This window comes from Gallinula chloropus, assembly GCF_964237585.1.
Source record: "Gallinula chloropus genome assembly, chromosome: 3".
Taxonomy (NCBI): domain Eukaryota; kingdom Metazoa; phylum Chordata; class Aves; order Gruiformes; family Rallidae; genus Gallinula; species Gallinula chloropus.
Genome location: NC_140087.1, coordinates 39489475 through 39560934, shown reverse-complemented (window position 1 = coordinate 39560934; position 71460 = coordinate 39489475). Strand labels below are relative to the sequence as shown.

Genomic DNA, 71460 nt, shown 5'->3' with positions numbered 1-71460 from the left:
TGCCTCACATGCAGGGGCAGTAGGAAAAGAAAACCAGTTACCTTTGCGGCTATATTCTCAAAATTACCCCCCCCCCCGAGGCTGGACAGGCACCCCTGGGGAAGGCGGGAGAACACGGGACAGGGACAGTTCGTATTGGCATGCATGAGACAGCAGCGATTTTGCTCTACAATCATAGTAAGTATTCGGGAAGAGTGGAAAAGGAAGATCAACAAACTTTCATAGGGCAAACATATATCCCAATCTGGCAGCAATGCATCACAGCCATCCTCTCTCAGACTCTTTGGGTGGGCATGTTTACAGCAGAGAGCACAGAGCACTAGCAGGGGCATGAGGAAAACAGCACAGCTGCAGAAAAGAAAAGTTTGGTTAGACCTCCTAAGTTCATCATAGCATTCCTGATTTAGGGAGTCAGATGATACCTCCTATCTACAGCAGGCAAGCCCTCATTCACATGGGGTTTGGCAGAGTGTGGTCCTCCCCACGTCCTGCACACACCAGCATCACCAAGCACCGAGCTCTGATCTGCTGGCTCTTTATCTGCCTCAGTACATGCACAACTCGAGATGCTTTTCAAATGAGCTGCCTTGTGTACCCTGAACTTCCAGTGCAGTAATGACTAAAAGGTGAAAAGCAGAGTGTTCTCTTTCATGTTCACACGTTCTGTAGGTATTTAATGGTTTGTGTTTTGAAGGCATCTTTCACATGTTTTTCAATTCTTTCATTTACACAACCTTTCATCTCCAAGAAATCATTGATCAAAACTTGGAGAGTTTGGGTAGTTCTCTTCATCCAGGCAAGCTGTGCTGGGAGAAGGATGGGAGAGGGAAGGGAAGGCAAGCCATTCTACCCCACCCACAGGGTGGATGAGTGCTGCCTTCTGTGTCTACAACATGCTGGGAAGCTGCAGGTCCAAGCACATGATGCTACAGGTCATTTCACTCAATCAAAAAGTGGCTGATAAGCTCAGGTTCCTACTGGGACGGCGTATATGTTTCCAGGCTGCTTCCTTGAAGGCGTTTGGGGCTGGGTTTTTTTTTTTTCCTCTAAAGCAGTGTGCCTAGAAAGTGAGACCAAAGAAACCTAGGGCTTGAAAGAGCCTGACACACTATCATTTTCACTGCCGGTGCTGCAAACGCCTCCTTTGATACGTTCCAGACGGATGCATTATTCGTGCTGTAATTTGGCATGGGTTTTGCTCCCCTATTTGTACAGCGTGCCAGGTGCCGTGCTGTTCATGAACCCAACCCTGCTGCTACTAAGGAGCCAGGAAAGCAAACAAGCAGCAGTGACATGCCAGTGGTACAAAACACTCTCGTCTCTGAAGGCCAGCAGTGAGGGCAGGGGCGTACGGCATGAGCTAATACCCAAACGGCAGCCAAGAGGTTGAATGTGCCTCCTCATTTCCTCTGCTTCAGGAGGTTAAAGGTGGGCCTTTCATGTTCCTTAAGTGTAGCTTTCGTTTTGATGACTCAAACTAATCATACATGGTCGGACACCCATATTTATAGTAGATTGTGTTTCTTGGTAGCTCTCCCGCCACCGTGGAGCTCTCTGCCCTTTTAAGGAGGAGCTGGGATCTATAGGCTAGTAGGTACTCTCATGGAATTGTGCACTTGTTTCAAAAGCTTCATCTTTCCCTTTTTTTCTCAGTGCCTGCTTGCTGCCGAGAGCCCGTGACCGCTTGTTTCCTTATCTTGCGTGTCCCCCCTCACTCACACGCTGTCCCCAGCTTTTTTGGCAGTGAGCTCTGCAGACGCAGGACTTGTCCAAGTCCTCCTCCCAGCTCTCCCAGTAACCTTTGCAGGAAGATGTGTCCCATTAAATGTGAGGTGTTAACTGCTCTCCTGCCTACATATTCCAAGATGTTTCCTGCTCATATTTCAGGAGCGGTCGGCGATGTTGCAACCCCCACTGGGGCCGTTCTGTCAGTCCAAGCATTTAATTAGCTAATTACAACCTGCTGACATGAATACACAGAATATGGTGTTCGAAGACCGATTTTTTTTTCAATTCATTTATTATTAACCCCCAGTAAACATCTGATATGCTTTTCCCCGAGGGGACAGAGTGGTAATTGGTCCCTTGAACACTGAGTTCCCTTTCTAATCTGCCTGAGCTGAAGCCGAGTGTCACCATCTGTCAGTGTTTGCACATACAGCCCACCGCGCGCTTCACGTGGTGAAAGGGGAGAAAGAGAAAAAGGAAGCAGGAAAATCTCAGGGAAGGATTTTGAATGCAGTCAGGTCCCAGCTCCTCTGCCTGTCACTCACCACTCGCACATCTGCACCTGTCCCGGCAGGCGGTACGGAGGGCCCAGCTGAAACACCCTGCCCAGGGTGCTGCGCTAATTGGGCTGGCCCCCGTTAGCCTTGCTTTCTTCCCTGCTTCATCAGGCATCCATAAAATGTCTGAGATAGAGCTGGAAATGACTCTCCCCTCCAGTGCTTCAACCAAAGCGCTCTGAAGCAGCAGTAAGGAGCTGGGTTGTTTCTTCGCAGTGGACAAGAATGCCCTACAAATGTAAAATATGGGCATCATCTGATCCTGGGTGAAGCACCGTATCTGGAGGCTCTCTGGTGAGTACAAGGTCTGCCAAACAGGACTTGGCTGGTCCACTCGAAGCTTCTGAAAGGGAAGAAACTGAAGTTGGCATTAAAACAGCTCCTATGGACCTTTATGCTTGGAGAAACTTGCAGCGAGGGTCTCGCACGGAGAGAAATAGTAGCTGCCCCAAAGAGCTGGACAGGGCATGGGTGGCAGCAGGCGGGCAGGAGCAGGAAGTAGAGAGTGGGGCGGGTCCCAGCAGGGCAGGGTGGCTGCTGCAAAGTGCCCAGCGTGCACAGCCCAGCTCTCCCCTCTGGCTTGGCCACCTTACTCCCACCGCGTGGGGCTGCCTCCTCAGCGGTGCCAGAAAGTCTTAAACCAAACTCCTAAGTATTGACATAAAAAATGCCTTAGAAAACTGCTAGAAGACTTGTTTATGGCATTTTAAAGCACCTGGACTTCAACTGCATCCATGCTGCTCCAGTACCTGTTTTCTGAGGACACAACACTGGTTGCCAAAACACAGTACACACTGGGAAATAGCTAGAAAAAGCAAAATTTTAGGCATCCTTTGTGCCAGTAGAGACATTTCTGCTTAATGTGACGAGGGGTCTCTCCAACAGATGCTTTGCCTCCAGCATTTCCTCAACTGTACATGTCAAGGTCCCAGAATCATACAGCAACAGCAAGGTGGGGACAAGGAAAGTGGCAGGTCAATCTGGGAATTCGCAGGAGTAAGGAATCTTCAGTTCTAAGTAACAAAACCTAGCTTTCATCAAATGTTTTCAAGTCTTCAACAACAAAAATACACATGTGTCTTCGGCCTTATAAAAATATGATTTGCCCACAACTGCCTTGATGGAAAAAGCATCAGAACCCAGAGAAAACAGAAAAATAAATAAAAAAGAAATTAACAGGAAAAACAAGTAAAATTTTGCCTGAAAGGGGGAACAGGGAAGACTGAGTACCTCAAGTTAGTTGATTGAAAAGCAGATGTCTGACAGTAGACAGCTTGTCATGGTGCCATCCTATGCAGATGGGGAAAGCCGGTGGTTATCCAGAACTTCTGCTGCACAGGATGAATCAAGCATGGGCAGGGGCAGGTATTGTCACTGAGCTTGACTAAGACCCATGTATTCAACCCAGGAGCAGAAAAACATCATAGTGCAGTGGCAAGGTGGCTTAAACAGAGACTAACTTCTGGCTAGACTTTTTTGATTCTGGCCCCAGCATGGCATTGTTGTGTCTATCAGCATGTAACACAGAATCTATCAGAAAGCCAGTTAACAGCATTTTCTACTGCAACATATTAATTTCTAATTATTTCCAATGATAAGCATATGAAAAAGTTTCTGCTTTAGGAGGCCTTGTTCTTTAGAAAGACTTGGGCTGTTGTTCTGTACAAACTAATGACATTTTGGCATCCTGAAGGATCATTCAAGGCTGCTGAGGGCAAACCCTGCGCTATGCAGGAGGAAAATCTAAGATCTAAAACAGAAGGTCAGAAATGTTGGGTTTACCCTGTATAAGAGCAGAGTCTACTCCAACCTTAGGATCTGTGAATCAAGCATGTGCTTCATGCTAATTCTGAGACACTCGGGGGTTGGATCTGGTCCATCTCCTCCTGCAAAAGACAATTTCGGTTCTGACATGATTTTGTAGTATGTGGGCCAGTGCAGCTAAAGTGCATGCACATCTCCCTTTGGAAAGTGCTTTCTTCTCAGGTCCCTGGGGGTGGCTTGAATGAGCCTCAGCAAGCAGGCTGGCAGTAGCATCTGCTGAGAGGGATCCCAGAAATCTCTTTTTGGTGTTGGACTACCCTCTTGCACGTGACTACAGGTGCTCCATTTTGCCCTCCAGTGCAGCCTGACAGACATGGTGAATTGGGAAGGGGACAAGATGTATGTTTCTGCCCTGGGGGAGGTGGCAAGGCTGTGGCATTGGGTGAGGGCAGAGGGCTGCCATTGGCAGCACATGGGAAAGGGGCTGCTCTTGGTGAGTCAATTAAAGCTTTCTGGGGTGTTGAGGCATCCTTGACACAGCTCCACAACCTCGCTGCTGCCCTTTTCTGCGTGCAGCTGCCCTGGGGCTGAAGCAAGGGGCTCTCTGCCACCCCTTGGAGCAGCCCTTGGGTGGGCACCAGGTACTCCCTGCTCACATTTTTAAGCCTTCCTCCCATGGATCAGGGATTACTATGCATGACCCTGGTCTTTCTGGATGAGCAGAGGACAGGGCCCTCATCGTGGGCCTTGGCGCATTTGTGTTAAGTAGGTTTTGGGTAGGTGCCATGCACAGATGGATACAAAACATTTCAGCTGTTCCCTTGTTGTTTGCTGCAACAAAGGGATGCAATAATTTCACTGAACCCTGCTGATAGTGTAGAAAACGTTTCTCTTCTCTTTTAGCTGCCCTGGCCTTTTTTCTTCTTTTTTTTTTTTAGTGCAGCATTATTCAAACAGGTTGGCTACCGACAACTGAGATCATGATGGCAAAGACAGTTTAAAAAAATATCATGAATTAATTATTTTCTCCCATGCTTGGCTGTATCACTTATCAGGCCTTCAATGGGAGCACTGGCCCAGTTCTCTTACAATGTGCACGCTAATGGCTTGCTCCTCTATTATCCCTTTTGATCAGACACAGGTGGACAACAAGGCCTCCTCCTTGTCTGTTGAAAAAGGTGCGCACTGTTGTCAGGGTGATTATATCTAATTACATCCTGGTTAATTATCAGACATGAATAATTATAGCAGAGCTACTCTCCTCCGGAGATAGGTGCATCTTCCAGATGTCACACCGCAGTCTCCATAGGGCAATTTCCCAAGACCTTTTGTTGGGATGCGCTGGCTGTGGGAAGGGACCATGGGGGAACCACTGAGACCTGTTGGAGACCAAACATTGTCCAGTGGTCTTTACTGTCCCTCCCTGACCTCACAGCTAACTGGGCTGGGTCACTTTCTGGTAAATTGTGGTAATGGAAAGTACTTACGTTTTCCTGACTGGACCACATTTCCTGATGTCAGATTGCCAGTATATGCCAAATCCTCTTTTTTTTCAGGTTCTCTGTCTTCCTTCTCATGTTTCCTCTTTTTCTTTCATTTGATCCCCATCTCCCAAAAGTCATCTTGCTCTCTACCCCCAATAGTCTCAGCTTCTGCCTATGCCAAACAAGGAATAGCTATATGAAGAGGCAAAAAGAACTGCTTCGAGGATCGGGGGAGGATGGAGTGGACACCCATGGCACCACAGCTGTGGGGAAATCAACCTGCAGGAAAGGAGTACTGAATGCTGTCTAAAATGCCATTGAATAAACCTCCTTCCCTCTTATTCTCCCTCCCAAAGCAGAACGGACCATGGTAGCTCACGCATTTAAAAACTGGGTCATTATGCCCTCCTACAGTTTTTTGAAACCCTTACCAGAAACAGGTATGGTAGGGCCAAAATGCCAATGAAATGGCCAAAAATCATCTTAGGTGTGACGTTAGGCAGGAAGGTCAGGGTCCCTGAATGTCTCCGTGGAGCTGGGGCTTGCTAAGGTGGCTCACAGGATGCCCACAGCACAGTACTGCAGCTGCAGGGTCAGCCTGCGCAGCACCCCTGCCACCACGTTCAGTGCCGCTGCAGGGGCACATATGTGAAGGGAAACATTCCCCCACACACACCACCACACAAATGCTGGCATGCTGTTAGGGTGGCTACCATCCAGTGGTTTAGGCACCACCGTGTCTCAGCTCTGCCCCTGTCCCCATGGCACTGCCCAGCTGAACACAGCACAGGAGGTCCCAGGCTGTCTTCACTAAGCAGAAACTTTTCATTTTCCAGCAGAATCCTAACATGGGTCTAAAGCTCCCCAACAAGCTCTTGTCACCTGAATTATTGTTATGGCTTGGCAAACAGAGCTGAGACATGTCTTGTCTCTCCTTGTCCCATTTACTGGTTGATAGCTGATAGTTGGTAGATAGTTTCAGAGTATTGTTTAGGAAAGATCTAAATAAGGAACAAATAGAACATTTGTATTATGAATAGCAATGGCTACCTCCAGTTAAATAAGTCTAAGGCTGGGAGGGCTGTCATGGCACCAGCTTGTGGGATTAATCAGTTCTCCTCAAAACACAAACCTGCCTACAAATGTGCTAGAGAGCCACATACGGTGCAGATACCAAGGTGCCTGTTGCACTGGGTATGCGGCACATGGCATCACTCCCACTCTAGTAACACTTGCAAGAGCACTCCTAAAGTGCATGTCTTGATGGACTGGGCCAAGTGGCAGCAAACATCTCAAAACCTACGTATCCATACAGCTCACTTCACTGTCCTACCCTTCACCCTGCAGCTCGTCCTGTAAGATCTCCTCTGCCTGGCTCTTGTGATCCAGTGAAAGAAGTGAGTATCTCTGACAACCTGAAAACAATAAAATAGTATGTTTTCTTTAAATTGACCTGTTGGATTTGGTGCAAGACATGACTACTTTCACTTCAAAGGCCACTCCAGAGTCTGCTCTGTGGACAAGAGCAATAAAAAAAAAATGGCAGAGCAAGAAACACCCTTGGAATTTCTCTAAATAAACATGTGTTAAGCATGAAGAATTTTATCAAATAGTTTGTATTAAACACACTTAAATAGTTCATTTCATGCCATAATTGACTAGGTTTGAAGTTACATCAGAGAATTCTATTGTGTCTTCCTTGGTTCTTAACCCAAAAATGTTACATCCTCACTGTCACTTAATGAAAAATAATAGGAGTGTAAAATAAAAATAAAATAAAATAACCGTTAGCTTCCAACTTTCTTTAGTATAATTCTGATATTCTTGATATTCTTTTTGCAATACAAATGTCAAACCCCACTTTGAGTCTTGGTATGTTCTTGGGCTCAAAAATACATCCCCATTAACATCTGAATTTGGATCTGAAAGTGCTTTTGAATAATTTATCCCCATGTTCCTGAGTTCATTTCTATCTGGTGCATTTGCACTGTGTGAAAATAAACCACAGTATGTACCCAAGGGCACACGAGTTGCTGCCAGTGGATGTTTGGCCTGTGGGCACCAGCGTAAACGCTGTGAAGATACCTACACAGTGAGTCCCCAGCACCAGCCGTCCAGTCTACAAGTCCATTCCTATCATGGCAGAACACTTACTGCTACAGGCTTAGCCACCGATATCCAGCGACATCGAGGCCAATGACATCTGCACAAAACATCTTCTGTTCTCAGTCAGCTCTGAAATTGCTACTTCTTCTATTCACTCATTTCCCGCTTGCTCCCGCAACACAGGCCAAGCAGGCTTTCTGTTTGCTAGCTGCATCTCACAACCTGCCTCTGTGGCATTTATACCATTTCACTTCTTTTTCACCTTTTCCAAAGGTAGTCTGTCCCATCTTTTCAGGCTCTGCTCACGTGGGAAACTTCACATGTCCTTCTCCAGCCCTGTCACCTTTCTCTGAACTCTGTCTTGCTTTGGTGCAGGCGTCCTGCGAGACTTGGGAGAATTGGGTGACCAGTCCTGCATACGTTATTCCAAATGTGAATGCATCATCGACTTACATTATTAATTGCTTGTGTTTTACACATTTTTACACTCCACCCTGTTCCTTTTGCAGCCTAGCATCTTGCCTGACCAATAAATTAGAGCTGTGCTCTGCATTCAAATGATCATTGAGCCGTCCGCAGTCACACTCAGCTGCCTTTCCCAAGCCGCTGCAGGTAATTGAGAGCCCTGTAAGGCACAGGAGCACATCCATTTTTTTTCTCCCCTTCAGTGTGCAACACTTTGTCTGAACAGAGCTGAACTTTGTCTGACACCGTGTCACCCATTCATCTAGCTGGATTAGGTGCCTCTGAAGTTTCTCACAGCCCGTTCGGAATTTGACTAGTTCTGTATTCTTTGCAGATTCAGTGGGTTTGTGGACACCCTTTTCCAGATCTTTCCTGAACACCCCAAGCAAGGCAAGAGGCACCATGGAACCCTAAATAACCTGAAAGGCAAATTTTTGCGCTGGTGAAACATATATATTTAAAGCCACTTCTTGTTTCATATCTTAATTAAAACTCTTCTATGAGCAAATGTTACACAGGACTTGTTTTTTTTTTCTCCCTCCCCCCCCCGGCCCCTTCTCTCTCAGGACTTGGGGTTGTCCCACCTGTATAGACACAAGCAGAGAAAAGAAAGAGTCCACTAAGGTCAGTGGGAGGAGGAATCTTTTCCAAAGACCGCTCTGAAATGCTAAGGATGGCTGTGGTTCCTAGTGATATCCCCTAAACTCCCCCGTGCCTCCTGAGGGCAATGTCCCTCTAGGCCACTGCAACTCAAACACCAGTATTTTCCTTTATCCCTCTGTCAGCCCACATTTGCCAGAGGTTTCAGGAGTGCTGTGTGTCCCTGTCTCTATTTTTACTTCTGCTTTATTTCGAGGGAAGAACAGCTCGCGACATGGCGCTGCCCAAGAGTGGCAGACTCAAACATGGCAAGGAGGAGAGGGACAGGAAAGGTGCCAAGCATGAATTAAGTCTGCATTCTGCCAGAACAATGCCACATCGTACAGACGTGTCCTGGAGCACACAGCACCCCAGTGATAATTTCACAGAATTAATTTTCCCAAAATGAAAAAAAAAAAAAGGCAACAGCAGAGAAAGGACGAGGCAAATTACCAACACTAATCAGTCTCCCTCTCTCTCTTCCCTTTCCCCTTGTATGATAATTATGATAATTAACAAGCTAACAAGCTTCTAGTAAAAACAGTTCCAGAATTTCAATGTATAATTAATATTTACATCCATAACAAGTTGTCATTTATGGTGCATGTTGATTTTCTTGTTTCAAAAGAAACTGCGCTTTGCACTCAGAAAAGAAAAATCCTTTGAGAACATGAACTAAAAAGGCATCCTAAATTCAGAAACCTTGTCCTCATTTGCTATTTATTTATGCAGGGATAGGCAAGTGTTTTAACATCTGGGTTTCTTGCAAATCACGAGTGCACGTAAGTAAACAGATGCAGTTCCCTTCTTTTTCTTCACAGAGGAGGCAGACACCATACCCCCAAGACAGACACTCCAAAGACAGAAAGCAGATGCATCCACAAGGCACTTGTGCTTCAGGTGAGTCCTCGTACATAAACCTTGTATCCCTATTTAATGACCTGTAAAGCCACTAAATGCAACATTAGGAGAAATTATGACCCTTATGCAAAACTCTGATGCTCGTTGTTGCTGGATCCAGAGCTTTCTACTTGCCAGGGAATACAGGGGCAAATAATTAACTAAAATAGGCTCAAATTTCTCAGTGCTCATGCTGGGTGGTAGCCATGCTCAGAGATCACCGTGATGATGGACAAGTGTTGCATAGAGAAATAGTAGCCAACAGCCTCTTCTCTCTGAGCATAAAGACATCACCCGTGAGCAGCTGGGTAAACTGGCTGCAACGAACACTTTAAGTTGCAGCTTCTGCTTCACAAGTGAGAGGCTTTATAACCTGAGAAATAAGGACAGTACTCTCTCTCAAGGGCGGGTACCAACTGAGTTCCTTTCAATTTGTCCTTAGGCTGTAGCTCTCCTGTGGCAAGCAGTTGTGCTCAGGCCCTCACAACACAATGGCGCTTCAAAGGAGTAACTGCAGGATGCAGGACAATGATTCCCATGGCATTGAAAATAGGTTAAGTGGTCAAACAAATCTCTGCGGGAATGCAGAAAAGAGAAGCAATGGGAGATGTTGCCAAGAAAAATTCTGGGAAGACTTACTGACCTTATTCATTAATATTTGACCCGACAACATATGTTCTTTGGCCAGCCCGTTTCTCCTTCCCCACAAGTGCAAGAACCAAACTTTCAAAGGATGCATGGGCAATGGGGTCAAGGGCTTGTTCCACCAGCACTGGGCCCAGCGAATGGACAAAGGTGCTGCGGGGTGGGAGCCAGCTCATCCTCTAGCTCCCTCCGGTGGAGACCACAGCCCATGATCCTGGTGTATCTGCTTTGCAGAAGGGTTGGAAACAGGAAACAGGAAGAGAAAGGGAAGGAGTACACACCTGGAAAACGTAGGGTGGCTTTGAGTCTTTCCGAGACACGGGTATTCAAGGAAAGGAAAGGCACTGCAACTATCCTCAGGCCAGAGCGAAATTCATAGAAGCAGCTAACTTCAGAAGGGGGTCAATATTTGCTATTTAAGTTGGAACTGAAGGTAGATTTCTGTAAAAGGGAAGCTGGACTTGAAGTCTGACATTTGCTTCTTTGCCAGATGAGAAGAAACATATGGACTAAATATACAGTCAAGTCCACAGACCCCGAACTAATTAAAACAATTAATTAAATTGGATGCTTAGATCCCAGCTGTGGAGGTGTGCATAAGCATTCATCTCCACCAAGTCATCATTTTGTACAATGTTTCATGAACTTGTGCTTCTTCCAAACTACTGTGCAAATGCATCCCTGCCAAATATTGATAGTGGAGTTATCCTGTGGTTATTTCCCAAGTGACTGGCCAACTTTCAATGAATTCTCTACAAAGAACAGAGGTGGTGGACTACACCCACCATGGTTGGATGCTTGAACGAAATTGATTAAGCGTGCATAAAAAGGCAGGACAGAAGTAGATCTTGTGTACAAAGCCAGAAGACTCTTTCTGAGCTCTGACTCCTGTAGTTATTTCAAGCCTGAAGGAGAGTACTCTGCCACGATAAAATGTAGAAAAAGTGTTGTAGAGGGGATGCCAAACAGCTGTTGGACCACACATTTCCTTAATAAGGGCAAAATAATGAGATGGGAGATTTAGATTTCTTACACAAAGCATTTCACCTGGTACCATATGGCATTTTAATTAAGAAACTAGGACATTACAAGATAAAAGCCCTTTAGATTAAATTTATTAAAAATTAACTGATAGTTTTCAAGGTGCATTTTGAAATAGGAAATCTTTATCATGGGCATCAGTCTCCAGTAAGTGGGTGCAGCTTTTATACATGTAATGTTTATTTATATCTATTTTTTTATCAGTGTGGATAAATGATTTTTACATCGCAGGTGGCACAAGATAACATTCTTCTATTTATCTGTGTGCAATTTAAGAATTACAGGAGAAGCTGTGCAGTTCAGACCATCCTGTTAAGCCATAAAAATTCTGCAATGTGCTGGAATCCCTCTTTTTTACTGTGGAAACTTAAGTGTCTCTATGCTGAAGAGTCAGTCGCTCACTAACTGTGCACTGATCAAAGAGTGGGAATATTCAGGGGTTGTTTAGGTGAGGACATAGTTCAACAGCGTGCAGCTACACTGAGGCCAATTAACAGCACCAGTGCAAAGAAGCCTTCTGTTGGTAAGAGGATGCAAAACTACTTAAATAGTGACTTAAGGATAAGCTTCAGGTGAAAAAAGTAGGAAATACAGGCACACTTGTAGGAATTTCAGCTGAATCTGAGAGCTCTCTAAGGACAGGGAGAACAAGTATGCTTAGATGTGAATCTGAAGGGAAACTATCAACTGGGAGAAGAAGTTGAATACTTTAGAGACCTTCACCCTTTCCTTTCACTCTTCACAAGGATGACAAATACAACAAAGGTATATACATGTGCTTATTATTTCTTCAGATCTTTACCTCTCATGTTCTGCAAAGTACTTTGTAACACTACATCAGTCAGGTGCAAAGACTATCTGTGCCTCTGTATGCTTGTACTGGGTCTGTGTGTGGATGCAGAGCACCCCTAGGGATGCAGCTCTGGAAAGGGTGTACTGAAGTGGGGAGTCTGCAGCTCCTGCCGTGCAAAGGCAAGTCCCCTTTCCTGGGATCTCAGAGCTACCAGGCTGTGAGACCCAGTTGTGAGAAAATCCTGGTTAGAGGCAATTTTGGTTCACTTTGGACTGATACTAAATGTCAAACACACAAAGATTTCTCACAGGTGGGAAAGTTTGCTTCTTAGTCAGCGGTGAAGTGAAAATTTGGCATGGTCTGTATCATACCTTTGGTGGATGCTCCAACAGTGCTTCACTTACTGAACATTCAAGATTTATTCTTAGCACACACAGCTCAGTTTCACAAAGAGGAGCAGGGGCTGCTTTGTTCACCCTGTACAGTTAAGATCTTTAACCACAACAATAGTCTCCTCTGCGGGCAATTGCCAGCACCTAGAGAGTGCTAAGAAGAGCCAGCAGCACTTGATGATCCTGCTCTGGGTAGGATTTCCAAGGCAAGGACTCCCTGGAACCTCCCTTTCGTTCCTAGGAGAAGCCATCTGCTACTTCCCTGACTCAGCCCACGACTATCAGGGGGCCTTTATTCTCTGTCAGTGCTACCCCAAATAGAATTTTTAGGTTAAGAGCCCCTCACTGCTAACACACATGTATCTAAAAAGATTCCCTAAGAATCAGTGTAGGTTTTCATGTAAGTACATGTAAGTATGAGGTCTGCACACAGCATAAGAAAGAGAGAGAAGAAGAAAGGCAACAAGTCCATACCCAACACCAAGAAGTTTGGATACCCCAAAAAAAAAAAAAAAAAGACAGGTTTAATTTATCACACATCACTCAGGAGAAAGTGAAGCTCTCTCTCACTCCTGTGCCTTTTCTTTCCCTTTTCTTAATGCTCTCAGAGATTTCTCTTTACTTAGTCATCCTTGCTGTAAGTTTCCTTAAACCATAATTGGATAATCTTCCAGATTCTGGGGTGCCCTTTGTCAGAGGAGTTCCTGGACACACAGTCCCTTGTTCGGTGAAGTTGAGAGTTGCTAAATTAGCAAGGGACTGCCTAAAGATACAATTCTTTGTTCATAGCAGAAATTCTGTTTTAGCAGCAACTATTTTTAGGAATCCTGTAACAAATACATATTCTGGCACGTACGTGTTACTGCATTTCGTGCCAAATAAGACTGTAAATTTATGAACACCATGACCTTTGCATGCATCTTGTCGGGAATTTGAACCTTAGGCTACAAGCTTGTGACCCTCAACTTTAAAAGATCCCAAACGTGGGGCACCATTTGAACTAATTTCCCCAAATCTGTTCCATTTTGTCCTTCTGAGTGTATACACATCTCTCAGTCACCTGCAAAAAGCCTCACACACAAGCAGTGAGCTCTCACTGGAGGGGGAGCACAGGGATGTGCCGGGGACACAGCAGCAACCCTCAGATCCCTGGCCATGTTTCCTTGAGCACCGGCATGGGCCTGCTGCCCACCTTTCCCTCTGGAGTGGTTTGTGCCTTCTTCTGACCTTCTCTCTGCACATGCATGGAAGGAAAATGCCCATCGTTTTGCCTTCTTACAGTCCATTTGCATAAGGGAAAACCAGGAGCTTTGCCTTAAATGGGACATGCCAACATTGGAGTTGATGGCAAAACTGGTTTATTTTTCCTCCCAGTAGGTAAGAACATGCTTCTGTGCAGATTAGCAGAAGACGTCCTCCACCACCCCCTCCTCACTGCCTATTTGTTTTCTCCCAGTTAAGTCTGTGAGGAAATCCTCCTGGTAAAGCCAGTTAATAAGATTAGATAAATGTCTTTGAAACCAAAATGCTGATATAAAAATGAGAACAACAGAGCACCAGCTGGCTTTTCTTTTGCTCATTCAAATGCAGCTGGAACGCCGCAGCCAGTAACGTGCAAACTGGGAGCGATAATCAATAAGCAGTGAAACAAGAGCAAGATGCCTCTGGAGGAATTTTTCCTTGGTGTGAAAGATGGATTAACTGTAATTCTCAAGGCAACTGAACAAAAACATTTGCCTAAATTCAGACATAATTTAAATACTGCTCCAGAGAAACGTGACAGCCTGAAATAGCAGTGAAACGAGATCCTCCAGTCACAGCCAATGATGTTACTGAGTGTTGGCACTAGCCCTTTTCTTTTTTAAATGCAAGGTAGCTGCTGCACTGTACAATAAGGAACACATATTAACGATATATACCATGATTAAAGGCTGTTTAGTTAAGGACACCAGGTGAGAGAATGATATTGCTGACTATTACAGCTCTGTGCATACAGAGGCGCACAGTTCTGGGTAGCTTATCCAGCAGGGTGCTGTGTACACAGCAGGCTACAGACAGAAACATTAACTAAATCACAAGATTCGGACCATTTATCTTATCGTTGCATGGGGGAAGAGTTTATCTTTCAAGCAGGCACACCTGCTCTCCTTGTAAAACTTTACTCACACCATTACCGAGCGTGTTATTGTTTCTTGTTCAAACATGCCGCTGCAGGAGAGGGACAGAGACAAGGGTGGGTGTCCATCTCCCGCTTTGAGCAAGCACCCAGCCCAGCATCTGCACATCCTCACTCACACGGGAACACCTGCCCCAGCTCGGGGCACGGGTGCGCGCTGGCAGTGGACAAGCTCCATTACCCATTCACAGAATCACTGGGTTGGAAAAGACCTTTAAGATCATGGAGTCCAACCATTCCCATCCTATGCTAAACCACGTCCCTAAGTACCTTATCTACCCTTTTTTTAAATGCATCCAGGGAAGGTGACTCAACCCCCTCCCTGGGCAGCCTGTTCCAGGCCCTGACAACTCTTTCAGTGAAACATTTTTTCCTAACATCTGATCTGAACCTGCCCTGGCACAGCTTCGTGCCATATTCCCTTGTCCTATGACCTGTCACCTGGCTGAAGAAATCATCGCCCACCCCTCTACACCCTCCTTTCAGGTAATTTTAGGCGGTGATAAGGTCTCCCCTCAGCCTCCTCTTCTCAAGGCTAAAGAACCTTAATTCACCTTACCCAGGAGGAGGGTGCTGGGCTAAAACCGAATGTGCCTTAGAGGCTTCTACAGAAGCAACACAAACCTCGTTTGTGCTTTTGTCCTATGGGGTAAGGTGAAGGGAATCGAATTTGGGATATTTAATTAAATTTGAGTTTTTAATGGGGTGAGTTAATGTAGTGAACTGGGTTGAAAATCTCATTGACCTGGATTTCAGTAGAAACCTGGAATTCTCTACAGACAAAACTGATGTGAAAAGTAAAATCTCCGGCCAAAGGGAGAGCTCTGAAGGGCGGCAGCAAGCCCATGTGGATGAATGGTCACCTTGAAAAGAGTATCAAATTAAACAAAGATCACATAAACACTGAAAATTGGAATTGGTCTCTGAAGAAGTCACATTAGGGATGAGAAAATGTGTCACCAGAGTCGAAATTATTCCAATTGATATGACCGTGACCCTAACCGCAAGATAAAGAAATTCAGCTATCAAATATAATGAAAACCACAGAACATGAGGCTCTCCTGAAGTGAAAGACATCACAAATGTTGTAGCATAACCTGCAGCCTAGATGAAGGCTTCACCACCAGGCCTTGTGAGGAAGGGCAATGTAAAAGGTGGAAGCAGAGATAGGAAGGCTAAAGGGATGGTGACTGTGGAAGTCACCGCATCCTAAACAGCTGTAAACTAAGAAGGGCCCTCAGTAGGATCCTGAAAAAAAAAAGAATCATGAGAAACTGTAAGATCAGTGGCAATATTTTGAACAAATGTTTCAAGTGATGAAGGGGCAAGAGAGATCTGGGGCAAGAGAGATCTAAGTAAGTGTATAGCATTGTCCCAGAGCAAAAAAAACTAAACCTGTGTGCCCACTTAAGGAAGAGGAGCATGACTTTTGTTTATTAGATGCTCACAGAATGATCAGGACCTCTCAATGTGAGATATTATAAAGGTAGATATGGTCCTTGTGTGCAGTATGTGAAGTAAAGCCAGGTCAGGCAGGAAAGTGGGTATTTCTGCAGTTATGCTAAATGTGGGTGCAACCTCCTCTGCAAGACTGGGAGGGTCATGCCAGACTGGTCCCACAGATGAGGAACTGAAACCAGAACAGGTGCGGGGAAAGGCTACTGGTATATCCAGGAAATAATGAAGATATTTTATGAGATTAAGCTTGTTTACCCTATAATATGAAGACTGAGAAAGGGTATGGTTCCTTACAGACATACAGAACCTATGTGTGAATGTTAGACAGAAGAGCTACCCAACAAGTGGACAATACTGGTGCGAAAACAATCGAATATGAATAGGCTATGAAAAAAGAGGATACTAGAAGAGGGTTTCTAAGCAACCTGGTCACGGTTCTGATACAGCAGTACAGCAAACAGGAGAGTAGGAGAGACACATTATTTCTGATATTTAATACAAGTGAAAAAGATAACATACAATCTGCTTGGCTGTAACAGTGGGATACAGAATCTAGGAAGGCCCTTCTCATCCCATCCTTGACATTTCTAAATGCTTTCCACCAATTGGATGGGAAGCAACTAATACAAAGGTCAAACTCAGGATTTTTGGAAAATTTGGATAGGAGCACCTGAATAAATAGAAATTATATTAGTCCAGTCTGTAAAAGTCAAAAGGAAATGATAGCTTCCTCTTGATTGCTAGCAGCTGCAGTCCCTGCTATCCTGCAAGGGTGTTGGCAAGTGAAACCCCACCATTCTGCACCCACCAATGTACATGGCCAATTACCTCATACTCACACCCTGTTTCCTACGGGCCCACAGAAGCCACAGCTATAGATCATTGTGCTGCAGATGCAGGGATGCAGGGCTCCTTCCATCATGCATCCCGTCTTTCCTGGAGACAAGACTGCACCTTGCTTGAACATCAATGAAAGGGACCTTGCACAATACCCATAGCATGGCTTTGACATGGTCCCTGTTGAATTAATCCCCAGGAATCAAGTATATGCGTTTGCAGAGGTGGTTGCTCCACTCCTGGTCTGTACATGGCATCGCAGAACGAAACTGAGAAATGCAGTTCAGGTCAGATGGTTCATGATCTCACTTAGGACACCCAGCCACAGTCACAGTGCCAGTAATAAACAAAATGCAGCTGTAATGCTCAGGTTCCTCTCCTGAGATTGGCAATGGTTCTCTCTCTCTTTGGTAAGTTAACCTTGTTTAAACTAAGAGATGCTAAGAATTTCTATTGGGCCTTATCTCATATTACCTGGTACAGATAATCAATCAAAAAAAAAAAACCCCAAAACCCAACCCCAACAATAAATCCTCCTGGCTTTAATGCATATGCAAATCACATGGGAGCCTTCAGCCAAAACAACAACAACCACGAAAAAAAGGAAGGAAGATTATAAATCAGGTTAAATTGGCCAGTATTTCTAGCATGAATAATAGATTGTAAATAAATAAACAAAAATGGTGTGTGGCAAAGCTTTAAAGCTCACAATGTGATTCCTCATGTCAAGCAACTACTGATTAATCTGAATAGAAATTAACAGCAAACTGGAAAATAATTGTGTAGCAGCTCTGTCTATCCTGGATCCGGAGCGCAGGTGCGGGGGCACATCTGCCCCTGAGGACAGCACAGAGACCATTATTCTTACACAGAAAACGCCCTGTCCCACTTTTACAGCAGAAGACTCAGGAGGACAGAGAAATGCTATCAATTTGATGGCCATCAGTTCTGTTATCATCCTACAGCCGTCTCCCCAGAGGTGTATTTAGTATCAGATGCATTTTTCAACCAAATAAATATTCCAGACTTCAGTGTTAATACACCATTAAAATGACACCACCATGCTACATGGACTACTATAAATTAGACCTTGAATATAACGGCAGAAAAATTGCTTCCTTGTAACAACGCCTGGAACGGAGGTAGGCACTATTTGCCTGCTGATGCAGGTCCCTAAATATTAAGACATAAGCACCAGGAGGGCCAGCTGCAGGAAATTTTCAGTTCAGCGTGCGGTGTCGAAGAGGGAAGCTGGATTTGCTTTATCTTCCCTCCCGCCTCTTCTTCCCCTCCCTCTTCCCTCATCTCATCTCTCCTTGCCCCCTCCCTTTGGCGCTATATAAACCAGAGGGCAGGGCATCCAGCTGCTTCCACAGCAGAACAATGTTTGGGCAGAGTCCATGTTGACACAAGTGCATTATATCCTGAAGGGTCAACGGCAGCTTTTGCTTCTTTTTTTTGGGGTGTGTGTGTGTGTTAGTTTTTCTTTAGCAACTGCGTAGGATTAACCTTCCACTTTTGCACAGATGCCATTGGTCCAAAATTTATGAGCTCATCTCGTATCATTGTACTATCCCGCTGGTTTAAAAGAAGTATTATTCTCCCATTAAAACAATTAGAAAGCCTCCCCTCCCTTAACATGTGATAAAAGTTACACCTTGAAGATGGACTTAGGACTGGTCAGACAACCAAGACCACCTTCTCCCATCTTGGGCTTTTCCAAGCAAGGATTGTCTCAGCTAAAGGTCAAACACAAAGCCACAGCCCATGGTCCAAGCGCTGGGTAATTCAGTACTTCAGTATCTACTCCCTTGTGCAGTGGAGGGCTGCCCAAGGTCTCAGAATGCTGCACATATCCCCTCTCTATGCTACTCAGTCCTGTGGTCCTTAGGAACAGTAAAGCTTATGCTGCAGCGTACGGCTCGCTTGAGAAGCGCCTCGGTAAACGCAGCATCCTACAGCTCTGAAGGGGCAAAACAGCATCAGTCACCTAGAGGCAAGAGCCCAGCCAAAACACTCTGTGTGACTGCTGGTTGTGGGATGCAGAAACGTTCCTCACCTTGTCGGAAAATGTCCCACTCCGAAAGAACAGTTCAAGGTGGAGTTTAGCTAGTGGAGTTGCTTGCAGAGAGGTGTTATCAGGCACAATTCCACCTACTTTACAAGGAAGTAGCATTACTAATAAAGTTCCTCCTAAATTTTGAATTGACAGAGCTCAGGACAAAAGGTCCGTGTTTCTTCTCACTATTCTAGGAACATTTTCTCCATGCCATGAATTTTTCAGCAGCAGCAATATACTCCCCAGTCTATTAAAAACAGAGTGTCTGATGGTGCTTGCATTTTCCTTCTCTAATTAGATCTCTATTAAAATCAGCATAAGGAACTTCAGAAACACCCCCTCCCACACCCCCTACTTCTAAATATTGACTGCAAGTCAATAGCTCAGACACTAAACAATCAAACAAATTAAAAGATTCATTTTTAATATTTTTTAAAGCAACTTCCACCCCTAGCTTTTCCCAGCAAAATCTGTGTGTTCTCTCTTCCAAAACATGATGCTGTGGTATTTCAGAGTTTCTGTAGTGGCAGCGTAGGCACTGTACTCTTATGTCTCATTGAGTGCTCGTTCAAAACAGCTGTATGTTCTATATAAAACATGTTTACATAGTAAATGTACTTCCTGTAGACACAAAGAAATGTTAATGAATAACCATTCCTGCATTTCAAATTTTGCAGGCTTGTGGGAAGGATCAGTGCATGACAAAATAGTTAATGTTCACCCACTTTCTGGCACATGAAATCTGTTACTACAACTAATCCCTTACAGAGAAAAGAAAACATGGAAAACAAACTGGCGCTGGCCGGTTCTACTATGCTTTTTTTTTTTTTGTTTGGGGGTGGGGTAGGAGGGAGAGAAACTGTGAGATGCATATACATGGGAGAGGAACAGAGGAGGTATTCAGTGGAGAATGCCAGAAGGCATGGACTCCTTTTGGTAGGCAAGGCTGTTGGCTTTAATTGTATATATTGTCTTGGATTCTCACCTTCAGAAAAAATGCCAGTTTGATCTCACACAGTATTCACTACCCCTATTTACATCCTATTGCCTGGGGCCCAGGGAAGGCAAACAACAGGCATTATCCTTTCAGTCAATTTCTATCTGAAAATCTGTATGGCTTAAAAGACTTCTTAACTAAAAGATTTGCATTTATCCATGAAAATTTTTAAAAAGCAAAAATCAAGTGATCTCTATAGCACTGCCCCTGAAAGAACCTCTAAAAGAAAACCGATTTCTACTCTAGGTGAAGTCCTTTCTGAAACACAAAAATATTTAAAGAATTAAGAACTGGCAAATAGCTGTGAAGTCCTGCACACCATCCCCACCTCCCTGCAAAGCCAGCCACTGAATTAGTGAGGCTCTGCTGTACAGAAACGTTATGTGAAATACAGAGCTCTTTCTTCCAGCGCCCTGAAAATACACAAGCCTGAAAAAGCAGCAGAGAGGAACGGATCCACTTCAAGGGAAACCCAAACAGCATGGGGCAGATCCTCAGCGGAGTAAGGGATCCGCACTGAAGGAGATGGGACAGGAGCAGTTTAGGCCAGCCGGGGATCTGCACCGCATCTGCAGACCAGTTTATGAAAAAAAGGTGATATGCCATGCAGGGACCAGATGTGCTGGTGTCGTGTAAGGCAAAAACAAGCCCTGCTGGTGATGTTCCAACATTTCTCCACAAGATTTCACAGCCTGCAAAAACTACTTCATGTGAACCAAAATCTTTTTCAACTGCAACCCCTCCGCATGGTTTGAAAGTGCTACTGTGGACGAGGTTTTCAAAGGCCACCCAACAAGCAGTGCTCAACTATATCTTCTTCACAAGGTGGCATATGAACAGCACATTTCGGTTTTAACAGACTGAAAAATCATTACCACTGCAACAAGGCCGAGCCCTCAGAGCAATTTCCTCAACACACACATTTCTTGACATCAGTTTTGTTCAAAATATATGTTTTGCTTTTGAGATAAGTTTTTTCCTGATATAACAGCAGTTAAAAAAGTACAAGCTGGATTATTTTTTTCTTTTAAGAATGTCAATACCTTCTTACATTTTAATAAGTTATCATTTATTACAAAACAAACTACTGAATTTAAAGAACTTGTTCTCTTAAACTATCTGAGGAGAGAGGGCCTTGATGAATTTCTGGCAAATTTGAAAAGTCCTCAGCAACGTGATGAACCTCCATCTAATCACTAAAATACTGTTTGCAAAACATGTTTTCAGAGGTATTTGATTTCTCCAACAGTGATCTGAAACGAATGAGGAAAGGGAAAAGTTTCACCAGAAGCAACAGCCACAGTTACAAATGTATACAACAAAGCTGGTGAAAACAGAAGGATTTCTTTATCTAAGAAAAGAGATAAGAAAGTAAATATCAGGATGCAATGCTACTATGTTTTACCAAACACTGCCATCATGTGTTCACTTCAAAGCCTGCTTGAAAAGAGCTAAATGGTATTAAAAGGTAGACCAAATCAAATATGTTGCTCTCTCAATGAAATGTTGCTATGTAATGCATAAGTGGTGACACCCCCCAAACAGGTTTTGAGTATTTTTATCCATTTGTGTAAGCACACGTGGTTCCACTTCTAAGCCCTTCTATCATCACTGCTGAACCACTAACTACAGAGTGACAGAGAGAAAATAATGGACCAACTTTGTTTCCACAGACAGATGCCAACTATAGTTGATGTTTCACTCTGTCTGTATAGTGCCCACCTCAGTAAACTTCTAGTTCATCTTGATGGTCCCTAGAAGGTATCAAAACCCAAAAATGTTCACACAACCACAACATAATTATTTCAAAGATAATCTTTTCTTCAAACATCTATGCATGTGAATAAAGACATTCATATGATGATGATGAAGAAAACAGATTCAGGGGACCGCCTACAACATTACTTTTCAGTAGTTCTAATGTAAACCAGCAAAGGTTCTCTACTCTTATCTGAAACTTCAAATTTGAATTAAAAGTATTCCATTTCTTATTATTTAATACAATCTCTCACCTGAAAACTCTCACCTTGAAGTGGAAGGTAAGCAGAGGAACTGCATCTCACTATTGAAAAGCAAATAATTATTAGAGATGCTCCTCTTCTCATTTAGAAGGGATGCAAGAAGATGCAAAGGAATTCCAGTGACTTGGCCAAAAAGATGGGTATCAAATTTTCTTCAGTGTTTTCAAAGCTTCTGTCATAAATTCTTTGAGTTGGAACACCTAGCATCAGCTTGTAAGATCAGGAAGTATTAGAAACAAATTCCTATCTCTTTTTAATTAATGTACACACAGATATAAATTGTTTAATTGAACTCAGAAGAACTGAGTTAAGAATCATGATTCCCTCTTCAGCATCATCCAGGTAAATGAAATATTTTCAACCACCTTCCTCAGAGGATGCTGTAGATTCTTCATCTATGTCTGCAAAGATTCACTGAGTGAGTACTGAATGAGATATTCCAAGAGTAGCATAAAGGAAGCAATAGGATCTTAGTTCACTTCCATCGCCCACACAGTAATTCTCTGCTGTGATTTCCAGTCAAGAAATATTGTAAAGAATCTTATTAAATTTAAAGAATCTTATTAAAATGTAATTTGAATCTCTAATCCTTTGTAGAGTCAAGCATTCTCCAGACATAACCTTCTGGGTTTACTCTCTATAGGAGAAAGCAAATGGATAGAGATTGGTGGTCTTCTGCGTATCCTCTGAAATTCTACTCTTTGGGGATGAGAAAGGGGGAGAATTTATTTTGGAAAAAAAAAAATCATATGAATGTTGTGTGCAACAAGAGGATAACTTTTTGAACTATAATAAAGATGTCTGAGCTTGTGCATGTGAATGTTTGTATTTAATCTGCATAAAATGAGCTCGCTAAATAGTTATGTGCTGGGAACGAGCAGATAAAATTAAACAAAAGCAGCATATAATGTGCAAGAGCTATTCCACCCTGTCTCCTTTAAATCCTGGTATATAAACTGCTGGCTACTGTGTTACCAGCTCTATCTACCGGCAAGATTTGACTCTATTTTGAGCTTATAACAACAACTACTGCCTCCTACGAGTACTACTTGACGCTGTGTGTTCGTAATTTCTTAACCTGTTGCTTGCAGTGTCTGAGACGATTTTCTTTATATTTCAAAGTAAAAAATTCCCTTTCAGATTTTAAATTTTTCAGACCTTTTATTCAAACTCTTTTCTTAGACATTTTTAGGATAATAAAAAACTACAAAAACCCCCAGAATAAAGCTACAAAACACATTATATACTTCAAGTTGAACTTGTATTATCCCGATTGAGCTCAATTTTCTTGATTACACTTGGGAAATGGAGTCTTTTTTGAAAACCTGATCATTCAACTCCAGTCTCAACAACCTCTTTCTAATAAAAAGAATAACTGTTGCATCCAAAATTTGACAATGACTGATGAAGTCTGTCTTTGATTTAGACTTGTCACATTTGAGGACTTAAGATCTAATAATGTCCAAATAATCTTAAAACAATTTATGTAGCTAGCTGCATTAACATTAGCTTTCTGTCACTCATTTTCCTTATTTTTATCAAAGCCTTGTTTGTAAGCTCCATGGTTTCATCCCACTTGTTTTTCTCAGGGCTTGTGTATGTCACCAAGTTCTCAGTATACTGCAAGACTGATTTCAAAAACCTACAAGGAATAAAACCAAAGAAGAAAAAAATATCATTAAAGGATTTAAAAGAAGAAAATACATCAAGGCTACTACAGCCTCCAGAATTCCAATTCTCCCCCAGGATGATCAATAAACTAAGGTTTCTTCTACTTCTGGAAGAGAACCACTCCCTCATGCTCACAGCAAGAAGCAATAATTTTCAGAACTGCAATTAAACATTGTCATAGGAAGAATGTGGCAATAAAATGACAGTTTTCCCCAAATAGTCTCCTTTCCTTTCTCAGTCACAGCACCTATGATATTCAACCAGCTGTTACTGACACACAAGGAGTAAAATTATCAATATATTAAATACAGCCTTAATGTATTAATATTTTTGAGTGTGTGATCGTTCTTAGAGGAAGAGTCTAATACAAATTAAAAATCTAAATAACTGGAGCATATATTTTCAGGTAATTTATTTTTTCATGAGTGAACATTGTTTGACATGCGATGATGAATAGAATGAGAGTAAGAAGGATGACAATATACTGAAAGCCACGCTGTTCCTTTAAATATAATTTATTTTTCTATATGGTATTTATATTAAAGAATGTCTACGACTTTCTACTTTTATACAGTAAAACTTGTAAATCATATATACTCACTTTAGATACTGCTGATAATCAAAAGGATTCTTCTTACAAATTAAATGAATGTTGACTAGTTCCAGAGTAATCAGCACTAAGATGAGCCGCAACACCAGAGACAAAAATTTAATGCTAGAAATAAGAGAAAAAAAATAAACAAATTAAACACAAATTAAATCAAATTATTAGTATAAAAAAAAATTCAGACTTCCTAAAGAGCTGGAAATTATTTAAGGGGGCAGGAACACTATGAGATGTCCTTCAGCAAAGAGCGGAAGAAATATCAAAACCATAAAGATTCTAAATTATGAAACCTCAAAAAAGGGGAAAAAAAAGAGAAATACATGTAGTTAAGATTGCTAAGAAAACCATTACTCCATAGATAATTAAGTGGAATTCAACTGAATTCCAACTAGGTATCATCAGTTGTCAGTGTAAGCTACGTTTCTTAGATAATATGGTTAATGTTGTTAGGAACATAACCTGGCAAGGAATACAGTATTTACAGCTTCCCCAGTTTTTAAAGCAGATGCATAAATCCTTGGAAAACACTGAATGGGGACAAAGTCAACGCAATACTAAACAACTCATCTTCTATTTATAAAGATGTTGACCCAAATATGATAAAAAGGAGCAGAACTGAAGCAGGTAGAATCTTAAACCTATTGTGTTCAGATAAACTTGAATGGCATTTATATACTTAAGTAGGAAAAGCAAGCAACTAAAAAATACAACCTAACATTTAAATGATACTTCTATTTGAAAGCTTATAATTTACAGTGAAGTAGTCTAGCAATGCTAGAAATGCCTACTAAATTATTCTCCAATTTGAGATTTTCTTACTATTTCAATATTTCTTTGTAAGAGAAATGTGGGCTGACGTTTAACTCTGAAATGGTTAATGAGAGCGCATTAACACTGTTGATTTTAAACTTCTAAGACAAACCACTGAAAGCCAGAAGCATGCAGCCACTCTCTCATAAACCTAACCACAAAGTAAGGCAGAAAACCACCAGCCAACCTGTTTAGCATCCGCAGATAGTTATGCCTCTGGCGAGAACGCAGGGTCTTGCTCATCCACTGTTTGTATCGCAACTGGGCGCTGGCAATAACGTGTTCAGACACTTGATGGCACTGTGTGCTTACTTTACGGAACACCACCAGCACTTCCAGAACAGGCCGCGGAGAATAAAGTGTGCAGATGTGTGTATCACAAAGTTCAATCAACAGCCTCCAAAACAGGAAAGAATCGTTAATTTCAATCTTTTGTTAGGTGGATTTAACATGAGATATATAATTCATACTCGGTGAGGTTTCATTCATAATGTTTTAACTCAGAAAACCTGGAAACAGATCATGCTTACCTCGTGACTGGAAAAAAAGTAAGGATCTATGTAATTGGGGTAAAGATTGTGTTCTCTACTGCTTTACTGAATATAAATGCAAAACTGGTGGCGTTCAAGATGTTTCACATTTCAGATCAAAGAAACACAACCACTAGAAACAAAACTGCCAGGCTGAAATGATACACTGAACACATCAAATCACAGCAGGGCTGTGGTTGAAGCTTCCCACCATAGTTCAGTTCACAATGAATTAACATCCACCATAATAAAACTCACTAGAACAAATGATATTAATTAGTACTCCCATTAGTGTGTGGTCTTTCTTCTGGGCACAAGAAGAAGCAGATTTGACACTTCATAAAATGCAGGTGGGGAGGACACTGGTTTAATCAACACCACACCAGATCACGCTTTGTTAAAGCACCCAAACATCTTTCTGCTGTCATATTCTAATTTACTGACCTAATGTGTCACACGTCACTTTAAACATCTGTTGCTATAGGAATGTTTCTTAAACTCCTTCATGCTCACGCTACCTCTGAGGCAGCAGAACATTAATGACTAAAAGTCATAAAGGCAGAAAACTCCCAAAACTCTTCAACACTTTAGGCTTCTTTTCCATAAAAGCACAGGCTGATGGTAGCAAACAGAAAGCATGTGTGCTACCTAAGGAAAGCAACAGGGCACGATCCTGCCCATGCCTGATGGGTTTGATTAGGAGAGTTTGGTTCCAACATATTCAGTCAGTCATGGGAGTGCCAATTAAAAGTCAGCTAGTTTCGATCGTTATTCCAAGTCAGATGTAATTGGAACTAACATACCTCCAAGTCTGACAACAAGTATGAGATATTACCTTCTATTTTGGAGTCTTGATACTACAGCATTTAAGAACAGAATTACCTACCAGCACATTACTACTTTAAAATGCCACAAGCAGTTGTGATTTTAAGTGCATTAAAATGAATTTCTGATGCAGTTGTATCACATAAACAAGACGAAAAGCAACTTGGTCTGTTCAGTACGTAAATATTTTAAAGACTTTTGCTTCCTCAGTCTGAAAGAATTTTTAAAATGCTAATTTCCAAGTAAAATCTCTATTGTAATATTGTCCCAAATCCACGCTGTCTCATCATTATTTTGAAGATGAAAAGATTTTTAGATTAAATCAGCAGCAACATGAGAAAAGTGCCTGTGACACTTCAAGCTTTGTTCTAGAGACAGTGAAATGATTAACCAGTTTGAGACTTCTTATGTTGGGCTACATGTAGAAGCTGAGAGCAGGAACTATCAAACTCACCTCTCTGATAGGACACTGTCGATTGGATCATCCGAACTATAGCATTTCTGGGGCATATATCGCTGCAACTGAGATATAATTTCAGATACCATCAAAATTAAAGTACTATCTTCAGTATTTCCTTCCAACCTTAAAAACAGACAAACAAATTGAGATTTGAGATGATAAAGATGTATAGTGCTCATTATTTCTCAAATGGCATAAACAAGACAGGGATTTGTTTGGGTAACAGGGTATTCAATGTCCACTCACTCTCTGATGTTATGGTTCTTTTCCCTCAACTTTGATTTTCTTTCTCCCAGCTAAAATCAACCTTTTCTCAGTCTCAGCGGTTTTCTGAACCCCTCTTAATCCTCCATTCATCAAAATCCTGCAGCATATTGAGTATGTGCCAGATGCATGGAACTTTCACCTCTCAGTTCTAAACAAGTAAAATTTCCTCAAGTGACATTACTGATTACTTCCTCCCTTTCAAATAACAAGAGAAAGCTATATTATTTTTCTAAGTAGCATCTCATGTCAATTCTTCCACTGATTAGGTTACTAAGTTCTTTTCAGAACAAGCTATTATTTTCTGGTTTATGTCTGCTGAGCCATCTTTTTGTTTTTATTGTGATGAAATCAAGCTCTAGTTTTAACTTCCTAGCAGCCCCCTCAGCATCTTTTCAGAAATTTAATATGGTGCCATTAACACCTTTGTGTGTTTCATATTTCTTCTCATTCACTTCAAGTAAAGCACACTGTTTATAGCTTGTATACTCTCTGTACTGATATACTTAGCATAGATGAAGCTAAGAAGAACAAAGGGATGCTCTTACAATCCCCTTCCTATTAACATATTTAAAGACATATTTCACCATCTTAAATTCCATTCTTCAGAACCATTTTGAGAACTGTTTTTTTTTAGCAGCATATACTTACACTTTAATTGTTTGAATGTGTTCCTCAGGCACTGTTGGTAATTCAGGCCATAAGTGAATGCTCTTCATACATTCCAGCACCTCAAAAATGTATAATGAAAAATGTTATGTAAAGTGTAGCCCTTCACAGACAGGACAACATATTTTACTTCTCTTAATTGCTATTTTAGGAAAAAAACCCACACAACAGGTACTAAGTTATTTGCAATCATAATTGTATAAACCAAAATCAATGGTAAGGTTTATGTGAGAGCAAAAATCTTGAGGTTTGTTTTCATGCTAAAACATCACCTGAATAAACTGTCTTTCTTCTTTTTTTTTAATATAAAAATTAACTAACGTGACTTTTGTAACATGGTTTGAATACTGACAAAAATGCAAAGTACTAAATCTGCCGACTGTAATCTCAAATCAAGAGAGGAACATCTTCAAGCAGTTCAGTAATTTATAAATTGATCAGCAGAGAACTTCTGTGACACTTTAAAGCAGATTTTGCTACGACAGTCATAATCAGCTGGCTTTCATACAATTTAAGCCTTAGATATAGCCTAATCCAAGATTCCTAGACACAATCAATGTGTTCCTGACATAAAGTAAAAGGAGATTCTGAAAACTACAGAACAGCAAACATTTAGTTAAGAATAAAGCTATTCAGTCATCTTAAGCACAAACACAGCATCAATTGCAACAACAGGCAGAATGTTCTTAATTACATCTCATCATAACAACTGTGAATTCCGAAAGATAAAACTGAAAAAATCATTAAAAATAGGAAAGATTTTTAACTTTTTTTGACAATAAAATCAGGAAGACAGCGATGAGATCAATTTTAAGGATTCAGAGTTACTTAGAAGTACCTACCTGTTTCTTAAGTCGAGAAATTGGATGAAATCGAGCACGGTAGCAACTTGCACAGTTCATCAGTGGGTTTATGACCGTGTGTTCCTGATTTGCAAAATCACAGACAATACGCAACAGCTTCTTTAAACTGACCTAATCGTATGACTTATACCTAATTTTATGCAGGCCACCTATGCTACTGAAGTCAAGTACTCTTAATATAGGAGCATGCAATGTATATTCAGAAACTATAAAGAGCTGCAACTAATAAACGGGAGACTTAAATGGAATACATATCAAAAGAAGTAATTGCAAATATTAAGAGGAAATTGAGTGGGAGCAAATATAATTTCTAATGTTGAGAAATGTAACACTAGACAAAAAGGATTCATGAATTCACAGTAGAGTGTGGATACAAAACACACCTCCATTAATAAGCCACCATTAATTATAGTGTCTCAGAGAAAGAAAATCTCAAATATTACATAACTCAGTGGCTGAGTTACAGCTGTTTTACATTTACATTTTCATTTAATTCAGCACATAAACAGGCTAGGTATCAACATAATTTGACAAACAAATGTTAAGCAGAATCACTATAATTTATTAATCAACCATGTAAATTGTTAAATAAACAAATTAAGGTAAAATAGAGAAAGGATATTCTTTTGAAAAACGTTATGTATTTATTTCATTACAAAACTAGAAAAACAACCCCCATACTATTCATGTTTCTTTACTTGGAGGAATACTTCATTTCCACAAAAAGTTGCTGTCAAGAAATATTTGGTCATGAAACTATCTAATATTTTGCAACCAAAATTATTGAAAAAAAATCTTCTGAGAGTGTAACATTGATCTCTACCTTAAAAGCAAACGTGCCCTCATCCGAGAATCTGCAGAGAAGAGTAATTGCAAATGCAACTATCTGATTAGCTGCTTTTCTGGGAAATGCTTTTAGATTGATCTCTCCATGGCTTAAACGATCTCTTATACGTGGACCCTCCTGGTGATTCAAGAAATCCCAAAGAAATTCCTGTGGAAACACAGACCAAGTATATAGAATTCAATTCTATGTGTATTCACACAGAATAGAATAGAACAATAAACTCAGGTCTACTCTACAGTCTCAAAAGGCCTCTAAATTCAACTTCCTTAGTTTTCCTGTTCAATATCTGTTTGGGTGGCAAGATCTAAGATGTTTGGTGGGCCTGTAGCTATATTTAAATCCTAACCCAATATAGCTTGTCAGGTACTACTTTGTACACTTCACAATGAAAGAAGGTAACAAGCTTATGGCTCTAATCTGCTACACATAAGCTGTGTGAAATAAATGAGTATTAGGTGTGATTATAGTTATACTGAGAAACTAAAAAAACCCCAAACCAAGAAACCCAGAATAGCAAGAAAAAAAGCCCCTAAAAACTTCCAAACCACTTGCCATGGCAGGTTCCTCAAGAACGGCAGGAAGCTGGTTGATTTCATTATCCAAATGCTTTGCTAGCATCTAGAAAAAAAATATTTGGATAGAACCTTATTACTGAAAGCCCAGCAAGCGAAGAAAAAACAACAAAAGTCATTAGTTTCCTTAATTTTAAGCAATTACTTCCACGACTCAAGAATCAAGATGCCTAATTATTACTGACAGACAATTTGAGATAATCCAAGATCACTGTAAACCTGAGGATTCCTGTTTCAAATCTTATCTGCATTTATTTTTAATAACTGAATGTAGGAAAAAAACCCCAGACTGTTTCTGTGAGATGCTGAATTTAAAGACAAAAACATTTAGAAGAAAATAAAATCTGGTAATCACAATTTGCAAGAATTTTAATATTTTCTGGGGATTCACAATTTAAAATGTTCCTCATTTTCTACCTGGAAAAAAGTTAGAAACAACGCTTTAGCCAACAACAGAAATGGCCTTCTGGTCTTTTGCAATAAGAAAAATGCATTCTGACACTGATGTATATAAAAAATAATAAAAAAATGACAAGTACCTCATCGAGAGTGGTGTAGAGAGCAGAAGGCTAGAACAAAAGATATTTAATATTATTTTTCAAATGAGATCAATTAAGTAGAAATGTATACAGAACTCTATTCATTTGCATGAGATACTAGAGGTGCATGAATAAAAAAACCCCTCCTTACAAATGAAAGAAAGGGACTTACTGCCAAGTTTTTAAAAATAAATGTAACATCACCAACTTTCCACTCTAAATTACTGTTTCTGAACACTAACCTTCAAGTACCTCTTTTACTGGCAGACATCTTTACAAAAGAAATGAGGCATTCATTCAACTCTACTGGAAATTTGTAAATGATATTCTAGAATCGATTGATTTTTTTTTTTGTGTGTGGGGGGAAATTTGTAAATGTTTAGACACTATGATTCTATAATAACTACTTTGCAAATACTCTTAGTATTAAATCATAGTTGACTTTAGACAGAAATTTTACCTCAGCTGTCAGCATGCGATTTGGACATTTATTGGTTGTGGTGAAGAGCAATCTAAGTCCAACTTCCAGCTGAGGAAGTAAGAGAATCACACAGTCAGCATACCTGAAAAAACAACAGAGATATGCAAAGGGGTATTTCCCCCTTAAAAATATAATCCAAATGGGAATTAGAGCCACCTCAGAGTTATACTGTCGGGCCAAATAACCCCTACAAAAACACCTTTGTAATGCTCTTTGTAAATCAATTCAAACCAGCACAGAGGTAAGAATAATTTACAGAAGGGCAGAACATCAGAAAGGAAAATAAAACAATGTAGGGTGTTTTTTTTCTAACTCAATATGTTCATATCTGAAGATTTGCTTCCTCTTGCTTTGTAAAGCTCTCCTTTTCGGCTACATCTGCAGTAGTTATTTTTAGAGTTCAAAATACAGTATAGAATCCTAGTTGGCACAAAATCAAGTATTAAGTCCAGAAACTTTGAGAAACCACCAGAACAATGCATAAATATATGTTGTCTAAAACACAGATTAAAAAACCGCCTTGAAATCTACAAATGCTGCTGTAATTCTATAAATATAGAATATATTACGTTTATGTTCTGTTAAAAATAATAATTAAAAATAATTTTCTACTACCTGCTTTGCTTGAAAGCTGTTAAAGCAGCCATCCAAAATGGTGACATTGTTTTTAATACAAAACTGGACCGTTTTACTAGCTCTTCTGCTATGGCAAGTGCTTCATGATTCAGATCTGCAAGTTAGGAAAACAACATTTGATAAATCTACAGTTTACTAGATCTAGTATTTCACAGGTAAGATTATTTTGACATTTATAAAGGGAGATTTAAAAGCTATCCAATTTATTTTAGGCATGCAAGTACAATAGTTGTCATATTTAAGATCCAAAACTGTTTGTAAGATTGCCTTTTTAGTGATAATGCAAAATTATAGAGTAAAAACAGTTTAAAAGTTGCTGCTTCTTTCTACTTAGACTAAAGACTATACAGTAACTGACCCCGGCTTCTGTTGAGGTGTTCTCCACCTATTTTAAGTACCTAAAAACCAAAATTGTAATATATATTAATCACGTTAGTTCAGTAAGAATCATTACAGTAGTATGGACATTTGAACTCGAGCACATTGTTCCTATTTTGTCAATTATCTATGGTGACATTTAGCATAATAAATCAATGCTTCATGCTTCAATGCCACCATATAATGAAACTCACACTCAGGAATTCACATTAAAAGTATCTTATCTAAGTGAAAGTTTAAAACAGCAACTTGATCGCCATGTTTATTCCAAGCAAATCAACAGCTATGGGATTTATGCTACATGATGATGGGAACGTTATCAGCTTGGTTTGGTTCCCAAACGTCCCATCTCAGTTCCGTAAGCAGATGTTCCGCCAGCTGACTGACTACTCAGCACAAACAGGCCGTGACCACCGCTGACACCGAGGTTCTCCACATGCTACTGTGGCTTTAAAAATAGTAGGAATAAACCGAATAAGTTCTGTAGCAGGGAAATGAGAAGATTTTTATCAGACACTTCAGATCCTTCCCTGAGAGAAGCATTAGTGTGCTTGACGTTACATGGTTCAATGTGATTTGGTGGAGCTGCCTAAATACTAAACAATGATCAATTCATCTAACAATGGTGCATATAGGCTATCTGAGTTAAGATTTGATCTTAGCACTGGGGAAAATGTATTGTTTTCAGCAGCACTTTTGGACAATGAAACAACAGCAAATATAGCATAATAAGAAATTGCTCATAGTTAAATACTTGCCTGGAAATGCATCAAGCTCCTCTAAGCTAACGAAGACTGCATATGGTCGGTGCACTAAAGTGCATTTACTTTGCAGAAGATACATCTGTAACAACTGACCCAATCCTGCAGTTAAAAAAAGCAGCATAGCACAATATCTAGGGAGAATACCATAATATATTAGAAAAACTTACATAGCCAAATCTTTTGCAGAGAATCAGCATTTGTGGCTTAGGGACAAAGGTTTATTTTGGATTCTATTTTTTCAAATAACGTATAAAACCTACACTCTCCACCCCTTTTGAATAGGGGCACTTAATAAATAACCGCATAAACAACATAGAATTAGGAAAAAAGCATCACTGTATTGGCTTCTGATGCTCCTCCTCCTACCCCATTCCTCTGCCTTTTGTTCCAAGTTATTCCTGACTGTGCTGACAGACAAGGAACCAGGTTGCAAATCGGACCTTCAGCTTTTCATGCCAGCAAAACCAGCTGTTGCTCCTAAACTTGAGCAGCTTTATAGTAGCTGAAATATTCTATGGCAATCCTTTTCTAAAAGGTGGGGCAGCAGAAATCTGCCAGGATACTACCAGATGCCTTTGGACTTTTCTTTTTCCTCCTCCCCCCCCAAGATCAGTAAGTTTTACCAACGTTTTTCAAGTGCTTTCAAGACTGTCTGGTAAGAAAATTAGATTTTTTGGGGGGAGGGGGAAACTTACTTTGCAGGAATTTCTTGTGGGGATGCAAACCCATGCCATAAAACATTACGAAGATTCAGACCATATGGAGATCCTATGAATATCTTCAGTAGGTTCATCTAATTAATAAACAAAGTGATTACTGCATGAAGGAATCTGGTATTTGTTACCTTGTATCTTTCCCTGACAAAAAAAATTCAGAACTTACTGAGAAACTGCCCTATCTCTTGTCAAGACAAGTGGCCATAGCTTGTCACAGTAACAGCAACTTGCTACTTGCAGTTCCCAGCTGAAAGGAAATCTTTCAGCCTACCTGCACATGCTACAGAATATAGTACAGAAAGGGCTACATTTGTTATTACACATTCCAAACAGTTATGACAGGCAAACAAATAAGACTCGGTTTAGATCTTACTTCCTATAGCATATCCACCAGAATTTAATACAAATTAATACGGAATACAGAATTTGCATTCAAAGCTGATGACCAGAACACTATCAAACAAACAGGGAAACTTTGTTTTTATTTTTTTAACTCTAAGACCTAAAACTTTTCCACGTCATCAAAATTAAAGAAATAATCCTTATAACACTACTAGACTGGCTAACAACACATGCTTGTACAGTTCACGTCCAATATTTTGTCATAAGAAAGAACTGGCATTTGTAAAGCTGTATGAGAAAGACTACCCACTCTGTTTATACAAGAGTGTAAATGTCATTGGGAGGGGTGTTTATTATTTTATTTATTTTATTTTTTTTTTGCACATGGGGATGAACAAATTTGTTTTTTTCATTTTTAAAAACTCCACTGTAGCAAATGTTATAAGGCATCTTGCTACAGTGGTGATGAAGGGGAACACAGCTTATCAGAAACAGCCAGAGCAGAGTATGTATTTTCTGGCAGTTGAACGCAGAACAGAGGCAGACAACTCTGCAGTTCGTTCATCCCCTTGATTGATATGTGAAATTCTACATATGTAGAAAAAAAAAGCAAGTAAGACTTACGAGTCTGATTTAAAAATATTTTTCTATTTACCATATCTATTACATTTGCCATGTATCACCCAGACTGTAACTTGTATAAAACAATTTTTTTCCCAATATATTAATAATTTTGCAAACTCTTCTTCAGTGCAGACAAAGGTAATGTTTGGAAACCTAGCAGTTTTTACTACTTATTTCAAATGCACTTACTACAGCTTGTCCAAAGACAACTGCAAGCTGTTCAGACGCAAGCAAGTCTCTTAGAAGGAAAGGACAATCTTTACCAATCAGTAAATATACCTAATTAAAAAAACAAAACAAAAGTATTTGTTGTGGTTCAGCCCCAGGTGGCAGCTAAATGCCATATGCCACTCACTCAACCCTTCCCCAGGACCACAGCACCCACAGGGTGGGGTAAAGGCAGTTACTGACACAGCACAGGGAAAGAGGAACAACAACAGGACCCATGACAGAACACACAAATGGTGATAACACAAAGCACATTTCCAACTCAGACCATCCTGGAACCATGCAGACCCACCCCTCCCCACCCAGCCCCCTTTTATGGGGGGCATGATGTCACATAGTGTGGAGGACACCCTTGGCCATCTTGGCTCACCTGCACTGGCTCCTTGGGGAAATTAACTCTGGCCTTGCTGGAACCAGGACACTAATTCAGTATAGTTACTTGCATTTCAAACATACAGCTTTATTATTTCACCCAGTTATCGTTTTCATTATTGTGAAAATTACTAATCAAACAAATCATTAAAGAGGATTTAAATTGTGTAATTTAATGCCAAATTAAAATTTACAAAACATAGGAGGAAAGAGGGCATATCCTACTTCATCTTATAATAACTAGGCTTTCACAGTTTCTGTACACATACTATTCTACTCAAGAAAAAAGAAAAAAAAAAGAAAAAAAAAAAGTAAAGCAGAAGAACATGTAATTAAGGGAATAGACTATATCCAGGACACCATAGTTCATTATTATCCTAAAAATCTATAGGATCTGTCATTGTTAAAGGAAGGAGACTTGTGGTTTGTCTTCCGATTCTGGCTGTTCCTTAATCTGGATTTTATCATAACTGAGCAATCTCAGCATCTCTAATCTCAGCTGCTGTGACACCTTCCATTCTGTGTATTCTTCCTGTCATTTTTTTCCAATCTTTGGTAATTTTTCATTACTTCAAAATTACCAGTCCCCATACTTGGGCAAACTGGTTTGTCTAGGAGTGAATTAGTCCACTGTTCATTTCCAGCATTTCCTTCCCCAGAGCTCCCCACAGAGATTTTCCAACCAGGTATCTTATCTTATCTGTGGTCAATATACCCCAGAAGCAAAGCAAAGCCTCTTAAAACAACTGTTGTTCCCTTCTCCCTAACCTGCACGCCCGTAAGTAGTGGTGGCACCTGTTTGTGTGGACATGAGGTGAAGCAGATCAAGTAACTGATCCAACTGAAAACAAAAAATGAAGGGTAGGGGAAAAGGGTGGAAAGGTTCCTGAATGAGGCCATCAATCTAGCTTTCTACTGGACCTTCAAATATTTGCACTCACATGATGTATGGAATACCAGCAAACAAGGTAGATGGCTGTGAAGACTGACTAAACAAACTGAAGCAGTGCTACCAGGAAACGTTGAAGCATGGCCTAATTCACATTCCATCAACAAGGATTCACCATACAAGTTTCTTACTATCAGCCAGGATTCCTAAGTTCAAGTCATACCACATACACACTCCTTGCCCCACGCAGGTCATGGAAGACCTGCTGTTTTATTCTGTAAACTTAAGAAGAGTGCATGCCTTTATGAACTATGTCAGGATAAAGGAAAGAAGGAATGTGTTAACAAGACAAACATCCAGGACAACAAGATGGATTCCAGATTTATCCAGCTCATCAGTTAGGTCTAGAATTAAAGTTGTTAGCTGATTTCTAAATGTTTTTGCAGCATAAGATTCATTTCAAAGCATTTAAACAGATATACACTCTGCCATCAAAGCTCTGAGGAAAGAGGTTATCTGTCAACCCATTACCAGCTGCATGCTCCTGTATCTCCTTACAGCAGTTGCCAAATCATAAGATCTTTTGTGGAAGGTATGCTGCTCACTGTTTCAGTTAAATAAATCAGAGTAACCTACTCTACGTAGACCTACTCTATGTATACCAATTAAGCAAACTTTGCTCTTTTTTAATGAAATACATTAGTAACAGCACTCACACAAGCAGCTCTACTGGCACAGGTGAAGAAGCCCCCAGGAGCTGTTTCCATCAGCACAACTGCTGGCAGGAATGAACATCTGTACAGCTCAAAATGCAGCAGGGCTGTATTTGTACTACCACAGTACAGGGAAATCTCACTTCCTCAGTATGCAATCACATCCAAGAGCTCATTCCCATCTCACAAAATCAAATCTCCACTAGACTCCTCATGCTGGCACTTACATCACCCAAGGCTCGCTCCAAGCATGACGTTAGCTTCATTAAGACAAGAGCAACTTCTGTAGCTTGCGTATACTGTAGAACATCAAATACTTCAAGAAATAACTGTGTGATGGGGGAAAGGAAGAATCTTGTGTTAATATTCAGAAGGAAAAATCAAACTGTCAAAAGCACATAAAGCACAGAAACGTAAATATTCCTCTCTGATAGTTGCTGTGCAAATGTAGAAAGGAAACCACGCCAAGGAGATAAAGCCGTGGATGCCTGGAAAGAAACTGCCTTAGAGCATCTCCTGCACTTTTAGCTGCAATGGATCCAGTGTCTCACGTCTACAAAAACTATCAACAACACTTCTCACAGTACAGCTTCATGTTAAGCACAGATTATTAGAAAAACAAAATCCTACCATCTTAGGTTACAACAGGCACAAAGCACCTCATGTTCTCCTTGTGATAACTTAGCAGAACTCTCATTACAAAATCAGGAAAATTGTCCTTCTATATATCAGAGAAGGACAATTAGTTACAAATTCTAAGCATTTTGGTTCACTGAAGTCTCTTTTGTGTTCTTACATTAAACTTCCACAAAAGCTTTATGAGGCAAAATACAAATTGTCAACAGACATTTCCATACCTCTGTGTAGTTTGTCCAGTGGAACCATAATGCATATTGGATTACAAATTGCTCCTTGGTCAGAGATTTGAAGTATGAATTAACAGACTCACATACAGGTCCTAATGATCGTATGCTTTCGATATAATCCACATTTTGACCTTAAATTGAAAAACAGAAGGTCATTAGGGCACTAAACTTTCTGAAGGCTCAACATTTTAAAACTCAAAAGAAAACCTGCCACAGCTTAAGTACATATTTAGCACAGAGAATTTTATCCAGACTATTTTAGCACAACTAATACCCTACAATTTGCTGTCCAAAATACCACACAGGTAAGACTGAGAAAAGTAAAAGTGCAGTGTGAAACAAGCAAAGATCAAGTTCCTTCTCCAAATAATTAAAAAAAAATAAATCAAGTGTAATGCAGGAAAATAGGGAAGTAAAGAAGATTACTATGTTCAGGTTTTGCTGAAATAGAAAGAACCTAATAAAGTACACAAATTCCACATAATCCAGCTGGAAGCTAGTTCAGTCAAATTGCACCACTTAGATCCTTTAAAGAACACAGATCAATGTGGTACCTTACAGAATATCATCACGGCTCCTCTTTGATGGGACACACTAAATTCTTCTTATTTACTGAAAGATAATGCTTGGGGCAGGAACATCTATCGTTTTTACTATCTCTGGAAATCAATAACAGAGCTTGCATGATGCAGTTTGGAAAATTAAAATTTAGTGAGTTCATCGGAGCATAAATACTTGGTTTTGGCTAGAAAACAATTATAAACCATTCTACACAGAGAAGGGAAACCAAACAGTCCTTTTGTACAAGGTCAAATTGGGGAAACAGAAGCAACAGTAGGAATACTGATGGCCCCCAGAGTGTTTTAAATTTACTGCAAAAGAAACATAAAGAATACAGAAGAAAGCTATTATGAGGTAGTAGAGAAGCAGACCAGGCACATGAAGTTGGAAACTAAGATGAATGAGGAAGAAAAGGAGCAGTTACTTATGTAGCACAGATTGCACGAATCTTAGCAGTAAGCAATAACCAAATACCAAACGTGGATGAAAAATTTAAAGCCCCTTGTAGACATAAAACCGTACATGTTCAAATCTGCAGCACAGCTAATGCTGTACTGTAGTGAAATGTTATAACTAAGCCTGGATCACTATGAACTGTACTGAGATTCTGCATCAGTCTTAAATATGTCACTACTCCAGCCTGTAAACACCAACCTGATTCAAGGTAACATACGTGCTCTGTAACAGCTCGCCAGCACACTTCACCATTTACAGACAAAATATTGTTAATATCATAGCTGTCTTTTTTCTCAAATCCAAGTTTGCAGATCACGTAATGCACAGGTGGAGAAAGACAAGTAGTGACCAAGTCTGGTGATGCCATCTAGAACACAAACACACACAAATAAAGGCCTTGCTTTAAGAAACTACATTAGAGCAAAGAGAATTATTACTAAAGCATACCCATAAGCACAGATATATGGACAGCAATACAGCATCTGTAAACAAGTTATTAAGCTTCACAATGCATCTTTCATCTATGCACGTGAGGAAAGGAACTCTGTGCAGAACCACCTTGTGGAAAATTGAGGGGAAAGAGAAGAATAATTCTATTTGCGTAACACCAGGGTGGTATATTTCAGAATGGTTCTATCTACTAAACTGACATCAAGACAGATGGATGCAAAAGATCCCAGTTTATATATATGTTCTGCCTAATCTCTGAGCTTGCAGGGCAACTGCAAGCTTACTTCAAGCAAAACCAAGAGCTTTAGTCCTTGTGAACAGAAAAATGCTTGGTGTGGGCGGGGAACATGGGAATTCTGCATGAATCAGTATCAGTGGTAGAACAACCTTAGCAAAAACGTTATGTGCACATTAGTCTAAACAGAAAGATGGGCTGATTCAGAAACACGTGTTTAAATGACAGAATCTGCAAAGGTAAAACTGCTTGTGCTAACAAGGAGAGACATGCCTCTGATTTACTGAAAATTGTCACATTTCCTCATTAATCAAACAAAAGATCAGCAAAAAACCGTCTGAAAATAAAGGATCACAACAACTATAAAGATTCCATTAAATGAAAAACTAAAACAACCCCTCATTAATTAGGTGGTGGAATGCACCCTCAAGAGTACCCGGTTTCTGAGTGCTTCACGGGGAGATGACATTTGGGTGACAGCACAGAGCAAGTATGACAGTTCCTGCTGTGACCTGGTGTGAGTGTCACCAGGAGTATCCCGTCTGCTACTAAACAAAACAACCTAAACCGCTCACAAAACGTGCGGCTCAGTCCTTCGCCTCACCTGGAGGCGCCAAATAAGGTGCAAGGCAGGAGGCCAGCGCGAAACCCGACCGACCGCCGCCACCCTTCACCGGCTCAACCGGACCAGACCAGAGGCAGGTTCTGGCTTTTGTCACGCAGCGTTACGTGACCGAGCCCCAGCTTCCCGCTGGTGGCAGCACCGCAGAGGCAGGGCTGCCCCCGCCCCGCCGCCCCCCCCCGGCCGCAGCACCAGCGTTTCCCCGGAGCCCGCGGCAGCAACCCGCAACCCTCAGCCCACAGCCCCCGCGCCCCCACTCGCTCGCGGAAGACATAATCCCGCCCCGCCATTGCGGCCCGCCGCCTCTACCTCCGTGACTGCTGGATCCGCCCGCTCTACGTCAGGACGTCGTGTTAGCGTGCGGCGTCACGCCTGGCTTACGCGGGAAACACTGGCAGCGAGCTGCTCCACGCTGCGGAGCGTGAAGGCGGCGCCTCTGCGCGGCCCGTCGCCGGAGGAGAGAGCGCTGTGCATCCTTCCCCCCGCTCCTCCCGGGCGCAGCAGTGCTGCAGACCATGGAGAAGCGCTCTCAGTTTGAGAAGGGAGGAAAGCAGCGCCGGAGCCCGATGGATAAAGACAGTGTGAGCTCAGGCTGTATCGGGAGGGAACGGGCGTGAGGGCGGTGGCAGCAGCATCAGTACCAACAGTCGCCGTAACGGCACCGCCCTGGTGCTCGCCTGAGGCACAGGGGCGCAGGCCCGGGACTGCAGCTCTACGGCTGGCGAGGGAGGGAGGGATGGGGTCAGGGTCGCGGTCCTTCGGAAGGTCGGCACGGCGTGTCGCTGAGAGGTGAGCGTGGCCTCGTGAAAGCTGGCGCTCTCCTCTTTCGCTGTTGCTGCCCGTTTTCAGCCCGGTTTGGGATGGGTAGACTGTCTCCTTCCTGCTCGGCGGCATGGTGCATTCCTCCCTGCCCACCACGCAGCTGCTGTGCTGCCTCGGGAGGCTGAGTTGTTACAGCCTTGTGAAGGTAAAAGGAAGGCTAGGGTGGTCTTTCCTTTGGTGCTGCAGTCTTTCCAGCTCGGGGAGCTTCTCTGAGCTAGGAGAAGGTGTGTCCTTTTTTTCTTTTTTTGAAGGAATAAAAACTGCTTCTTGATAACATCGAAGCAACTGTTGGTTGTTAAAACAGGCCTACTGACGAATGGCATTTCTTTCAGGCCACAGCAGCTTTCTCGTCCCAGCATGCTTACTTCCTTCCATATGCACAAGGTTAAACACATCTGGTAAAGTTCAGTAACGTAAAAACAGGGGTTTTCGTAGTCAGATGCAGAGTTGGTTCTTGAATTTTTGAGAGACTGTTTCTCTGGTGGGTTGACCCTGACTGGAGGCCAGGTGCCCACCAAAACCACTCTCTCTCTCCCTCCCTCAGCTGGAAAAGGGAGAGAAGGTGTAACAGAAGGCTCACAGGTTGAGATAAGGACATGGAGATTATTCGCCAGTTACCATCATGGGCAACACAGACTTCATTCAATAAGTTAAGCTAATTTTCCCACATTTAAAGCTTGAAATAATGGTTTAGTCTTGTGTGTATGTTAATATGTGTTTTGAGAGTTTTTTAACTTGGAAAATGAAGTGGATTCAAAGTGCTAGTATGGTGTGTGTGCTCAACTGAGTTTAAATGCAAACTTCGCTTGGATTTTGGTGGAAAAGAAATTAAAATTGAATTGAGTGGAAGTTAACTGCTGTTCTCAGGGTTGTTTTTTTTTTTCTAGTGAAAGTGGTAGTGTCAAAACAGCCAAAAGAAAAGATACCATTTTGTAGCTTTTCTTTTTCTGTAACGTATTCCTAGACTAAGACTAAAATTTTTCTTTCATTCCCCACTTAAGTGTACACCACAGTGTATTATTTAGAGACTGTTAAATGCTAAAAACTGACATGGACTTATTTATTATTTTGCACAGACAAAAGAGAAGAGGAAAGAATCACATTATGAAGCTTTAGGGATGATTCCAATCGACGAAGAGTGCTTTAGTGATTCAGTGAAACCTAAGGCATTGAAAGCTAATAAGGTGAAGATAAGATATGCTAATACATACAGACTGGAGCCACATAACAAATTTCAGGATCATTTAGTAAGAGACAAATCTCAAGCAATACTAACGGTATAGTATTTTTCAAATTAATTGTCTAATTTTATTGCACAAGTAGTGTTTTGCAAGTATTCTATTAATGGAAGAGTATAAGTTACATAAACTTAAGAAAATCTTTGCAGACACACAAATGTGGCACACAAATGTGATGTGAATGCGCTTCATTTTGCAAAGTGCAAAAAAAAAAAGCAATTGGACGAGAAGGTCATGAGGAGTAGTCAGCATGGATTCACCAAGGGAAGATCGTGCTCGACCAATCTCATAGCCTTCTATGATGTCATCACCGGCTGGGTAAATGGAGGGAGAGCAGTGGATGTCATCTACCTTACCTTCAGCAAGGCTTTTGATACTGTCTCCCACAACATCCTGATAACAAAGCTGAGAGAGCATGGGATAGATGAGTGGATGGTGAGGTGGGTTGAGAATTGGCTGTCGGACCGAGCTCAGAGGGTGGTGATCAGTGGAGCAGAATCTGACTGGAGACCTGTTACTAGTGGTGTTCCCCAGGGCTCGGTGTTGGGTCCAGTCCTGTTTAATATCTTCATTGATGACCTTGATGAGGGAATAGCATTGACCCTCAGCAAGTACGCCGATGATACAAAGATGGGAGGGGTGGCTGACATTCAGGAACACTGCGCTGCCATCCAGAGAGACCTGGACGGGCTGGAGAGCTGGGCAGGGAGAAACCAGATGAAGTTCAACAAAAGCAAGTGTAAAGTCTTGCATCTGGGAAGGAACAACCATTCGTTTCAGTACAGGCTGGGGGATGACCTGCTGGAGAAGAGCTCAGTGGAGAAGGACCTGGGGGTCCTGGTTGATGACAGGTTGGCCATGAGCCAGCAGTGTGCCCTGGTGGCTAAGAGAGCCAATGGGATCCTGGGGTGTGTGGCCACCAGGTCAAAGGAGGTGATCCTCCCCCTCTGCCCTGGTCAGGCCCCAGCTGGAGTATTGTGTCCAGTTCTGGGCTCCCTGGTATAAAAAGGACAGGGATCTCCTTGAGAGAGTCCAAAGAAGGGCTATGAAGATGATTAAGGGCCTGGAGCATCTCACCTATGAGGAGAGGCTGAATAAGCTGGGGCTGTTCAGTCTTGAGAAGGGAAGACTAAGGGGGGGATCTAACATGTCTATAAGTATCTTAAGCAGGGGATGCAGGGGGAATCAGCCAGCCCCTTTTCAGTGGTCTGTGGAGACAGGACAAGGGGCAATGGCTGCAAGTTGGAGCACAGGAAGTTCCGCACCAACATGCGGAAGAACTTTTTCCCAGTGAGGGTGACAGACCCCTGGGACAGGCTGCCCAGGGAGGTGGTGGAGTCTACTTCTTGAGATATTCAAGACCCGTCTGGATGCCTATCTGTGCAATATGAGCTAGGGAAGCTGCTTTGGCAGGGGGGTTGGACCCAATGATCTCTCGAGGTTCCTTCCAACCCCTACAATTCTGTGATTTTGTGACCTCAGCAAGGTCGCCACTGAGCATATGCTGTTAAGATTGAGCTATAGCAGACTTCAGAGTACCCTGCTCTGCAAAATACCCAGCTATCTGCGGATCCTAACCTTGAATTTGTGGAGTTGTACTCCTTCAATTTGTTATACTAATATAACATGACCTGCATAAAACAGATGTGGTGTCTTTGGCGGTCTGAGTACCACATATGAAAAATTAAGTAAAAATGAAGGAAAACATTGTGAGATAATACTTAGCCATTTGTGATACTTAGTTGAATAGTTGAATTACGTCCCTTGTAATTCTGCCACCTAGAAGACATGCCTTGGGTATTTGGAACAGGTATTTGTGGCACTGTGTGCCAGTGAACTGGGCCCAAAGGATGGAGAAGAATATGTTCCTGTTTGTTAAATGGAGATTAGCTGTATGTGTTTGTCCATTCTGAAAAATAGATAAACCATTCTAAAGTAACATTACTGCAGCCTTTGCTGTTCAAAAGCATCATTTATATCAACTGCTGTATATATTAGTTCTTCTAATGTAAGGGAAATGGCTGTAATTTGCAAAAGACTATTAGGATGAGAACTAAGATCTTTCAAAACTGTTTTTTGATAGAACAGGCTTCAGCAAGCCAAGTACGATGGGGTTTCTAGTCCATCCTTGTGTGCTTCAATCTCAGAAGAAATACTAAAGGCTGTGAAGGAATTGGGCTTTGACCGTTACAAGTATGTGGTGTCGGTACTAATTGTGGAAAAGGCAAACCAGGGAATACAGGTGAGCAAACAAAATATTCATAATACCTTTTGCAAATTGAAAATAACTTATAGAGCTGTGTGTTGTCTTCTAGGTGTTCATCTGCATTCAGCAGCTTAACAAATTTGAGATGGCTTTGAAGGCTTTATGTCATTTTTGCTAGGTGACAGTCTGAGGTCCTGCTGTGCTTCCCCCTAAGCCTTGTCCCGAGCTTGGTAACAGTGGTACGCAGCTGCAGACCGTGCTGTTTTTTCTTGTCAATGAGTTATTTTCACCATGTGCTGTACCAGTGCAGTTGCACAACGGCAATGAGTTTTCTTTTCCCAGTGTATTTTGACCTCCAGTTGAATTGTCACATTCAGAGCAGAGTGCCCTACAGTTGCAGTGTGGGGTGATGTGGAAAGGAACTGGTGGCAAGGAAAGGGATGGAAACTATTTCAGTTGTAGCAGCCGAAACAGCTGCTCCTAGAACTATGAATTAACGCTAGTGACCTGAACTTAGCACACCCAGCTAAAAGTTTTTGACGTGTTCTCACGTGGTACATAAATGCACATGGCACGGTGAGCTCCCATTGGCATTCAGGACACTTACAGGTATCTTGCAGAGTGTCAGATAGCACTCCAATTCAGGAGTTCATCAGTTCTTAAAACCTGATGAAACCATACCTGGTTTGAGTGGGTTATGTGCAACAATGTTTGAAGTGGTGTCAGTTTCAGCAGCGCAGCCAGTCTGTGAGAGGCCAGCATCTACCCACTCTTCAGGTGCTGTTTCATGGTGTGCTGCCTCTGAAGTTGTACTTTGAGTGAGATGTAGGCTCAAATGGATAACTGCAATGGTCCAAGTAAACATCTCCTGAGAAACACGTTTATTCCAGCAGTCAGTTCATGCATTTTCACTTTGAAAACAACTTTCTCGAAAAAGGTGAGAGCCTGGTAAAGGGTCACAAGTGGACTAGAGTAAGCTGGAGGTGGATGAGTGGGAGATGTGATGCCTTAGTCGCTTGTGTTCCCAAAACTAATGTCTGTTCATCTTGCTTTTGAAGAGGTGCTGTTACAGCAAGCTAAACTATCTAACAAGTGAACCTGAGAAAACTCTGAGGTTTGAGAGATAGTAAAATCCCTATGAAAAGGGGGGAAGCTTTACTGTGAAGCAGGAACGTGTGTCAACACTAATATAATGCTGTCATTTGTGTTTTTTTTTTTTTTTGAAGTATAAAACCTGTTTTGTTTATATATTCACAAATAGCTTTTTCTTTTATTTCCTTTAGGTTGCCAGCAGATGGGTCTGGGATGTTGAGAGGGACACTTGGGTTTCAGCTAAATGTGAAACCAAAACATTTATTGCACTGGCCCTGGTAATGGCTTGTTACTATGAGTAACACTCTAAAAAAACACAGCTGGTTTTGTGCATCACAGTACCTGGTATATTTGAACGTTTTCAGGACATTGTCGTTTTGGTACTAATTTTTTGTCCTAATTCTGTTGGCACATTGACATATAGTTGAGGCACAATTTTGCTCGTTTTTCCCTGTTAAAAAAAACCCCAACCAAACCCAAGAAAACACTTCTGAAATGTGTATGGTTGAGTACATATGGGCTTCATCTGCCTTAAGGCTCTGCTGCGGAAGTTGGAGCAGCTGGTGCAAGGCCAAACTTTGCAAAATTCTGAATGTTGCTTGTCTGTCGCATGCCTCAAGATTGTTAATGAATGTTTACAATAAATTGCAGGTACTGGCATTCGATGTGGATTTTTTTTTTCTAGTTTATCTGTGATGAAACACCAGTCTGTGTAGAAACCCATCTGAGAGGGAAGCCGTGTTTTGCGTACGTTGGAATTTGTGTAGATTGCCAGTCATCTGCCTTGAATTAAGTGTGATTTTGGCCTTTAGCTTACCCGGATGGGCCTTAAACTCACATTAAATATCAGCTGCGCTCAGGCTGGTGGGTAAGTACTGAATGGGGCGAGCTTGGTCGTTTCAGCCAAGCAACCTGTGATGGTAGTGGCACGATGGGGTCAGGGACGAGGCTATTGATGACTGGTCTGTGACTGGGGAGGACAGTGATGATTATATCGCACAAAATAAGGCTCTGGCAGATCAGTGAAGAGCGTAGACAACTGCTTTTGGGGCTGCCGAGGGTGGAATTGTAGCGTTTGCGCCTCTTATGTGCCCGTTGTACCGTACGAGCTGATACTGAACTCTCGCGGGCGCCCAGTGCTGCTGACCGCCCCTTGGCCTGCTCTGCCCTGCCCGTGTTTGGAGCACCGCACGGACGAGGCGCTCCGGCCGGGGAGCAGCCCCAGGTCCGGGCGGTCGCACCCCAAGGGCGCAGGGAGTCCCAGGGGGGCGGCGGCCGGGGAGCGGCTTCGCGCTTTGTTCGCCGGAGCGAGGGGCGTGCGCGGTCACGCAGCGCGTGGGCGGGCGGGCGTGCGCGCGCGCCGGCCCGGCGGCGTGGGGACGAGGGTCTCTCTCCCGGTGGGGAGGGCCGCGCTCCGCCTTCGCCCGGCGGTAACGGCGGGAGCGGGACGCGGCGGCTCCCGGCGCGCAGCCGGCTCGGCGCTGACGCGCAGCGGCGGGGCCGGCTCCAAGCGCCCTCCTCGCAGGGGCGAGCGCGCTCGTGCTGGCTCCTGCGAGTGCGCCCCCCGCCCCCCGTACACCCCTCCTGCGGGGGCTGATGGTTCACAAACGTAGCTCGTCCCCGACTGACGTTCCCGGAGACGGGAGCCTGGCGGCGGAGCAGCCCAGCCCTGCTGGGTGCCAGCTCCCGCGCCGGTCGGCGGCGGCGGCGCTCGGCGCTAACCACGGCGGGGGAATGCTGCCCCTGCGCCCCGCGCTGCTGCCCAAGCGATACCGCGGCGGCTCGGCTCCGCGCTCGCGGCCGGGCCGCGCGGCCGCCCGAGCGGCGGCGGCAGGAGGAGGAGGAGGAGGGCGCGGCGGCGCCGGCGGCGGCGGCGGCAGCAGCAGCGGCGGCGGGGCCCCGGCGCTGGGCCAGCGCGGTGGCGGATCGGGCCGGGTGCCGGTCCGGCGGCGCGGGCCGGGGTCGCCGCGGGCTGCCCGGAGGGGGGCGGAGCAGGAGCTGCGCGAGCCGCCGCGCTCGTGCGCGAGCTGGCCGGTAGGGGCCGTTGCCACCCCCCGCAGGGGGAGGGGGGGCGGAGCCGGGCGCGGCGCGAGGCCGGGTCGCGCGGCGGCGGCGCTTCTCCTTGCCCAGCCGGCGGCGGCCCCCGCGGCGGTCATGGCGGCCGTCCTGTCCCCGCGCCTCTGCGACAGCGACCCGGCCACGCCCGGCGCCCAGTCCTTGAAGGTGAGAGCGGACGGCGGCCGCGGGCCTGGCGCGGCGGCCTGGGGCTGCGGCGCAACGGCCGCCTCGGCGGGAGGCCTTCCCGGCCCCCCCCGCGGGGGTGTCCGAGACACCCCTCCGTCCCGGTCCTTGGGCTCGCCTCCCAGGGGAGCTGGAAGGCGGCCGGCGGTCTCTCGCGCCCCGGGCCGAACTTTGGGTGCGGGGCTGGGACTTGCGAGGCCCCTTTGGGTTCCCGGGGCTCTTCTCCTTCCTAAAAGTCCTTGCGCGCCTTCCCGGGCGCTGCCGCGGCAGCTGGTTCCGTGCCGCGGCAGCGCCCCGGTGTCGCACCTGGCAAAGTTTGGGTCTAGTCGCAGCTCTTGTGCGTAGGCCTCCCAAACTGTACCCGCTCCGCCCAGGCGCTGCTGCTCCTGCGGCCGCGCTCGGGTGCAGGTCGGCAGCTACTTTTTGAGGCTTTCCGATTGCATAAGGGGTCCTCACGTACACTTACAATTGATGGGCGTACCAGGAATTTGGAACGCAGCCTTATTTTGTAAGGACTATCAGGCTTTTTAGAGAGACGTGTTTTCAGGGGAGAGTCAGGTTTTGGCAACGTTTGACTTTCTAGGTAAAGCAAGCCACAGGTCTGTCCCTAATTACTGTTTTCTGTGCAGTGACAGCGGTTAAGCTAGAACATGTCTTAAATTGCAGTGCAAACGTTGCCTTTTTCCCCCTGTGCATCACACCGTTTCGTTGCTTGCACTGTTTGAGTCAGCGAGCTGGTGTGATTGAATTTGCTGAAGTTTTCAGAAAGTAGGAAGGCAGAGGTGGGAACAGAGGATGTGCATCTCCTGTGCCATAGGTGCTCATATATTTTTCATCGATACTGGATTTAATAAAAGAAAAGCTTCAAAGCAAAAGGAGAAACTGATGCGAGGCACTTAACTGTCAGGTTGAAAGCCAGTTTTTACAAATGTTTTGAAGTCTTGTGGAAGCTTTGGTCTAGCAAAGCATAGCTTTGGGCCTGCTCGTGTTTTTTTCCAATACTTGGAAAGGTTTGGAGTGCATTGATGTTCTGTGTGGGAAGTAGGGATGGAACTGCCGCTGCTACTGAGACATAAATGTGTTACAAAATACCCTAGTGTGATCTTGTTTTGACTGGGGCCTGATTAATTAGGTTTATTCAAAGTGTTCTCAACAATACTAGGAAATAGTATTGTTAATAGCACTTGTAGAGGGGCTGCTTCCCTTATTCTTTAGGTATAGTTGCATTAAGAAGGCACAGTTCTGTTAAATTTTGCTTTTAAGTTTTTGTCGTTAGTGTATACTTTATATTCTATTTATATACTTATATATACTTAAGTATCTTATATCTATATCTTATATCTATGCTTATCTTACTGATACTCTTCTTGCTACTCCACAAAAAAGAAAAAAAATAAAGAATTGCAAAAATCATGAAATAAAAAATACAAAAGACATGTTTTGTTACCCTGTGAGTTGTTTTGATTATAAAAATGTGAAATGCTGCATAACAAAAGTAAAGTATTCTCTTTTGCTGGAATATTTTAAAATATTTCAAGTGATATGATAGCCAAAACATACTACAATGAAAGACACTAGTTAAGGTAGATCTAATAGTTCTTGTGATTATTTAATACCTAAGCAGAATTGTGGGCTTGATACGTTTATTTCTGACAGGTTGATTCTTCTTTCTTAAACTTTTCACAGAAGTTATGAGTTGTGATTCTTTCATGCTGCTCCACTTCAGAGTTTTGCTTACTTAAAGAGTAGTCTTGTTCTTGGCTGTGCTGCTGGTAATAAGCGATTCATTTCAATTGCTGCTTCTGTTTGTCAATTATAATCTTAGAAGGGTGATCACTACATGCCTTGAGAGTTGTTGATGATGAGCACTAGGTCGGAGTTGTATAGTGTTATTAGACAACAAAGTAGTGAAAAGCACAGGGAGGCCGTGAATCTGTCACAAGGTGTTAGCTTTTCTCTTTTCCTCCCCCACGCCAAGACAAGTCTTTGCTACTTGTTTTAGTCATATCTTTTTGTAAACAGCATTACATGCCTTGTTATAACTGTATGTCCATGAACTCCTGTGTTGCTCTTGGTTGTATATCCCTTTATTTTATTAGCACCAGCTCTCAGCAAGGGCTTTTGGTGTCTTTGCTTTGGCTTTGCTTTTGTTTTTGAGAGCTAGCCTGGTTAAAGGAATTGGTCTTGGCCATGACTGTCACCAGTGAGGCAAGTTTGCCAGGTGTACATCTGCCTGGCTGTGCTGATACTGTAGGTAGTTTCCATCAAGAATGATGAACCTGGTAGTGAGAGACACAACTCTTGTCTATTTAGTGCTCCACCTGCTCCACAGGTGAGAAACTATCCAGTTTTTCTCCTGTGTCATTGTGTATTGAGCTAGTTCATAGCAACAAATAATTTGCTATGTAAACTGTGTTAGGAGTTGTTTGTAAGGAGAGTTAAATAGACCAGTAGTTCATGCTTATTTAAACTGTGGATTGCATTGTAGAGTTTTTTGGGGGTTTTTTTGTTTGTTTTACATCACCTACTGAATATTCCTAACTTTTAAAATATTTATCTTAATTTTCTTTTCAGGATGACACAGAAGAAAATTCCAATGATGGAAGCCAGCCATCCAAAAGACGACGTATGGGCTCAGGGGACAGTTCTAGGAGCTGTGAAACTTCTAGCCAGGACCTTGGGTAATACCATTTTTTACCCTTTCCACGTATTTATTGCTAGTCCTCTTGTGTTATTCAATATGCTTAAGTATTAACTCTTCTTTCTTTGCTTGTATATTCTTTGTGTATCTCTCTGAACTTGAGGCGCTGTCCTATGAGTAGTTTGCTGTCTTTTTTTCTTCCACTGTATTTCTAGACATTTAAAATGACACAAAATGTGATGCAGTTTAATTTGCAATTGGAAGCACAGCTTACATTTTTTAAAATGCTACATGTTTTTAAAATGATTTTTGACATTGTAGTTGTACCTGTTTGTCCTGGTGCCCTGTCTGCTGTCACGGATCTCCCTTTCTTCCTGCTCTCTCTCAGCATACCGATGAATGGTTGTTTGGAGATGTGTGTGAAGTGATAACTAAATGACTTTGAATGGGGTTAACAGGATGGGGTATTCTAAAGTGCTTGTCCCATTTCATAGATGGTGTTCATTGACCGAAATAGGTATTAGTGAATTTCTAGAAGTGTAAGTACCCTCCTGAAGAATTCTTTACTTTGTTCTGTCATTGTTGCTGTACTTAGATACAGCTATTTTCCTGCTGAAAACTTGATAGAATACAAGTGGCCACCAGATGAAACAGGAGAATACTACATGCTTCAGGAGCAAGTCAGTGAATATTTGGGTGTGACTTCCTTTAAAAGAAAATATCCAGGTATTTATGTTTTTATTTTTTCTTCCAAAACATCTTTGTATGGTTTGGATGTATCTTTATCTTTTTGACTACAGCGTGAACTAATTAGCTAAAAAAAAAAAAAAACCACCCCTGGCAAAAGTAGATCTGAGTTATGTATGTTGTGCTTTTTGTTTTTGTTACTGGCATACTGAAAATGTAGTCTACATTTTTGAAGTAATTTTAAGACTTTTGGTATTGCCACTGAATATCTGTAAACAAGTCTGATTTGGGGCAAATACCAAATACCAAAACAAATACCTTTTGAAAACTGACCTTTAATTTATTTTTAAGTATTTTGTTGATGGCTTCTTACTGTACAACTTTATTTTCTGTTTCCTGGGTTATGGCAACATTCCTACACTGTGGAAGAATTTAAAAAAATTAATTAAGGAGGTTCTAGAATTTGAGCTTTAATTATTCAAACTTGTCAAATCTGGTTCTTGAGTTGTGGAATTTATTTGTTAAAAGGCATATAAACAGAAAAAGTGAATGTACCTTCAGTGCTTGATAGTGCTCAGATGTCAGTATTTCTGTAAGTTGTAACCAGGCAAGGTATTTGGAAAAACTGGCCAAGTCCTTACAGTATATGTTAAATTTAATATTAATTTATAAAACTGTACTGTTTGTAGGGATAGTAGTATAATATAGACCCTCACTGCCTGAAAATAAGCAATGTCAAAGTCTTTTAACAATTTTTTGTGGAAGTTTGAGAAACTGTGCACATTTTTATTGCTTTTTTTGTTTGTTTCTGTGGAGATTTAGAAAGACGAGATCTATCTCACAAGGAGAAACTCTACCTCAGAGAACTAAATGTTATCACAGAGACTCAGTGTACACTAGGTAAGAAAACAAGTTGATAGATTTCTTGTTACAGTATTAAAAATATGACACACTGAAAATCTGATTTGATTTGGTAGAGACTTACATCACCCTCAACTGAAAACATAAATTGCAAAATGAACACTGGATTATATTTAATTTTTAATTTTTGCAGATTGGCTTTGAGGTGTCAGTATTCCAGATTTATTACAACCCCCCCAAATTTTAGATGTATTCTAATAACTTAGCAAAATCCCCTCTATGTTGTAAATTAACTTTTGGAACTTTTTTCATTTAAAAAGGTGAACACCATAATTTTTCAAAATAAAAAGTACTTTGGTATTGTTTTGCTGAATTAGTTGGAACTCAGCAAGCGTCAGTGTATCTTACATGTGTCGGCTTATGTGTTAGAAGGTTGTTTATATATTAGAGCTCTTGAATGTGGTTGAAATGGAATGATGTCGTTGATGTGGCTTTCTTCCTCTGCTAATACCTACAGCTTGGAGCATGCTACAGATTAGATGATGCCTGTCGTGTTTTCTGCTGTGTATCAAGGGTCTGTGCAAACGTTATGTCATTTTATGCACTAATGGACTTTCAAATAGCACCTTCATGCTGTAGAATCCTAGAATCTTTAAGGTTGGAAAAGACCTTTAAGATTGCCAAGTCCAACCATCAACTCACTTGCCAGTTCTCTTGATTAGGTTTTTTTTTCTTTTTACTTAAATACTCAGGAGAGAACAGTATCTAATTTTTATCAATAGAAGCAAAATGCTGTATTGTCTCATACCCAGTAGCGATGTTTGCTGAGTTAACTATTCCTATCTTCAAGGTTATATTTATAATTGGTAATTGTAACGTAAGCCAGCCTCTGTTCTGTTGTCAGGGTTTGGAAATTAGTTGGAACCTTTAAAGGAGTAGTTCTGCATTGTAGCTGCAATGTGAGGCATTCTGATTCTAACTTCAAATGCTCTGAGACAGAGGTCTGCATGCAGTTTGCTACTCTGAATTGTCCTCAGTGATTCTTCCTTATTTTGTATAAAAAGGTTATGTAAGCCTCATAATTCCCATTAAGGTGCTGCAGGTTCATGAAACTAACACTTCACCAGGATTGGAAGCTGGAACTTAACAGTTCAGCAGGTCTCGCTTAGACCAAAAATTCAGCCTCCTAGAGGGGTTTACTACTAAGTGCCTGGGTCGGTGTGAAGGGGTCTTGGCTGTAAGCCAAGGAAAGAAAGGAGCCTTGCTTTCTCCTCACCAGCCTGAGGAACAGCACAAATTCACCTCTCCTTGAGGGACAGAGAAGCTATGTGCACAGCAGGTTGTTGTTGTTAGCTGCCCAAAAACTGGAGTTCATGGTTGTGAGATATAAATAACCTACAGTTAATTTTACCAGATAGCATCATTATTGCTTTTATCTATTTCAGGCCTAACAGCTTTGCGTAGTGATGAAGTAATTGATCTTATGATTAAAGAATACCCTGCCAAACATGCTGAGTATTCTGTTATACTTCAGGAGAAGGAACGTCAGCGAATAACAGATCATTATAAAGAGTACTCTGTAAGTAACTAGCATGTAAGTGAACCAAACTGTTTGCAAACTGGTAGTGAAAGATATGTGAATTAATAAAATCGGTTTTATTCCAGCAAATGCAACAGCAGAACACACAGAAAGTAGAAGCCAGTAAAGTTCCAGAATATATTAAAAAAGCTGCCAAGAAAGCTGCGGAATTCAACAGCAATTTAAACCGAGAGCGGATGGAAGAAAGAAGAGCGTATTTTGATTTACAGACACACGTAGGCAAATTTAAATTTCTTATCAATGTCAATAGGTAGCTCCTTGCTTCTTTTTATAAAGTTGGTTTTGGTATCATTTTAACTCTTTTATCAAGGGTTTTGATTAGTCTTGTTTCTGTCACGTAGGGACTCCAAACAGCTTTGCTGTTAAATGGCTAATACTGCTAGAAATAATAACCTCAAATATATTTACTGTGAAAATGTTTTTTTTTTTTTTAATTTAACTGGGAAATACTTGTCGCAGGAAGTTTTAAAAATTTCAGTGTTACTTTGTTGTCATGTCTTTAATCTGCTGGTAGGTGGAGAGGATGTTTAGTTCACTGAGAAGCTTCTGTTGCTATTGCAACTATTAATATAAAAGGCTAATTCTTTTCTGGAGCCCCTCCAAAATTTGCCTGAACAATACCTAGGTAAAAAAATAAGCTCTTTATCCTCTAAAAGAGTGCTGCATTTCAATGTTTTGCCATTGCTTCTTTAGGTGTTACCTTATTTTTGTATTGGACATGTAACATGCTTCTGTGCCTTATTTAAAAAAAAAAAAGCTGGCATTTTGAAGCAGGACTGTCCTGCTTGTGTAAAGATAGCAAAGCAAAAATTCCTTTATTATGTATCAGTCTAGTATGGAAATGTTACGTTTTTCTGGTATTGACCCAGGTTATAGACGAGACAGTGGATAATTAGTTTTATTTCTTTCCAGGAGAAAGATGGCTTCTGCATAAGCTTCTCCTTTCCATATATTTGTATGATTAATGGAATTTTGTATAGTACAGTTGGTTTCAGAAATAGATGGACGTGTTCTTCCTACCCTCTACCAATATGGACCAACAATGATAATGCATGTATCACAAAAGTTAGAGTTTACTCTTTCCTTTGCTAGATTTTAAATTTTAAATTATTTTACATAATATATTGTTAGAAGTACTCTTACCTGTAATTGATTCAGGTCACTAGATACTTAGTGATTGGACTTAATCCATAACGCTATTTTGTGAGTGGGATATCTTCCGACTTGAATGACTTGGATTTCTTCCTATGGGAGAGCTCAGGTAGCTCTTCCAACTCAATAAAACTGTCTAGTTAAAAAATAATTGGGAGGGTAGATGTTGAGGAAGGCTCAAAAGTTTGTATGTGAAACAAAAAAGTCACTGTTTTGTGTTAAATAATTCAGATTATCCAGGTGCCTCAAGGAAAATACAAAATCTTACCTACAGAGAGGACAAAGGTTAGTCCTTACCCAGTGGCGCTCATTCCCGGCCAGTTCCAGGAGTACTACAAAAGGTATTTTAAAAGTCTCCTAACTGCTGATTCTGTTATACTGATCTATTTACATCTAGTAGATGGAAAACATGTTAGTGTATTTACTGCAAGGTTTCAAATTAACTTTATGTTTGAGACACTTGCTAGTCTAATAGAGGCCTAGTATAACAAAGCAGTACTGGCTGCAAGAGTACTGTCTCTGCTGATGTGTTGATGTATTATTGATCTGGCCTTCTTTGGTATTTACTGTGGTAACAGGAGACATTGATTTCACTCCTGCCCTGCTCATGTGTTTCCTTATCATCTGCCTCTGCATGAGTGCTAAGGTTAATGTTACTCTATCAAAATGTTGTAATGCTGGCTTGTGTTCACATGTTTTCCTTGTGACAGTCTTGCTGGGCTAAGTTTAATGTTGGATTTGTAAGTGAGAGAGAAAGGTATTGCTGTTGCTTGGATCTTTACACTTGGTTGTCTACACAAACATGGCATGCTCCCATTTGACAAATACCTGCTAATTTGAAAATCGTTGTCTTAAGTCTTACCATATGTACAACAGAGACGGTACTCTTCCTGTACATGCACAGTTTTCTTTAGAGAATCTCTTTATCTGCATATGCTTTACTCATTCCAGTGTGTGTGCATGCAGCCCGCCCCAAATTTGCATGTTACGGGACATTCTTGAAGGACTTCAGTTTTAATAAATTATTTGAACTGTAAATACCTGCTTTATTTTGCACTTAGAAGCTGCGACTGAAACTGCTTATCTTTCTTAATAAAGGACACAACCTTTCAAAATATGCATCAAAATAATATTCTACTCCTCACAATGCTTGTCCTTAATAGTAAGAGGGCCATCACTTTTTTCTTAGTATTTAAGGTTAACAAAATAAGGGGTGGATTACACATGTTAAGCTGCATCTAGTTGTAAGCAATTTGATTAGATCTTAACCTTCTTCTGAAATGATATTTTATATACACTTTGTGTTCCTCTTGAATAATCAAGGAACTTGGACACGTAGCTATATTCTTTACTTTGCTTTGGACCCTAGCTTTGTGTGTGCCCTGCGTTAGAATTGTTGTGCACATGCTGTGTGGGCACTGCACCTCTAGAAGCAAAGTGTATAGTCCGTTGGGCGTAGTACGGCGGATTGGTGAAAGATTTTTAGGACTTCTGTGACCTTTTAGGGTTATGTAGATTTGGAGTATTGCAAATAGTATTCTCCCTGTGTTCCATTAATAGCTGCTGTAATTGGTAACACATTTGGGATGAGAAATCAGGGTGTTTCCTATGTTTTCAGAACTGCATGTTTTTAGGCAACTTCCTGAAAAAAGGGTTTTTTTTTCTTACTCATTAAAGTCCTTCTATGCTGAATGACTTAATATTTATGCATAAACTACACATGAATTAATTTAATGTTTTCATTTTGTAACTTTAGATACTCTCCAGATGAGCTTCGTTACTTGCCATTGAACACCGCTCTTTACGAACCTCCTCTGGATCCAGAGCTGCCTGCGTTAGACAGCGATGGAGACTCAGATGATGCAGAGGAAGGGCGAGGTGATGAAAAACGGAAACCCAAAGGCAATTCGGTGAGACAAATTGAAAGTATTCTTCAACAACAAAAAATCCTTTCCCTTCAGTTTTGTTAGTTTCAGCAGTTTCATAATAGAACCTTTAATATTTGCAAAATGAAGGAGAATTGTAAACTAAAAGTGTACTCCCTTTTAAAACCTCTCCCTTTATTTTATAACATTGCTCCCCAGCTTCTTGTTTGATCCATTTTTAAACTAAATCAAACAGATATTTGAAATTTCAGACCCTTTACTCCTTCTTTTTGAAGGATCTTGAAGAATCTTCCTAACTGCAGCTCTTCATTATGCCCTTTTCCCCAAGGAGAAGTATTTCTGGGGCTAGCGTTTCTGAGGGGTTTGAACACTGTAGTTCAGGTCACAGCGTATTTTGCTGTTGAAGTGCAAACAGAATCTGTCACTAAAGCAAAGGTCTTGACAGCTTGATAACTCTTTTTCTTGTGATGTAGAAGCAGGAATTATTCAATACAGAACCAGTTACTTTTTTCCAATTTAAAGATAATGTAAAAAGCACTGTTGTGGGTTTTTTTTCTTTACATCTTTGAAAAGATGTTTATCTTCCTGTTATGCAACCAAAAATTAACCGTTACTGGAAGTTAAGGGAAACTTTCATAACCCTACCTTGGTAGTGTTTTATAAGTGCTGAGGAGCAACCAAGCTTCGGATGAGCTGTCTAAGTACAAGTGAACCATTGGTATATTGGTGTAGGTAGTATGTTGGTGACAACCACTATCTAGAAGTTTAACACTAATTCTAAAAGAGTGTAAAATCACAGGTACATATAACAGTTTCTAGCTCAACTGATGAACATGCTAGATGGGGATGGGGTGGGAGTATAAATAATACTAAGTTTTGCCATATAAATATTTGTTTTGTTTGAATATTCCTAAGAGAGTCATAACTGAAGAAGGAAGGGATCAGTTTGTAGGCTAATGAGGGATAGGTTACTGTTAATACACCCTTCCTACTTACATTTTTTGAGAAAAGGGAATCATAAATTTGGTGTGGTAAATATCAACTCAAAATTTTGGTTTAACCATGCTCCAACTTTTTTACAGTTGATCTTTCAAACATTTCTTCCCAGCTCCCTTTTCCACTGACTTCTTAATGCTAAAGAAAAGTAACGGCACCAAGCAGATTATCCTTTCAGTTTTCACAGAAGTGCAGAAATCTTTTAGATGACAGACTGCAGAAGGGAAAATACCCTTTTGTTGGAAGAGTGTAGGGAAAATTTAAAATGTTATTCCTGTGAAGTGGATTTTGCTAAGGAAGCAGGTAATTGGGGCATATTGTTGGGAAAAAATATCTCTAGCACCCAAAGGAGAGCAGTTGTCAGGCCTCTTTTCCTGAGTTTTGGGCTTCCTACCATTCATCAGATCTCCCTGGTGAGTCCTACAATATGCTTTATCCTTTTTCCTTTTTCACCCTCACTGTTGTTGAAGACGGATAGCAATTTTCCTGTTCTGTAGTGTTTTAATGGGCCTGTCCTAAATAACCCTTCCCCTAGAGTAATGATGAAATTTCTTGTTGCCACGTAGCTTGCTTTGCTTTTGTGTTACAGCCCTCCCTTTGCCCTGTGTCTCTTTTGTCTGGTTTGATTTTAGGCTCTGGGGCATAGGCAGATTGCTATTAAGTTTGTAGAGAGTGCCTTTTACTGCAGGGCACCATAATTTGGCCTTTTGGTTTTTATTGTAATAAATGTGATTAATCATAATGCTTTCTTTTGGAGCTTTTTTGAAGGTCCTTATTAATGCCTTTCTGAGAAAAATCTTGTGCTGTTGCTCTTAATTATGCCTACATTGATCTCTCACCCTCTTTGAACCTCTTCTCCTCTTTCTTGCCTCCTCATTCCTTAACCAAAAACAAACAAACAAAAAAAGCTGCAACTCTACAGCATAAATTGTTGTTTGGTTCTGTATTAAATACTGAAGTTTGTTTGCCTTTGGCATTCTGCTGTTGCAATCCAAATTAAATATTTAGATTGCTCCTGGTAAAAGTAGCAGATGAGGGTGGCAGAAAAACCTTCCCATGTTTAACTCAAGGCAGTGCTATTATTAAGCGCATGGCAAGGGCACTTTTAACTTCTTGATGGCCCTTTGTAAACAACATCTCGTGTATAGTGAATTTCTTGCTGACTTTTAAAAGAAAATGGTTCAGAGAGTTAAACCATTGTGCTCCCCATTCTGGTATCAAAACCAGCTGGGAAACGTGACTGCTATTGCTGATGCCAGTCTCTTAGCATGAGAAATAATAATAATGAAGGTTGTGAGCAAACATGTTCTAGACTGTGATGTACCCTGTGGTTTTGCAGAAGGAAAGATGTATCCTTCTCTGACCTTAGTTGGCTCTAAGGGGCATAGGAAAGACTTGTCTGTCTATCCAAAAAAATAAAAAATATAGCTATGGTATTTTTATTATAGGACAATTCGTCTGGCAATGTATCTGAAGGTGATTGCGCCACAGACAACCAGGAGGATTCTTTTCAGGGAAGACAAAAAACAAGAGACAAAAGTGCTACTCCAAGAAAAGATGGTTCCAAACGTTCTGTATTATCCAAATCAGTTCCTGGGTACAAGGTAGAAGAAAAAAGCCCCTGATTGAACTTCTTTACTGACCAGCCTCTCCCCGAAATACTTGTTTTTTCAATAATATGGAACTTCTGCTTGCTGTACTTCACTAGCTGCTCTCCTGTTGTGTGCTCCATCTGTTTGCTTCCTTACTTCCTTTTTTGCTTTTATTTCATGTGGGGCTTTCCTGTACCCTAGCTATACAGTGGCCCCCGTTTCTGTTAATGCCTCAGATTCCCAGGCAGTAACACCAGAAAAACCTGTTGTGGATTTATCATCGGAACTCTACATCTTTCTGTCTGCCTTAACATAGCAGTCAGAATGACGTGTCAGTTTGAGACTAGTATTCAGTATCCATGACTTCTTTTTCTACTATTTCCTGTAGCAGCGTATCAAGAGATCAATGCTGTAAAGTGCAGCTATGTGGCTGAACATACCGTTACAATGTTCATTTAAAATAGCCTTTCATCCTGACATGTTACCATGTGGAGGATGGAAGGCAAGAAACATACTACACTTGTATAGGCAACACTACTTAACCACTTTAATGGTATAAGGAAAATGGCTTTTTATGTAGTTAATACAATGTAGAAACGTTGGTGGGCAAGATGCTTTTATCCAAGTTAAAAACTTGATGAGGATGTTAAAACATTTCAGCTGTCAAGCAGTGATTGCTAAACCTAAGACCCAAATCATCAGTATTACTGTATAATAGTTTCAAAAGCGAAGATAAAAATACCTTTCAGAAGAAATTGGAATTGACATGATGCATTATATATGTGTTATTATTCTGCACACTAAGATAGGATCTCAGTATGACGTAACACTCTTAAAGCATGTCATTGCCTAGTCCTGTTCCACTGAAATGAACGAGAATTTTCTGTTGTCTTACACGGGAGCAGGAGTAGACCCATAAAGAGGGAAACACTACTTTGAGAGAGAGTTTAGTATTTAGCAATCAGGAATGCTTGTTAAGAGAGGTTATGGAAAATGGAACATTTTTGTCAGTGACAAGAGCGTACATATCGAGAAACTATCTCAGCAAAAGTGAGCTTTGATAACTTGCGTTTTATATTCATAAATATTTACTGTCTGTGTTTACCAAGTTAACAGTAAATAAACTGTAACTTACCTTAAGCTAATTTTCAGCAAATATTGGACAGCTTTGATAAACTTTGTCTACATACACTATCTGTACAAATTTGTAACAGATAGCAAGCTCCAGTTGTGTTTTCTGTTTTCAGGAACTTAGTAGGAATATGCAAACTGTGGAGATTTAGGCTGTGGTACCATATGTATATTTTTTTACATGTAACTTAGCAAATGGCTGTAGAAACAGAATGCGTACCGATACTGCCACGAGCGTGAAATCCAAAGATGGAGCTTGAATTTTATTTTCATTTTATTTTTTAGCTGTGTGTAACTTGATGTTAGAGATTGCGTGCCACTGGTTTACAGCAGTTTCACTGAGTGGTGAGATGCCCGAGTGTTTGATTAGTCCGATCTATTTAATGGCCTTTTGAATGCATAGAGAGAGGACTGATGGAGCAGAACTTTTTGCAACTGGACTTCTACTTGTAGAAGAGAAATGGTAGTATTACAGCATTGCATTTTGAAAATGGATTCCCATAGCAGTTACGCAGAGGTGCAGGATCACTGATTTTGTTAGTAACAAAGTATTTACTCTAAACTTGCTGCGCCACATCTTTGCAACGTCAGCCTACCCTGCCTGCATCAGCCATCAGGCTGTTGATAAGTCAAAGCTTGTGATGTCCCGTTGGGAGGGTGAGAGAATTGGCTTTCTTGTTTGTGGGAACCTTTAAAGGCTTTCAGTAAACCAAGCTGCATGAGCTGTTTTAACTGGTGAGACAGAAAGATTCCTGTTTGTTAGTCTAGAAAACCACCAGGTAATGATATACCTACCGCATGTGCCTAAATGTTAAGGCACTTTGAGCTGAAGGCTTAAAAAGTTTAAAATGTTGTCCCTGTGCATTCTGAATCTTTGTAACACTTTTGTTCTGTATCATTCTCTAATATTTGACTATTTTTGTAGGACAGTAGTTTTTTGGTTACATGTAGTTAAAATTGAAGGATAATTGCTACGGCATCAACATGCAAATGTGTAGTTATAACCACATTATAAGTATTGCAGGATTCACACATTTCCACGGAGTTATTTTTGAGTAAAAGAAATAATGTATTTTATATGGAGCCATTTTTATTGTCGGTTCTTTAAGAAAGAACGGTTAGCATGTCTTTTACATTTTGTCACGTAGCGAGTCTCTGTTGCTGCAGGACTGGCTGCTACAATTGCACACACAGGGTACTGTTAAAAGTACAGGAGACTTTTTTGCACATAAAACTGAAATGTATGGAGAAACTATATTTTACAACACTTCTGTTTTGGGTCACTGTCTGTGAAAGTGGAACGCTTTGATTTTGAAATAGGACCTTACACAAAAGAAAAGGAAAAAAAAAAGTGTAGTTGTAATGCTTAATTTGAGAGCTGCAGCACAGCAGCATGAAGTGAAACCCTCCAGAGCAGGCTGTCATCGTTTTGACCCTGTGTTCATTTTCTCTCCCTTCCTCATCCCCATAAGATGAGGATATAGAAATAAAAATTGACTCTAATCAGAGGGGATACTGTGACTTCCCATTTGGATTTGCTAGACTTTTTTCACAGCTTTTCTAAAAGCCATTTACAGTGATAGAACTTGAACTGATTTGAAATGTGAATAACCTTGACTTTTTTTTTTTTCCATTTTTGTAAAAGTAACTTCCACACTGTTGGAACATGACATTTAATAGGCTGTGATCCTCACCCTCCCCCCCCACCCCCCAACATGCACAGTTTCTAATGAACACAGCTTAGTGAAGTAAGACTAGATGGAGGCATTGTTAATAAATGCATCTATATCGGTGTCTAACTTTAGAGTTACGTGTATCAGAGTGTTAACTGCACATACCCTAGCGCAGGTACAGTGACCAAAAAGTAGCTCACTTTAGTTTTGCTGGAGTATGCTGCTGCATGTTAAAGGCAGTAAAATGCAAATCTGTAACAAGCTAGAAGTTTGATTAGAAAAGTGCACTTGCTGTTCTAGAAAGGCTTGGTTTACTTAGGTAAACACACACACACATGCATTAGAATGTAGCCTAAACCACGGAAGGGTAAATGCTGCAACACTGATGAGGTTTAAGCATGTGCCACTTTTGTTGGGAGGAGCAGGGTATAAAGGTATATGTGTAGGACCCATAGTATAGTTAACAGTAAAAGAAATCATGTGTGTTTTTGCTTCCATTATATTTATTATTTTGTAGAGATGTTTGTGACTGTTAGACTTCTTTTATTGTTTTATTATATTTATGTATAAACCAGGTTGACTCTGCTTTTTTAAAATAAATAAGCAAAAAAAGTCTGTATGAATGCCTCTGTCATCTTTTGAAGGGAGTTACCTATAAACATCTGGTATGGTGTTTTGTTTTCCGAAATAACACTCTTGAGACCAGACAATTTAAAGCAGTCTGTAGCCACGTTTGAACTTAAAAGGCAGATTGAAAACTTAAAGCAATACATCCCAACTACGTAAAAATGAGTCAAGATAGTAATGGTCTTGCTACATGCTAGAGTGCTGGCTGGGGAAATAACAGACATGCTTAAAAGGAAGTTGTATTGCATGAGATCTTGTCAGTTTATACATATATGCATATATTTGTTTTAACTTTTATTTATTTTAAAATTAAACTTGGTTCTTCTCCCCACAAGAGGTTGGTAGTTGACTGGGACTCTTGCTTACTGAGAAGCCATTCAGCAGTTCCTTAGAAGACAGGGTATGCCTTCAGCTCCCTCTACTAGCTGCATCTGTGCAGCAACACTTCCCCTCTGACCCCCAAAAAACCCCAAACCAACTCTGTCACTAGTGGCTTAAACATCAGTGAGTACTATATTAATTTTAAACCACATTTCTCACTAATTTCATTATGCTGAAGTCAGAGCTCAACAATGTAACACCTGAAATGTTTCTGGAATTTGAAATGTCTTACTACTTTGGTTCTCACTGGGGTAAAACTCCATTGGTGTTATCCCTGGGGTCGGGACACAGAACGCATACACAGACGTTACTCACTGTAGCAGCCTGCTGCTTCTCTCTTGCCTTGTAAGTGAATCCTGTGGACTGAAATACACTCCAGATGATCATTTAGAAAGGTGATGAACATAAACCTGTAAAATGCAAGGATGTGCATTTCGTACCACAATTATAAGAAAGAATGGTGAAACAGATGGCTGTGTACAGCATAGCTAACCAGATGTTCTGAAACAAAAGATATAAAAAACAAGTTTATGGCTTTTGTAATTAACTTCATATATTTAGGAACAAATGCCCTGCAAATGGAAAATTGTGTTGAATTTCTTGCGTAAACAGGAAGCCTGCATGGAAATTCATAAAGAAATATTCTATATTGGGTAAAAATACTGGAATTTTTAATGCTATGTCACATTTAAATTTCAGTGAGGGGAATTTTAGCTGATGCATTCATAGGAGGAAGCTCATACATGTTTTCGTTCCACTTTGGTTTGCATATAACTCACTGTGTGCCAAACGCAAGATTTTATGTGGGTCATCTTCAGGTTTTTTTCAGTGCTGCTGCTTGTCAGTTGTCGTATGTTTTAAGGTTCACATATCATAACAGATAGTTCATGAATTTTAGGAGTTAAGGAGATATATGACATTTCCTTTTAAACCTGTAAATTCTTCTGGAATGAATTTATAGCCCTCTTCTACCCTTCCAGCCAAAGGTCATTCCAAATGCTATATGTGGGATTTGTCTGAAGGGTAAGGAGTCCAACAAGAAAGGAAAAGCTGAAGCTCTTATACATTGCTCCCAGTGTGACAACAGTGGTAAGTATCTGCATAGACTAAGTGGATTCCTAAGGGAGTTGGTGTTACGGATCTTTTTGTGGCAGTATTTGGTGTACCACACTTGCGTATCGAGGGTGCCGTTGCCTTTTCTGTCCTTCATTAAGACTCCATCTCTATTTAATGTTGTATCTGCTGGCACGTTCGGTGCACTGCGGGATCTCACCAGGAGGTGAGCTAAGCTTCATCTTGTCTGTCTAATTTTACGTTCCATTTCAGACGTGGAAGTAATAATATTGGTTTTAATCTAGGCCACCCTTCTTGCCTTGACATGACCCCGGAGCTTGTTGCTATGATTAAGACTTACCCTTGGCAATGTATGGAGTGTAAAACGTGCATTATATGTGGGCAGCCTCACCATGAAGAAGAAATGATGTTCTGTGATGTATGTGACCGTGGTTATCACACTTTTTGTGTGGGGCTTGACGCTATCCCTTCAGGTAATAAAGTAAGAGTTGATTGTTCCCATCCCACCTCTGAGTCCCAGGTTTTCTTAGTCAGGAATGACACAGGCATTGCTTTTGAAAGAACAGATTAAAACAAGCATGAAGGGTAGGAGTAAGCAATACTGTAGGAAAACATTCACACTGTAGGGCACAGGGGTTTTTTTAATAACCTTTATTTCTGTATATTTGGTTATGCACAGTTTAACCTGGCAATTCCTGTATAGGAAATATAATTGGCTTTTACAACAGGATTTAAACAGACTTAACTCAGAACTAGGTGATGGGATTTTTTTCCATATCCGCAGAATACTGAGAATAAATCACCTCTTTTCATAAAAGAAACCTCTGAAGAGGCCGTATTGCTGCATATTGCTGGAGTATAGCTTTCACATTAATAAAGTGTTTGTGCTATTATTTCCACTTCTACGTTAAAAAGTATGCTCAATATTTGTAAACACCTTTTTAAGCCCCTTCCTTCCCATCAAAGTTGGAAGCGAAATACCTAGAGTTGGGCAGCCTTTAGGTTTCCTGGCCACTCCTATCACCTGGCCAACTGAAGGCAGTGCAAAGCAAGCTTCCAGCATAGGGGTTACTGGCAGTACTGCTGCCTTTCACATAACACTAACTCCATGGTGAGTTAGTTCATGAGTAAGTACTCGGTGGCCGCAAGCTGTGCAGTGACAGCATTCCCTGTAACTGCAGTACATCAGGTGTACTGTCCATTCCTTTTTGGGAAGAGCTGGCTCCAGCTGTCACTTCAGCACAGGGCCTTCAGGCTGATCTAGGGACAGAATCTAAACAGAATAGGTTATATGCCTACAAAATGATAAAATGACCAAAGCAGCCTGCATGATTGCAGGCGTTGGGATATAAACAGTTAAATACTTCTGTTCTCTGCTCCATCCTTTATTGTTCCCTCAGTAAATGAGTTCTAGTACAAGGGCTGGTGCTGAACCCTGGCCAGCAGCTTCATCTGTGCTGCCTGACTGCACTGAAATAACTTGACACTGGTTTGGTAACTAGATGAGCGAGTAACAAAGGTAGTTTCCCAATAATTGATGACTTTCTTTTCTTAGGTCGCTGGATTTGCGATTGTTGTCAGAAAGAACCTCCCGTACCCAGAAGAGGAGGAAGAAGGGGGAAAAACAGCAAGGAGGGCTAAAAAAATCCTCAAACCCCTTGCTGTCCAAAACTTAACTGCACAAATTAAAGTGAAACTTTGGTGCTATTTAGCCAACCACTCTAAGAGGAACAATACCACTTTTTTTTTTGTTTTGTTTCTTTTTACCAAATAAACTTTTAATTTTGGCTACATAATGATTTTAATTTTTTTTTTTTTTTTGTGATACAAGTTGACTAATCACATCCTGCCAGATGTCTGGATAGACAAGCCAAATTCCCACTTAAAAAGAGAAGGCTTCCAGTAATGAAATTTAAATTGTACATGCACCGTTTGTATAAAATTATACTAATGTACTTGTTTATTTCAGTGCACTCATCAGTAAGTTTTATGAAAAGAAACTTACAGAGCAATTTAAATATATGCTATTTGCATAGCAACTGGTTATTTTCAAAGGCTCAACCAAAGCAAAAAACACTCTGGGAAAAACTAACTTTCAAGGAAAAATGGGCATGGCCTGACCTTAGAAGATACCATAAATTTCTTCCAGCAGTTTTCTTTGTGAGCTCATGACTTATGCATAAAGATGTGCTTAAAAAAAAATAAATCTGTCACAAAAAGCTAGAGAGGGAGGTGTGAGAAAACACCTCTCAAGTTGGAGACGCGGTCTGCTGCCTTGCTTTTAATGAGGGACGAAAGTGTCGTATTGACAAGTCACAACAGCTGAAGGCTTACTCTCCCTGCAGTAATAGTGAAGACCTAACATGCACTCGATTCAGGTCATGGATTTGCAGAGGTGATGAGTGATTGGACAGACTTCTGCTTGACGGAAAGCAGTCAAAATACTGATCATCCATTCCCTAGGCGATTGGTTCGGTTTTTCCTTCCTATGCCTCAGTCTCCTCAACTTGAACACACTCACAAGCCATTGTTAATGAGTTTTACTGAACATATTTGCTCAGAAAGAGATTTTTCTTTTAAAATATGCTCTAAATTGTGTGTGTGTGTGGGGGGGGGGGGTGGTGGTGTTGTGAAGTGGAACAGTTTGTTATTTTACTTTTCTTTTTATATAAAAAAAAAATAGAAAATACTGAATGGGAGTTGATTTTTCCTAAGCACCTGTTTAAAGTGAATTTAACAAGATCCCAACTGTACATTCATTTTTAAGCCCTGATCTCTGAAGAACACTGCAAATAACTGTGCTCACTGCTCAAGTTTACTTATAGGGGAGGATTTACAATATAAAATTAAATATGGCTTTTTCCCCCCCCACTTCCTTTCTGGTTTAGAAAAAGTAACCTGAATACCTCTTCAGGAAACAGAACACAGAGTATTAAATATTACATCAAGTCATTCATGTTCAATTTCACAGGCTGAAGTGTGATTTAGTCCAGTGTGTACCAATTTAAAAAAGAATTTCAAGTATTAATTTCAAGATTCCAATAAGTATAGTCCAGAAAACAGACTCCTCATCCTGAGATTCGTCTTCTGTAGACTGTGAGTATTTCTGGTTTGCCTCCATCTCCTCGGGGTTGTAAGAAGCCTCACCAAACGGATACTGTACGACTGTTCGATCGTAGTACACTTTCATTTCAAACTCGCTCTCCAGGTGAGAGGGGTGGCCGTAAATCCCTATTCCCACCGGGCGGCGGAAGTGTGCGGGCACGTGGACAACGTCTTGGCCGCAGGTGACGGACTGTAACTCGTACTCGTCAAAGCTGGGGTGAAGAGTCATGTCAGACACGTACAAGTCTGCGTCGCCTTTTAAACTCCGCATCTGAAGTACTATCTTTCCCTCGTGGTTTAGTCTCAAATAGCTGTAGTTTCCTGCTCCGATCTGACCTTGAACAACATGAAGAAGAATCCATTCTTCAGGGACATCCTCGTCCTCAAAGGTATTTACTACGAATAGCACTTGAGCTGCCACAAATATTGTCAGGATGCCTCTCCAGCGTGCTGCCATGGTCCTAAGTTGTATCCAGACTCTTCCTTTGTCCTGCACACTACCCTGTGAATACAAAACATAATTTGTATTTTAGCATATGCTATTCCTGGAAGGAATTGATTTTGCTTAAATTTGATATTTTTAGGAATCCCCTCAAGTCCAAACAAAGTTAAGCAACTTCACTTACGTGTGTTCATTAAGCTTCTATTTTTAATGGTAACAGAACATGCTGCTAAGATCTGGAGCTCTGTAGGATCAAAATGGCTTGGTTTTCTTAAAAGAGGTTACACAGAAACTAATCCATAAGGTGTTCTTTCATCTAGAACTGACAGAGACTGGTTTCATTCTAGCTGCATGCATGCCAGATTTGATAGATACCCAGAAGAGGTGCAACCCAGTAGGCACGGTTCAAAATACCAGAGTTAAAAAAAAGGCTTGTGCATGCTTGAAGAAGCTTAACTTTGTATAAGGTATTTAAGGCACCCTGTTCTCCCGTCCTTTTGTCTTAACTTCAGAAGACAGTAAAGGTGCACATCTGGATGTATGCACAAAGCAGTATGCATTCTGACTTGCACTGCAAATGGAGTTAAAAACAAGTTAACCTGGTGAGGTAATACATTAATTTGTGATTCTGCCGTGTAGATTGTTTCTAGGACTAAACTTGGCAGGTTTTCTTTTTAAAAATGCATTTACTTTCCTTGAGATTTTCTTACTGTACAATGCTCAGCTCTTTGGAATGCTTGCTTACAGAACAGAAAGCTAAAGATAAGGGAGCAAAGGGGAGATGGAAAAGACTAATGCAAGATTAAGGCTCCTTGTATCCTTTCCCTCCTTGTTGCACGCGTCCAGTCAGGCAGCCTGAGCAAGCCTGCAGCACTCCAGTCCTTTGAACAGTTGTACCAGCTGTGTGTGGGTACAAATCAGCAAGCTCTGAACTTTGCTGAAGGCTTCCAACGCATGCAGCTGACTGAACTGGACATGATCAAGTATAGAAGCCACAAGTATACGTGCTTTCATGTTTAAAGAGGAAAATTCTCCTTCATCCTCTCGTTCCATCCATAAAGACACCGCAGTTATCTTAAACACGAATGCTACTGGCAAGTCGGTAGTATCAAAACAAACTGCATTATTGGCACTGAGGTGTCGCTTAAACCTCAAGTTCTACGGTTAAACAGATGGGGGGGGGGCGGGATAAACAAATGCCTGTAGTTCCAAGTTCTGTGCCCCAGAGGCCTCCATCCCGCCAGGCCACAGTTCTGCAATGACAGCAGAAAAGGAGAAAGCACGGCATTCGCAGAACCTGCCAGGCTGGCAAAACCCCCTCGGCAGCGACAGAAACAACAAGCCTTTGGCCTCCCCACTTCAGTGAAACTGACTCTCTGCCAGTTTTAAGTCGAAGCGGCGATGAAATACGCGAGCGGAGGAAGGGAGAACTCCCCGTCCGGGCAGAAACCCATTAGTTTACCTGGGGAGGGACGCGCGGAAGCCGCCCGGCGCTGGAACGGCACTTGGAAGGCGAGGCGACTCCAGGAGACCTTGGACAGAGCCACGGACGCCTCCGCCCGCCCCCGCCAACTACCGCCTTCCCCGCGGGCGGGACAGCCGCCGGGGGCAACGGCCGGCGCCGAGGGACGCGGAGCGACTCCGCCGCCCGCTCCCGCCGGACCCGGGCCCTGCCGGCGGCACAGCCAGGCGGCGCGGCGAGCGGCCCCGACGGTCACGGCTGCAGGGCCGGCGTCACCCCGCCGGCTGACGGCCAGGACACGGCTCACCTCCGTCCTGCCGCGGGGCTCCGGCAGCGGCGAGGCTACGGCCAAGGCGAAGCAGAGCGGCCAGCTTCGCGGACGTGCGGCAGCTCAGCGCGCCGGGAAGCCGCGGGCAAGCCCCTCCCTAGGGCGGGCCCGGGCGGGCCGCCGGGCAGCGCGGCGGCCGAAGCGGAGCGGGCGGGCGCAGAGACCGCTCCCGGGACCGCGGCGCCGCTCCTCCTGCGCAGCCCGGAAGCCGCACCGAGAGTGCCCCGCCGATCCCGGGCCCAGCAGCTGACGCCAAGCGGCTGCCCGCAACGGCGGCGGCGAAGACCGGAAGGCTAAAGGCCTCCGCGCCACTCACCGCCACTACCGCTGAACTGTCCCGCCGCCGCCCCGCCCCGGCCCGGCTCCGGCCCCGGCCCCCTCCACGGGGCGCGGCAGCGCGGGGGCCTCCACCTCCGTCCCGCTGCTATCGCGAGAGCGAGCGGCGGGGGCGGGGCTGTCGTCGCGGCAGGGTGGAACACCGCGCGCGCTGCGGGGCTCTGGCTGCCCGCGGCAGCGCTTGGCCGGGCCGGGGGCCTCCCGCCCGCCCGCCCGCCGCCGTGGGCGCGCTTGCTGTGCTGTAGGAGGGAGCCGCGCTCTGGAGAACTGGCCTTCCCCCGGCCCGGCGGATGGCTGCGGCTGTGTCCCCCCGGCCCGGGGGTGCGTGGCGGAGTTGGGGGGCCTGGAGGGGTATATCGTTAATGGCCAGAAGCGGGGGAACATCGCACTGTGTCAACAGGCGCCTCTGCGTGCGGTGGCCGTGCTCTCGGGGCCCGCGCGGCTGGTGGGGGGTGTGTGTGTGGAGGGTCATGGTCCTGCTTCGGGGCATCGGCCTGTGGCGGATCCAGCTGGCAGCTTGTGAGGGGCAGAGTGTTGTGGGCTGGGGTCTGCTGGAGTGGGTGGCGGGAGCGTTGCCTGGGAGCAAGTTCCCCTGTCCGGTCAGGGCAGTGGTCACCGAGAGCTTCAGGAGCTACCTGAGCTGTGGTGGGGGAAGGGGAAGGCTTTGTTGTTTTGTCGGAGGGAATGAGTGTGGGGAGTGTGGGGGCAGCACCGGACACTTGGCAAGTCCAGCAAAGTAAAATTTGCTTAGTTGTACATTCTGAGCTGAGGATGACACATTCAGTAAGAGTTGGGAGGCACTGAGTGACTATGTAGATTTTCTACCACACACTAAGCATTTTTCGTGATGAAATTAATTTTATCTACACTGGAATTGGATGTAATACACTTACTGGAGCGTAAGTTTCCCTGCAGCAATCAGTGACAGTTTATGTGGCCTTTTAGCATTGTGTTGCATAGAAACCACGTTGCAGGGATGTCTGTTTCACTGGAGTGTGGTATAAATTTCTCACTGCACACTTATATGTCACCCGTGTTCCCGTGCAACTGTCACCTTGTTCCACCAGGGCAGAAAACTACTTCTTGTCGTGTCACTGGATGAGTGGCAGTGCCTATCAGAAGGGCAGAAAGCAGTGGTGGTCCACACCTGTCTGAATTGATCTCCATTGGATTGACTCTTCTGGCTCAGGGTCCAGCTGCAGGGAGGGAACAGGTGTTCTAATTCCTGTTTGATCAGCCCAAGATCTCCAGGGCTTCCTTGGGCTTCTGCTAGTTCTCTAGTTGCTATGGACAGGAGGTTGTTGAAAGTACTGTGGCTGCAAACATTGAAAGATGAAAATAAACTACAGTGAAAAGAACTGGAAAAACCCCAGCATATTAAACTGCTGAGAAATGGAGACAGACGAATATACAAGCTTCACACCAAGTTCTTTAGTCCTAGGGGTTGTTTGCCTGCCTGAACAACACCCTTTTTCTATATCCATGTTTATCTTTCTTTACTGATGGCTAAAGGGCCATCACTCCTGGGTCCTGCTGGCTACTGTCACAGCTCAGGCTGCAGTTGCTGCCTCTGCTGCAAGGCTGCAACGGTGGCTCATACTGTCCAGCAGGATCTCCAGACCCTTTACCACACATGTGCTTTCCAGCCAGCCATCCCCCAGCATGTCCTCTTGCCAGATGAGAGACACTGCACTTGCTCTATTTTGGATTCTGTGATAGTCAGCAGCTTTTTTCTCCAGCCTGGTGGGTGTATCTGACTGCCAGCCCTGACAGCCACTGTGGTGACTGCTCCTCCCAACTTGGCATTGTCCACAAACTTGTTTGAGAGCAAAAGG

At 42.1% G+C, this 71460-nt stretch overlaps 4 protein-coding genes across 4 annotated transcripts; 2 read left to right on the top strand and 2 right to left on the bottom strand.

Moving 5' to 3' along the window:
• Positions 1 to 23282: 23282 nt before the first annotated feature.
• Positions 23283 to 37143, bottom strand: ERMARD (ER membrane associated RNA degradation). Its single transcript, XM_084262009.1, has 15 exons — positions 37090 to 37143; positions 34850 to 34939; positions 33674 to 33771; positions 32973 to 33109; positions 31816 to 31930; positions 31180 to 31282; positions 30720 to 30749; positions 30161 to 30226; positions 29585 to 29755; positions 28741 to 28824; positions 27881 to 27960; positions 26960 to 27088; positions 25338 to 25547; positions 24335 to 24448; positions 23283 to 23704 (listed from the first exon to the last, which is right to left on the bottom strand). Exons 1-15 carry the CDS (start codon positions 37126 to 37128, stop codon positions 23545 to 23547), a joined length of 1626 nt encoding a protein of 541 aa, XP_084118135.1. The 5' UTR covers positions 37129 to 37143; the 3' UTR covers positions 23283 to 23544.
• Positions 37144 to 40944: 3801 nt separating this feature from the next.
• Positions 40945 to 45712, top strand: DYNLT2 (dynein light chain Tctex-type 2; the record flags this gene model as incomplete). Its single annotated transcript, XM_084261059.1, has 4 exons — positions 40945 to 41019; positions 41951 to 42151; positions 44196 to 44354; positions 45602 to 45712. 4 exons carry the CDS (start codon positions 40945 to 40947, stop codon positions 45710 to 45712), a joined length of 546 nt encoding a protein of 181 aa, XP_084117185.1.
• Positions 45713 to 47564: 1852 nt separating this feature from the next.
• On the top strand, positions 47565 to 66760 carry PHF10 (PHD finger protein 10; the record flags this gene model as incomplete). Its single annotated transcript, XM_084261442.1, has 12 exons — positions 47565 to 47633; positions 50226 to 50332; positions 50888 to 51018; positions 51796 to 51879; positions 53286 to 53419; positions 53506 to 53655; positions 54824 to 54933; positions 56349 to 56502; positions 58923 to 59078; positions 63859 to 63967; positions 64237 to 64425; positions 65508 to 66760. 12 exons carry the CDS (start codon positions 47565 to 47567, stop codon positions 65591 to 65593), a joined length of 1479 nt encoding a protein of 492 aa, XP_084117568.1. The 3' UTR covers positions 65594 to 66760.
• LOC311189721 (UPF0669 protein C6orf120 homolog) lies at positions 66757 to 68991 on the bottom strand. The gene is made up of 2 exons (XM_084261443.1): positions 68962 to 68991; positions 66757 to 67559 (listed from the first exon to the last, which is right to left on the bottom strand). The coding sequence occupies exon 2, from the start codon at positions 67512 to 67514 to the stop codon at positions 66957 to 66959; it is 558 nt and encodes a 185-aa protein (XP_084117569.1). The 5' UTR covers positions 67515 to 67559; positions 68962 to 68991; the 3' UTR covers positions 66757 to 66956.
• Positions 68992 to 71460: the final 2469 nt, after the last annotated feature.

Bases quoted from the DNA above. Each gene is read 5' to 3' on its own strand.
- ERMARD (XM_084262009.1), bottom strand. From the start codon at position 37,128: ATGAAGCTAACGTCATGCTTGGAGCGAGCCTTGGGTGAT. The intron at 29,756-30,160 runs GCAAGTGGTTTG...GTGTTTCCACAG, and splicing joins TTCTTGAGGAACCTGCCATG to GAATTTCTTTGGGATTTCTT. The intron at 24,449-25,337 runs GTTGGCTGGTGG...TCTTATTTCTAG, and splicing joins TATCTGCGGATGCTAAACAG to CATTAAATTTTTGTCTCTGG.
- LOC311189721 (XM_084261443.1), bottom strand. From the start codon at position 67,514: ATGGCAGCACGCTGGAGAGGCATCCTGACAATATTTGTGGCAGCTCAA.